This window comes from Herpailurus yagouaroundi, unplaced genomic scaffold (assembly GCF_014898765.1).
Source record: "Herpailurus yagouaroundi ecotype Mexico unplaced genomic scaffold, PumYag 188, whole genome shotgun sequence".
Classification (NCBI taxonomy): Eukaryota; Metazoa; Chordata; class Mammalia; order Carnivora; family Felidae; genus Herpailurus; species Herpailurus yagouaroundi.
Genome location: NW_024412419.1, coordinates 15,749,691 through 15,820,938, shown reverse-complemented (window position 1 = coordinate 15,820,938; position 71,248 = coordinate 15,749,691). Strand labels below are relative to the sequence as shown.

General features: G+C 47.7%; 3 long non-coding RNA genes across 5 annotated transcripts; 2 read left to right on the top strand and 1 right to left on the bottom strand.

Annotated features, from left to right (window-relative positions):
- Nucleotides 1-18,295: 18,295 nt before the first annotated feature.
- On the bottom strand, nt 18,296-25,147 carry LOC121044165 (uncharacterized). The gene is made up of 3 exons (XR_005797178.1): nt 24,810-25,147; nt 20,199-20,327; nt 18,296-19,127 (listed from the first exon to the last, which is right to left on the bottom strand). It is a non-coding gene; the product is annotated as an uncharacterized LOC121044165 (long non-coding RNA).
- Nucleotides 19,703-35,094, top strand: LOC121044164 (uncharacterized). 3 transcript variants are annotated; one of them, XR_005797177.1, is made up of 3 exons: nt 19,703-19,912; nt 31,193-31,354; nt 32,089-35,094. It is a non-coding gene; the product is annotated as an uncharacterized LOC121044164 (long non-coding RNA). The 3 variants fall into 3 exon arrangements; XR_005797175.1 differs by lacking the exon at nt 19,703-19,912 and adding an exon at nt 28,068-28,324; XR_005797176.1 differs by lacking the exon at nt 19,703-19,912 and adding an exon at nt 28,408-29,169.
- A 16,861-nt stretch (nt 35,095-51,955) lies between these two features.
- On the top strand, nt 51,956-53,221 carry LOC121044568 (uncharacterized). Its single transcript, XR_005797361.1, has 2 exons — nt 51,956-52,262; nt 53,071-53,221. It is a non-coding gene; the product is annotated as an uncharacterized LOC121044568 (long non-coding RNA).
- The last annotated feature ends 18,027 nt before the right edge of the window (nt 53,222-71,248 follow it).

Here is a 71,248-nt window from a genome sequence, read left to right as displayed (position 1 = left end):
CTGGCACTCATAAAACATGTTCACATACACCATCTTATTGCTCCTGTGTAACCCATCTTTGAGTTCTTAGGGTGCCTCCAAATTCTCCAAGATTGTGGGATTACCCTTTTCTGTAATATTTAAATACATTGGCTTGAGTCCCTATCAAGGATAAGGTTAAGACCCTAAGATGTCTCTCCTCCAATGTCATGGAGAAGTCTTGGTGACAAGGAGGTTTACTCTGGTCTGTCTCCAGTGTCCTGCTTCTGCTTGAAGTCCCTACCATCCCCGTCTCCTCCTTGTCTGCATTGTGTCATTCCTGGGGAGACTCCCCTCTCCCTCTGGGGTCCTCTGTTCCCCAAAGGGCCACCATAACACAGGCTGAGACCACCAACACAGGCTGCGTAGCAGAACTTAATGAAATTTAGGAAAAAAGGGGAGATGACATCACAAAACAGCATGGTAGATGACCTCTTTTCTTCTTAAAAATTTTTATGGTGAAATATGTCCCACACATAGAAAAACACATAAAGCATAAATACACGTTTTAACAAGTTATTTTATTTTTATGCTTATTATTTATTTATTTTTAAAGTTTATTTATTTTGAGAGGAAAAAAAGCAAGCAGGGGAGGGGCAGAGAGAGAGGGAGAGAGAGAGAAAGAATTCCAAGCAGGCTTCCATGCTGTGTGTGCGGGCCCTGTGGGGGGCTTGACGCGGGGCTCGATCTCACGAACCATGGGATCAGGACATAGGCTAAAACCAAGAGTTGGACACTTAACCGTCTGAGTCACCCAGCTGCCCCTTAACAAGTTATTTTAAAGTGAACACCTATGTGACTATCACCCAAGACAGGAAATAAGACAGTGCCTCCAAAAGACTCCCATGTGCCCTTGCAAATCACCTGTATTGTGAAGTATTTCATACATTCCGAAGAGTGTGTAAAATGGGTAGATACAATCTGAACAACAATCATAAGATGAGCATTCATGTGCGCGTTACCTGTAGCATTACCTGTACCTTTGTGTGCTATTCCCTGGTCATACCGTACTCCCACCCCCAGTCCTCTCGCTAGATTTTCTGTGTCCTTCCAGACAGTGGAGTGTTTGGCGCTTGTCTCCATCAGCACCCTGGCAGGACACAGCACACAACCAGGGGAACTGGGGAAAGATTAATGAAGGGACGGTTTACAAGGTGTGAATGGAGTCAAGGGAAGACGGGCCTGGTGACTGTGGGGAGCCATTACTACTCCTAGACCTGAGGGGTCAAGAGGAGGGAGTGATTCCCAGAACCCAGGGGGAGAGGTATAGCCCTGAGACAGGGCCCCCCTCTGGGGCCTTGAACTCATGGTAAATAGCCTCCTGAAATGGGTCCAGAAGGGACCAGGGCCAGTCTGCTTGGCCTCACTCTCCTTCCTCCACACCTGCTGCTGCTTCCGTTGGCTGGACCTGACTGGACACCAGAGAGCCCGGGGCATAAGGGATCCCATCCAGGTGACTGTAAAGGTCAGCTCCTGGGCTTGGAGTGGGGTGGAGAAGGGTGAAGAACGGATCTGGATCAGGTGTGGGAGAGGGGGCAGATAGAGCCAGACTTGAAAACCAGAGTGGTAAACACAGACCAGACATCTAAGGGAAAGGCTGCCGGTGTTATTGAAGATAGAGAAGATAAGCGGAGTAGAGTCCTTGGGCCACTGTGTGGCTTCTGAATCGCCAACAATTTACAAAATCCCTTTCTGGGGACATTGCTGGACAAGGCCCTGAGCGAGGGCATCTGGTAGGGCTGGGGTGTGGGCCACATGCAGGACATCTGGCAGAAGAGTGAGCTGCTTTACACTTTTCCATTCGTTACAAGTTCCCTACAGCCCACACACTGTTCTCAGGAGCAGGGTAAACCAGAAAGTCCTGTGGGGCGGCCACAGGCCAGGACAGGAGGGCATGCGTTTCCCCAGTACCTGGTCAAGGCAAGCCCAGGGCAGGGCAGATTTGGGCCAGGCTCAGCCAGGCCTCTGTTCTCAGGATGGCGAGACAGCCTGGTGCCAGTGGGCTTGCTGGTGGTGGGACAGCCTTCTGCACACGTATCTTGCCTGAGTCTCCCCTGCTCCTGCGTCATCCACATCCCTGAAGCCCTGTCTTCCTGCACCATCATCTGGGGGGGGGGGGGGTGACTGTCTGTCTCCTCCTCTCTAGGTCAGCTCTGCTGTATCCTTTCTTTTCCCCTCAGCGTACTGTAAGTTTTGGGGCACATGGTCCAGTAGTTTCGCGAAAAATATTGCCTCGGAGGGATTGTGATATCACCCATCTAGAATTGTCTTTATTCTCATGCATTATTGGTCATTTGTCCTGATGGAGGGTTCTAGATTGGAGAGCATTTCCTCTACCATCTCGGCTATTCCTTCATTGTCTCCTTGTGTCCCAGTCTTGCTGATGAGACAACCAAAGCCATCCTGATTCCTTGTCCTTGGCACGTGGCCTGTGGTCTGCCACCCCTTACCGCTTACAGAAGCCTGCCTAGGGCCCTGGTTGTGTGAAATGCTGCAGAGGTGTGCCTGGTGTGGGTCTGTGTTCACCTTCTCCCCGGACTCTTCTTTCTTTCTGTCACATGACATTGGATTCCCTGGACTAATCCTCCATTGCTTGAAATCTTTGCTCTCCTACTTTCCATTTCTGTGTCTTTTTTTTTCCCCATTCTTATTTCTAGGAAAATTCCTCAAGTTTTTCTTCCAACTTTGTCCTCCAAACCTCTTTATGGCTGCTATCATGTCTTAAATTTCTAACAGTGTTTTATTTTTGTTCTCGGAACATTCATTTTTAAAAGTCGTTCTAGGGTGAGGCTTGCCAAACATGGCCTTTGTTGGAGAGAGATCTGGGTGGACCCTTTGTCGGAACATCGCCAAATATCAGTACTAAGGTTTTCCTCTTGAGCAGGCCAGACTTTTCAGAGAAGACTCTCCTAGCCTCCTGCCTAGAGGAAAAGCGGTATCATCCAGCATTTGGGGTGCTTGGAGCAGAGGGAGTGCTGGGGGTACGGTCCCAATATGTGCAGGATCCCCCAATTTTCCCACCTTCTCTTTAGTGCCCCCCAACTGTACCTAATCCCCAGCAGGATGGGGGGGAGAGGAAAGGGGTCTAGGGATCTGATTGTTCCTTAAACAACTTCCAACCAATCCCCCCCGTTGTAACTCCCTCTTTCCCCTCCACCTGCAGAGGTTTCCTACCCAGCTTCTGAGCCCTCTGAGCCCTACTGGCTTAGTGGGCTTGGTGCCACCCTGTCCCCACCACCGGCTGAGCAACAGCCTTTCTCTGTGGGTTGGATCAGTTACAGCTCATTGGCCAGCTTCCCAGGTCTGGCTGTGGCTATTTCCTCTTTAGTTTTCCTCACCCTTCCCCTCTCTTGCTGTTTGAGCGAGATTTGGGGGAAAAGCGAAACTAGCGTACGTTTAAGCTGACACTTTAAACTGAAACCCTCGCATATTTGTCTTACACAAGCCCCCCAGGCATGTCCTGAGCATGGGAGTCTTTCCCCCGGCCCTCTCCTCCCACACATCAACCTGCCCCCACCCCGTGTTGCTTGGAAGCTCCCCCCACCCCTCCCAGGCCCCTCCGAGGCCCTCTCCCGACCCTGGGGTCCAGGCTACACCCCCGATCCTTCTGAGCCTTCTGGCCTTCCCACTTTCCTCCCCTCGTCATCCGGACTAGATCCCTCTCGTCCCCTGAGAGAGGCCATCAGTGGGCTCCATGGTTCCAGACAGCAGAGCGCTCCCACACCCCAGGCAGCAGGGAGCTCCCGGCAGGGCTGTCCTTCCAGAGGAGCAGCGGGTGTGGGCTGACACTTGTGGGTGCCAGGCCACAGCGTCTGGGCCCGCCTGATTCCGGCACAGCTGTGGTGGCCACTGCAGGCACCTTGCTCGGGCCCCGCCCCAGCATTTGCCTCAGCTGCTGTCTGCTTCTTTCCCCGAAGGTTGCCTTTACAGCTACAAAAACCAGGCACCCCCTGGAAGTGGATGGTGGCTGATGCTTCCCAGGGCAGCCCTCAACACTGAGGGACAAGTTGTTTCTGGAGAGATGCCCAGACTCTTCCTCAGCAGGATGAGGCTAAGGCATGTTCCACACATTCCCCAGAGGGTCCCCTGTGAAGCTGGGCCCCAGGTGCCTAAGGCAGTAACCAGCCCTCCCAAACCACCCCACTTCTTGGAATCACAGTCCCAATAAACTAGTTGAACCCAACTATCTTAGGCTCTGCTAATGGGGTATCCCAAACAAAGACAGCTGTGAATGGAGATATGGCAGGTAGCCCCTTATGTTAATGTTCTCACTGGGAACCTTCCCCCAGCTCCCAAACCCACATCCTGGGCCACACACAACCACTCTGCCTCTTCCTTTGCTTTCACCCCATGCTCCTTTAGTGGCCAAGTTCAGCCAGCTCCCTCTTGCCAGCCCCACCTCCTGTATTTAGGCCTGCCTCATCATCTCTTTTGAGAATGGCAGCCATAGTCCCCTGACTGGGCTCTTGCCCTGACTGGTCCCCTTCAACTTTTCTGCCCCAACTGGGTCAAGTGGCTATGTGAAACTCTCCAGATTTGGGGAAATTTGTGGCAGTAGAAAACAACCCTGGATATGTATGTATGTATGTATGTATGTATGTATGTTTATTTTTGAGAGAGACAGCAAGTGGGGGAGGGGCAGAGAGAGAGGAAGACACAGGATCCGAAGCAGGCTCCAGGCTCCGAGCTGTCAGCACAGAGCCTGATGCGGGGCTCGGACCCATGAACTGTGAGATCATGACCTGAGCTGAAGCTGGATGCTTAATGGACTTGAGCCACCCAGGCGCCCCAACCCTGGATTTTTATAATGCAAAGGTCTGTCTGCCCCAGACACTTTCCACAGTCCAGCCAGGGAATGGGTCTGGCTTGGCGTGCTAACAGTATCGGGGTGTGGGGTGCAGGGAGGAAGGCCTGCTTGGCCTTGGGCGTGGCCATGGAGGAAGCGCTCGATTTTACTTCTAACCCTGGCTCTCTGCTTCTACCCTGCACCCTTCTCTGTCAGGGACAGCTGCCCCCCACCCCAGTTTCAGCACAGATCCAACCTTCTGGGGGAGCTCATGAGTTTGGAGATCCTTCCAGTCTGAGTCTACTCAGATTCATCTGGAACTTCCATGATGGACGGAGGGTCAAGAAGAGAGACAGACTGACCAGGGAAAGACAAAAATGGAGAGAAAGGAGGACCTGGAGGTGGGATGAGGGGAGGGGAGAGGAACAGGGGGATTTTGTAGCCCAGAAGAGGGGCTCAAGTGGAGACCTGGGAAGAAGTGTGAGGTGCCCATTCTCTGTGTGGAAGCAGAGGATGGTTCCCAAGTAGGTTAAGTCAGGCAGTGCTGGCTGGAGCTGAGGAGGGTCAGAGGAGGAAGGAACAAAGGTGTTCTCTGGCATAACATGGGGCCGGGAGCTAGGACACAGGGCTCCTGTCTGGCTCTGCTGTAGGCTCACTGGGTGACCTTGGGCAAGATCTTTCCTTCTCTGGACCTCTGTGGAAAGTGGAGGCTGGGAAAGCTGATCTTTTATTTACCCTGCATCCCTGTCCCTCCTCTGGTCCTTCCTCTCCCCTTCCTGGAGATTGCCTCCTCCAGGCAGCCTCCCTGAGCTTTTCCCACCTCTCTGGCTGATGTCCCTTCAGCCACAGCCTGGGCTCCCCTGGCATCAGGACCTCAGCCTGCTCACAGTCTGCTCTGGGGTTCTCTGTTTGGGAGGTGGGCTCTCCTGGGGCTAAGAGCCCTCTGAGGCAAGGACCTCCTCTGCTTTCTGTCCACTTTCCTCATGGGGACTCTGTAGCACTATCAGAGGCCTGTACCAGGGAGGGTGGAAGACACTAGAAGGGGCGTCTGCCCTGCGAATAAGGATGACAGGGTCTGGGGAGCGGTGGGGAGCCAGCAAAGCTTCTGGTCCCTGGCTCAGATCTTGCCCAGGCAGGCTTATAGACAGATACTCTCAATGTCCTGTGGTCAGTGCCAAGATATGGAAAGTACAGGTTAAAGTGGAAGCCCAGAGAAGGTGTGGCTGGCCCAGTGAAGAGTGTGGGGGAACCACAGGGGAAAGTTAGAGAAATGTCCTAGACTGAGCTGAGTCTTGAAGAACGAACAGCTCTTGGTCAGGCGGAGGGAGGGATGGAAGGGGGTGGGTGTTTCAGACAGGGCCTCTGCTGGCCCATATGGTACCTTTGTGTGAATTAGACAAAAGTGCCCCCTCCGGGCAGATGCAGCCCCTGCACGGGCGCGGCCTGGATCTGAGCCTCATAGTGACCTCTCAGTCAGCCATTATTCTGCCTGTCACAGTGCAGGGCGGCTTGTATATGCCACGGCTCAGAGTGATCTCTGACTGGCAGGGTAAAGAGTCCCAAAGATGTCCACGTCCTAATCCCTGAAGCCCGTGAATGTGCCACTTCACAAGGTGAAAGGGACTTTGCAGATGTAATTAAATTAGGGATCTTGAGATGGGAAGATTATCCCGGATTATCCGGGCTGGCCCTAAATGCAATCATAAGGATCCCTTATAAGAGGGAGGCAGGAGAGTCAGCCTTAGAGAGAGAAGATGTGATACAGAAACAGAGGTCAGAAAGGAGATTGGAAGATGTTCCCCTGTTGGCTTTGAAGGTGGAGGAAGGGGCTCTGGGCCAAGGAAGGAGGTGGCATTTTGAAGTATGGAAATAGATTCCTGCTTAGAGCTTCCAGAAGGAACATCTTGATTTTAGCCTCTGAACACCCATTTTTGGACTTCTGATTTCTGAGGGATAATCCATCTGTGCTGTTTTGAGCCACCATGTCTGCGGGAGTTTGTCACAGCAGCTGGAGGGGCTCAGGTGTGAGCCATGGCGTTTTGTGTCCCATGGCTGAGGGACATTGTGTCTGGAGCCCAGAGTAGGTGAGGTAGGGGACGGGGGAGGTATTCCAGGGTCACCAAGGGCCTTCTAAGTCCTAGAAAAGAGAGACACAACAGAGGGCAGAGTCCTCTCCTGCTAGCCTCATCTTTCCCTTCATGCCTCACCCAGGTGTGGGGCCACTTGAGATAAGGCACTGACTTTGGAGGAAGAGCAAATGCTGAAGAACGTTCCTGAGGGCCCAGCTGGGAAAGGGTTATTGGCTTCCTGTGTGTGCCCAGCATGTGAAAACCTTACGCACCCATGTACACAGGAGGGGTTCTAGCACGCCCTGTCTCCTCTTCAGCCTTCTTCCTCACAGAGCCAAGGGTGAGGCAGCTTGTCCTTGGCCATCAGAGGTGCCCTAGGTGTGGCCCTGTGGGGCCTATCTGATGCCAGGTCTCCAAAGGTGACTGCCCTTTGGGGCAACCAGGTCGAGGAGCCGAGGGTGGGTCTCACAGGTCTGAACCCCGGGCGGGATGCACAGCAAGTGCAGGAAACTGATTTTTCATTTACACCTGTGATCGCTGCTTGGGCGAAACCCTGCTCACTTCACCTGAAAGATGAGGATCAATCAAATTAATCACAGAGCACAGCGCCCGTGGTAGGCACACCTTGCTCCATCCACCCAACCTCACATGTGATGCCCCAGTTGCTCTGAGCCATGTCAGTTCTTGAAAAACCTCCTGCTTCTCACCTCTGCAAACATCTGGCTCTTTCTGCACCACTGATCTGCCTGGTCAACCCCTCCTGAGCCTCCTGCTTCTCACCTCTGCGAACATCTGGCTCTTTCCCCATTGTTGATCTGCCTGGTCAACCCCTCCCAAACCCTCAGGTGCCACATCCATGAACCTCCACTCCTGCAGGAAAGCCCCTCCACCTGCGCTCAGTCCCCCTGTCCCCCAACCACCTGCCACATCATGTGGAAGTGGGGCAAAATTTCCTGCCTTCCCTTCTCACGTGGCCCAGGTCTGTGGTCCCAAGGCAGCTGCAAGATGTTCCAGACTGCATATTCTCCTGCTGAATTTGATATTTGAATTTATACATATTTCATATTTGTATTAGTAATGTTATTGTACCATTCAATTCTATTTATATGTTAAATGTGAATTTCATATACAAATATGAAATTTACATATAATATTTGCATATGAAATTTATATTTATAAGATAAAGAAGGAAAGAGGAAAAAAATTTAAAGGAAATGCTGTTTCTTTTCTTCCCCTCTGCTGGCCTGGCAGAAGGGAGTTCTAGCAGAAGATTAGAGGAAAAAACTTTGTAAAGCTTAGTGGTGTGTCTTTAAGAACTAAATGTCAGAAGGAAGGCAGAATTTTATTTATTTATTTATTTATTTATTTATTTATAAGTTTATTTTTATTTTGAGAGAGGGAGAGCGTGCACACGAGTGAAGGAGAGGCAGAGAGAAGGAATCCCAAGCAGGCTCAGCGCTGCCAGTGCAGAGCCTGATGTGGGGCTCAAACCCACAAACCATGAGACCACGACCCAAGCCAAGATCAAGAGTCGGATGCTCCATAAGCCACCCAGGCACCCCTGGAAGGCAGAATTTTATTTTATTTTATTTTTAATTTTTTTTTTAGCATTTATTTATTTTTGAGACCGAGAGAGACAGAGCATGAACGGGGGAGGGTCAGAGAGAGAGGGAGACACAGAATCGGAAACAGGCTCCAGGCTCTGAGCGGTCAGCACAGAGCCCGACGCGCGGCTTGAACTCACTGACTGTGAGATCATGACCTGAACCGAAGTCAGACGCTTAACTGACTGAGCCACCCAAGCGTCCGTGGAAGGCAGAATTTTAAACGCACCTGCCCTTGACCCAACAATTCCACTTCTATGAAAGTATTCTGTAAATATATGACACTTGTTCAAATAACGTGTTCACAGTCATTCATTGTAGCATGATGTGTAATAGTGAACAGTTAGAAAAAAAGCATTATAAGCCATTAACTGGTGTTTGGTTAAACAAATTATAGTATATTCATTTAATGAAATACTATGATATTGTGCTATCATTAGCCAACAATGAGGTATCTCTACAGTGGTATGAAGTAAGCTGTAAGATATGTTGAATAAATTTTTAAAAACCCCTGTGCAGAATATTGTGCAACCATTTACATAAAAACTACATGTGTGCAATGTGTATGTGTGTGTACACATGTGCATCAGATTTGTATTATTCATAAAATGTAGTGTATCTGGAAGGCACAAAATATGAGCAAGGATGTGTTCCTCTGCGAAGGCTCATAGTGTGGCATTAGCACCTTTTGAATCTTGTACACTAAAATATACTAAAATAATATACTATACTAAACTAAAATAATACTAAATAATACCGAAATAATAAATACTAAAATACTATACTATACTATACTATACTATACTATACTATAGTAAAGCATTAAAAAATTAAAAAAATAAAATAATAAACATCAAAAAAATAAAAATAAATAAAATCAAGAAGACAAAAAAATAAAACAAAACAAAATAATGAAAGCTTAAATAAAAGAAGTGCTTAGAACAGAGCCTGGCACGCAGTACTCGTGAGTGAATCTTATCTGTTGGCCTCCTTCCTCCAAGGCTGACCTGGGTACTTCTCAGTGTTGTCACTTCATTATGTCCACACCTTCACTCTGTCATTATATTAGTGTGTAATAACTGCCTAGATACATGCTTGTCTATCCAGCTAGACTAAACATGGCTCCAGGGCAAGGACGATATTTTGCTCCTTATGCACCAGAGACACCAGCAGATAGTAGATTGTTGAGTGAATGAATGTATTAGAGGGAAAAATGAAGGGATGGCACCCGCTCTCTAGAAGCTCGTGGTTTAGTAGTGGGACAAGAGTCACACATGACACATTTCAGTGAATACAGGCCACATATGACAATGACTCTGTGAGCCTCTAGATTTAGAAAGAGAAGGAAAGACTCCCAAAGCAGAGAAGTGATCACAGCTGCAGGGCCGGGGTCCAGGGCTACAAAGATGGAAGTCAGAGGACAGCTGGTCTAGGACTGACGCAGCATGGAGGCTGCAGCAGAAGGACCGGATCTGGTGTGGTGGGACAATTTGGGAGAGACCCAGCCATGGCCAAGACAGCAGAGCTATACTCAGGTAGACTGCTTCTCCGCCAGCCAGGCTGGGAGGTGGCTCGGCCATCCTCCCCCTTCACTACAGCTTCCATCTCAGAGCCACGCAAGGGCATCTGAGTGGACCCTGACCCTTGCCATCTGCCTCTCTGGGCCAGCCCTCAGGCATGGAGCTGGTTAGCCAGCCTGTCCCCCTGTCTTGGTCTCCAGCCCTGTGGGAACTAGGTGTTTTGTCACTTTTGGAAGCTCAGTGCTGGATTCTGACAGCATGTATGCATCCGTTTCTATACTTGTCCTAAAAATTGGCTGGCCTGCTAGGAAAGATTATTAGTATAATTACTTGCCTTGTCATTAACCAAGACCTGACTTAACCTTGTTCGGTCTTGGGGGCAGGGAAGAAGGGGGCACCGGGCTCAGGAATACTGGCCAATCTCCCCAAAGGGAGATTGCAAATCACTCCAACACTCAGTTGCTTTAGCAAAACCACTATTTAATTCTCTCTCGTGATTCTGTGGGTTGACTGGGTTCAGTCAGCTGGTTCTTCTGCTGGTCTTGCTTGGGGGTCTCTGATGCCAGAACCTTCAGATAAAGGCTGGGGCTGGAGTCACCCGCGGGCTGAACAAAGATGCTGAGTCAGCTGGGCCTTCTTCCTCTCTACGTGGCGTCTCCACACAGTCCCTTCAACAGTGTAGCCAGATATCTTACATGGTGACTCAGGGATCTCAAAAGTAAACCTTCTAAGAAAGAGGAAGTAGAAGTGGCTATTTCTCTTGAAGGCTAAGGCTGGAACTGGCTCTGAATCACTTCTGCCACATTCTGTTGAATAGTGTGTCACAGGCCAGCCTGGATTCAGTGTGGAAGAGAGACTACCTCATGGCCTGAGTGTGAGTCATTGAAGACCATCGTTGGAAACCAGCTTACACAGCCCTGCAGAGTGATGGAGGTGATAGCTGAGGCACCAAGAGGGAAGTGAGGGGTGGTCTGTAATGACAGGGATAGATCCTGTCAACTGGGCTTAGGGAGCCTCCCGTGCTGATCTTGGCTCTCTGACATGGAAACGCTGAGACCGGATGGATCTCCTTTACACAACAGCCTCCCCACTCCAGCCACATACCCTGCCTGGGCTCGGGGCCTTGACTCCACTGCCCTCTGAACGTGACCCTTGACAGGTCACTTTAATGCACAGGCTGAAAGAAGTCTTGAGCGGGGCAGTGTGTGTCTGGCCACTGCAGGGGTTCCAGCCTCCTATACCCAACTGCTTCCTAGGTTGTTCCCCTGGGATGTTCCAAAGGCGCCTCAAATTCAGTGTCAAGAAGTAATCCCCCACCTCCCTCTTCTTTTTGTTTTGTTTTTTTTTAAGTTTATTTATTTATTTTTGAGAGAGAGACTGAGAGAGAGACTAGGGGAGGAACAGAGAGAGAAAGAGGGAGAGAGAGAATTCCAAGTAGGCTCTGCACTGTCAAACATGGAGTCTGATGTGGGGCTTGAACTCACAAACTGTGAGATCATGATCTGAGCTGAAACCAAGAGTAGAATGCTTAACCAACTGAGCCACCCAGGCACCGCCACCCCCCTCCCCCACCTCCCTCTTCTGAGGGAAGCTTTAACTGGAGCTCCAAGGTCATTTGTCCTTATACGGGAGATGGCTCAAGGGACTCCATGTTGATTCTCTATTAGCAGAAAAGAAAAGTCAAGTTCAGTCAAGTCCAGAAGTGTTCTTGAAATAGTAAAATGTGGGTGATAACCATGCCTGGCTCAAGATTATCTCCTGATTAGCAAATTGGATAAATTATGTGGAAGCATTAAAAAGTATAAAATGCTGTAATGGAGGGAGGGACTTATATTTAAGGAAGGTGCATTTGACTTCTGTTGATTTATCTGTCTATGGGGTGCCTGGGTGGCGCAGTCGGTTAAGCGTCCGACTTCAGCCAGGTCACGATCTCGTGGTCCGTGAGTTTGAGCCCCGTGTCGGGCTCTGGGCTGATGGCTCAGAGCCTGGAGCCTGTTTCCGATTCTGTGTCTCCCTCTCTCTCTGCCCCTCCCCCGTTCATGCTCTGTCTCTCTCTGTCCCAAAAATAAATAAACGTTGATTTATCTGTCTAGTATCCATTCTCCACTTCTGATAACAGAGCCCCCTTTCCCCTTAAGAAACCTATTCCATGGTTTGGACAGGGCTGGCCTGTTTGAGAAGTAGACACATGCCTCAGGCATAGCCATTATCTCTGACCATTAGGATTGGCTCAGAAATGGGCATGTGAACTCAAACAAGACAATTAAGAGTCCTCCAAGCTTTTTCTGCTCAAGTTCTCGGCAAAGGTAGTCTCTATCAACTGAAATTGCTAAGGTCAGTATGGCCTCCCATGTTGGGGGGAGAATCCATCTGGGAAATACAGAAAGAGCCCTGCTGACATCACCCAAGCCTCTGGATCCAACACTGCCTGAAGAAAGAACAACCCTGACTTTTCAGTTCCATGAGTCAATCAATATATTATCTTTTTTTGTAGCCTGATTCAGTGTCTCTAAAAACAAAAACACACACACACAAAAACCCTCTTTACCATTCATTTTCACCATCCCATGACTTACTTGAAGACTTGGCTCAAATTCTCTTTTTCCAAGAAGCCTGCTTGAGGAACCCCATCCTGTAGTATACATGTCATTCAGATTTCATTACCTTGTACTGGTTCATCTGTAATATTATAAATGTTATGGGGAGGGAGCATTTCTGGAACCCATGTGGTCCTCCTTCCAAGTAGCCTCCTTCCAGGAAGCTTCCAGAGGGCTGGAGTGCTTTGTGTGAGCTGAGTATCTGCATACTGGGTTCACTGCTTGGGGTGGGGTTGGCGCCTATGTGAGGACACAGGCATCTGTGTGAGGGCATGAGGACAGGTGTGGGTGTGTGCATGTGACCAGAGCAAAGGTGTTGTGCATACCTGTGTGTGTGTAAAAAGCCAGTGTGTGAGCACATACACAGAAAGACGGGCAGTGAGACTGGTTCAGGGACAAGTCCCTGCGGGGCTGGCAGGAGTGTCCCTGCTTCAGCCTCGAAGCCCAGGCACATGTGTGGCAGAGGAACCCAGAAGTGCCCTCCGTAGAGTGGCTGTGGTCTCGTGGTGTGGCCTTTGGTGGAGACTTCCTTTACCTTCATAGCTCAGCTTGGATTCTTCAACCACAGAGGCCTCAACCCTTTCATTTCTGACGCCCCAGCACCTAGCGCAAGTCCCAGCATGTTGTCAGAGCCCAGGGGTTAGTGTTGAAGGAATAAATGAAGGAATGAATGCTCTGGATCCGGATGATTGCCTCCCCCTTTTCAAGCAGCCCAGGGAGGAAGTGACACCCCTTCTCCAGTCAGGCAGGCCAGGTGGTCTGCAGGTGCTGTTCTCTGAACCCCTCACTGTGCTCTCACTCTCCTCTGGCCCTTTGCATGGCCAGGTATCCCTGCCTAAGACACACTCCTCTATCTCTCCCTCCCCTGCATGGCCTACCATCCGAGAGGTCTCAACTAGGACACAAGACACAGCTTCCCCAGAAGTCTGCCCCCGCACACGCTCACACACTCTCTTTTCATGGGGCCCCCACAGCACTGGTCCTGGTATTTATGGAAGTGCTTAACACACTGCATTATGAATGCCATGTTTGAGTGCCTGGGGGCTGGGACCATGTCAGATTCTGTTTTTGTTTTATTTCCACTGCCTGGTCTCCATTTGATCATTTACTCAACAGCTGTTTATTGAACACCCATGAATCTGCCAGGCACTGTTCTAGATGCAGGCAACATGGAGGTGAACATGACAGAGAAGTTCTCTGCTCTCATGGAGCTTCCACCTTAGTTGGGGAGGGAGAGACAACCAGCAAGCAAGCAAGCAAATGCTCAAAATGGAAACAGATCATTTCAATGAGGCTAAGTGCTATACGGGAAAGAAATCGTGGTGATGTAGCTGAGAGCTTGGAGAGCCTGGAGGGGTCAGAGAATGCCTCTTGAAGGAGGCAGTATTTAAGCTGAGACAGGCAGAAATCTGGGGGAGAATATTCTAAGTAGAGGGAAGATCTGAAGAGCTTCCCCCAGGGTGGCATGGTGCCCTGCCACAGCAGGATGAAGGCTGATTCAAAGGAGCAGTGGGAAGAGCTGAGGTCGGAGAGGCAGGGAGAAGCCCTAATTTTGCAGAATTTCTGGCCATGGCAAGGAACCCAGGTTTTATTCAAATTACAATAGAAAAGTGACGTGACCTTATTTAAAATCTTCAAAGATCACCCTGGCTGTTGTAGAATGGCTGGTAGGGAACAAGAGGAGGCTTGGATTGGGAGACCAATCACGTGGAGGAGACTGTGGCAGTCATGGATGTGGAGAAGAAAGGACAGACTTGGACATATTGAGTTGAACTTATAGGACTTGGTGAATCTCATGTGGCTTGGAAGAAAAAGGGGGGAACCCGGGAGGCCTTCTAGTCTTGGGAGTCTGAGTGTGTGCTGGTGCCAGTTTTGAAGATGGGACAGATCAGATCAGGGTGGGGACAGAAAGCAAAAGTCTTGTTTTGCCTGTGTCAATTTTGAAACGCCTGGTAGATATCTAGAAGAGATGACAAGTAGATATGAGCCTGTAGCTCAGTGGAGAGGTCAGAGTTGAAGATGCAAGTGTAGGAGGCATCGACATGCAGATGGTTTTTAAAGCCTTGATGAGATCATCCAGGTAAAGCGTATTTAGAGAATAGAGAACAATGACCAGGCCCCGACACATGACGACATTTAGAGGTTGATTGAAACCAACAGAGGGGCCTGAGATGGTCAGAGAGAGAAAGAGAGAAGAAAAGTAGGAAGATGGTTTTCCTTGAAACCAAGAGAAGAGAATGTTTCAATGAGACTGAGCCAACCATTCCAGCACTGCTGGTACAGCCAACACATTGGCAGAGAAGTGACACAGGCTTCAACAACATGAAGGGTGCTGGAGATCTTGACAAGGCAGTTTTAGTGGAGTGTTGATAATGGAAGCCCAACGTGGGTGGGGGGGGGGTGGTTATGGAGAGAATGAGGGTGAAGAAGTAAGAGCACTGGATAGGGAGATCTTCCTAAAGAAATTTTGCTGTGCTGGAGAGCAAGCAATTGGAGCAGTAGCTACTGGAGAGAAGGGGCATCAAGGGGAAAATTTTTTAAATTTATTTTTGTTTTGATTTTTGCTTTTAAAGAGATGGGAGCTCCTAGAGCATTTATGTGTGCTGATGGGAAAGATCCTGTGGAGAGGGAAAATTGTGATGGAGAGGGTACGATCATAAGAAAATTTCATGAGCAAAGATCTTGAGAAAGAAATATGGGATCTATAGCTCAAGACAGAGTTGGCTTTAGACCGGAATTGGGGTGAGTAGATGGGTACAGATGCAAGTAGGCTTATAGTTTTAGTGATGGGAGAATGAAGAGATTCCTTCTAGCATTTTATACTTTCTCAGTGTAATACAGGACAGAGTGATCAGCTGAGGACTAAGTGGCATTTGAAGACAGAGAAGGTAGAGTGAAATGGCAGAGAGGTATAGGGAGGACGCCATGTTGGGCGCCCATTTGAGAATTCTGTTAGTTGAGTGTGATCAGTCACCATGGTGCATGTTTCTCTCAGCCACACTCAGCCACACAGGTGCAGGCATAGAGGAAGCAGAAGTTAAAATGCATGGCTTTTGGACAACCCAGGGTTTGGGCCTGACCAAGCGGATGAAGTCTCTTCAATGTTCCCACTGATCTTGGCCTCACTGACAAAGAAGCCTATGCCGTCACTGCCAGCCCCCACCATGTTCAGCACTCAAAAGAATGTCAGCCCTTCCAATGTCTGGGGGAACTACCTGGGGGCGGGATAGAAGGGTGAGATCACTGTATGGAATGCTCATTCCTGCGCCCCCAACCTCCTCACCTCCCTGCTCCGGCATGACGTAGACGAATCACACCCATGTGGTGGACCCAGGAACACAAAGATAACACAGTGTCGGGCTGGGTCCTGGCCCCTGACAAACAGGCTGCCCTGGGACCCAGCCCAGCCACAAAGAACTTCTCAGAGGAGTTTTATTGGGGTGCATGTGTGTGTCTCTCTTCTTCACTGTCAGGCACCCACTTGCCTCCGGAGAAAGGGCTCCTTCATTCCTGGGGTTAGTCATCCACCCCTGCGCAAACAACGGGCCCTTTCCACAGCTTTCTCACCCACCCTGGGCCAGGGCCTAGCACAGTCGCTGGCACAGAAAGGTGCTTCATAAATTCTTATTGGGTACGTGAATGAATGGACACATCAAAGCAAGCATCCATCCAAGGCAGGAAAACCCTTGCCTTTCGCCTGGTCAGATTGAGCAGCCCCTCTGTCATCTCTTCCCGGCAGTGCCGCCTGGATGAATAAGACCAGCTCTGGCAGAGCAGGAAGGTCTCCAGGTTCAAAGGAAGAGCCCCCTGAGAGGGGAGGGCAGAGAGAGTTCTCAGGGGCTGAGGAAAGAAAGAAAGCCTGTCCCTTCCCTGAGTCTAGTACAAAAGGGCCCGGTGTCACTTCAGTTCTGGACACTGTGGTGGGCATCAGCTTGACTGCCTTCTCCCGTGACCTTCTGGTCATAACCTCTTGGAGGCCAGAGCAGCCTCTGGTACATAGGCCCTGGCTCCACACCAGCCATAGGGAGGCTCTCGACCTCAGGCTGAGGGCCCTTTGAGCAGAATGACCGCCTCAGAGACTACAGGGCCAGGAGGTCAGCCAGTCAGGGATTGTACCAAGAAGGAATCGTCATTTCCAGCAGGGCTCCCAGGCCTCGATCCAGCTGAAAGAATTGCTGAAGATGACCTACCCCTGGGGGTCCGAGCCTGAGGGGAGATGGGCCGTCATGACCGTTCTCCTGCTCCTCTATCTGTTCCCACCTCTCCTTTGTTGCCAGGATTCTCCTGAACACCCTGGTCACCTACGTGAGAAATGGAAACCGCAAGTGGCTTTCTGGAGAAATTCTGAGCAGTCAACCTCAGGGAATACTCACCAAGCCCTCTGGGAGGGGTTCTCGACCTGGCTGGGAGCCAGGAGAAAGAGTGAAACCAAGAGGGCTGAGGGCCCAGAAGTGGTGCAGGTGAGGGGTGTCCGCACCTGGCTCCGGGCTCCTGCTGAGGTGCTGGGCAGGAGCAGGCCTCAGCTGCTAGGGCCAGGCCCAGGGATGCTTGAGAGAGCTGGTGGCCTGGCTGTGGCTGGTGAGAAAGGAGCCACTGCAAATGTGAGGGCTGAGAGTAGAGCACACCCTGCCTAGCAGCACCCCTGCCAGGGAAATATCACTCATGAGAAGGCCTTCGAGGAGCTTCCAGGGTGGAAGCTTGCACCTGCCAAGCAAGGAGGTCCTATGGGTGAGCCTGGCGATCCCTTCAGTAACCGTATTAGTATCCTGGGGGCAGCCGTAACAAGGCACCACAGATTCAGGCTTAAACAACAGAAATTCGTTCTCTCACACCTTTTAGCCCCATAGGAAGATAAAGGTGTTGGCAACGTAGGTTTCTCCTGAGGCCTCTCTCCTTGGTTTGCAGATGGTTGCCTTCTCACTGTGTCCTCACATGGCCTTTCCTGGTATGTCTCTCTCTTCTCACAAGCGCACCAGTCATTGGCTGAGGGCCCACCCTTATGACCTTACTTAACCTTCATCACCTCCTTAAAGGCCCTCTCTCCAAATATAGTCATGTTCTAAGGTACTGGGGGGGTGAGAGCTTCAGCATATGAATTTGGGGGGTACATAGTGGCTATGGGAAGGCTATCGTGACTGTGACTGTGCATGTCATGGAACAATTGACTGCTGGGCCAGTTCCACATATACAGCAGGCCCACTTCCTTTGACTCACCTCATTTTTCCCAGAACCTTGGAGAAGAACAGCCATTATTGGCCCATTTGATGGACAGGCTAAAGCAGAGCAGTAAAGGGGCAGCCCTGGAGCCTCGGTGTCCTGGGTGCTCCTCGTCTACTGTCCTGTGCTTTCCAGCAAGGTCATGTCTGAAGATCTCACACCACCCAGCTGGAAGAGCCTCCAGCAACCTGCGTGCTCTCTACCTGTATGATGTAGGAGGAAACTGAGGTGGCAGCCTGCTCCCTAGAGGTGAAGTGATTCATGAGGCCCATAAGATTACTAGCTGATGCCATGTCTTATCTCCTTGACTCACTTCACTCAGGCTCTGACAAGCTCAGTGATTTGCTAAGGGTCAGACAGGTCCTGGCACCCAGAGGGCAGAGCTTATCCCCAGTCCCCCTAGAGGTTCTTTGCAGGCTTCTGGAAACTCTCCTGAGTAGGTCTCTCTGGGGTGGGCCATCCTACCAAGGCTCCACCCTGACAGCCTCTGCCCCTGCTCTCCGGGGGTCTTTGTACCTCCCATGCCTGAGAACTCTGTATCCCTGGGCCTCACCCTCATCCCTCCATATGGGTGTGAAGGGGCTCAGCTCACCGGGGTGGGGTGGGGGGGCTCCTGTGGAGGGATGAGGGCTGTGGCAGGCAAGGTCAGGTGTGAAAGGCAGCCAGGAGGCCAGAATGCCCAGTCTCCAGGACACTAGCCAGTTTGTCAGGGAAGCCATAAGAAGTGCTTCTTTGAGTTGGCCCTGCCTGGTCCCACCTAGTAAGGAAGCTTGACCAGCTGCCCTTTGTTCATGGGCTAAGGCCTTACTTTGGTTTCCTGTTGGAAAGCTTCATCTAGATACTTCCAAGGAGCTCAAGCTCTCTGGTGTCTTCCTCTGTGGCCATGGCAGATGAAAGGCCAGAGGGCAGATCTTTCCCTAACCTGGCCATGGCAGGTGAGGGGTCCCTGGGAGGAGCACCATGGCCTAGAGATCTGCTGGGTTTTGACTGTCAGCTTCTTCCAGCCAAGCAAGCACTAGAAGGTCCCCATCCGCCACTTTGGGTTTAATGGTGGCTCCAGAGGTCTTCCTGCCTGACCGTAGCAGCCTGTGAGTCCATCCACAACCGCCAGGTGGCTTGGGCTACTTAGGATCTCTTCTAATCAGCACCAGCATTAAGGCCCATCCTCACTGAGGCCAGCACATAGTGACCAAGAACGGTCCCTTAAAGATCCTTTCATTGACTGTGGAAAATGGAGCCAGAGAACCCACTTGCTCATGTCACGGTGCCACTGGGTTTGTCTTAATTGCTGCTGCGTCCCAAGCTGACCATAGAACCTGGAAGGTGGTGGAGTTGAATCAATAAACAGATTCCCCAGACAGTTCAAATCCCCTTCTCCTGGCCCCACCCACCAGGGGTCACCGTCAAGGACTTGAGATTCAGTCCATCCATCGGGGCAGGCACGTGGGGGACACCTCTCCATTATCACCAGGAGCCCACAGTGGGTTGTCTGCATGGGAAGAGACTGTAGGTCTGACCAGGGGCATTGCTGTGAGCGTCGGGCTTTTCAGGAAATAAAGAGGCATTGATTGTGTGAGACCTCTTGGCAGGTAATTGAAACTGCCTGATTCCCCTCAGACCAAACCCCGAGGTGCCCCGGGCTGTGAGCTGGCACGGTGGTTAAAGGCACTGACTGGGGCCTGGCCGGACTCCAGCAGGAGCAGCGTGGGAACGTGGCCTTCAGCCCCTGCTGGGCCCCATGTGGGGGAAGTTGGCCACCAGGTGGGGGAAGTCATCCAGGCCCGAATACCAGGGCCGTCTCTGATGGGCACTTCTGGGCAAACCAGGCTTCAGAGGGCCCCACAGCAGCCGCTGCTCCTGTGCCACTTGTCCCTCCACGTGGCTTCCTAGGACTGCCTTTTGGTGGCCTTGGGGACTCACGGGAATTCCCTCACTCCCACATGGGGATGTGGCCATGGCAGCAGGGCTGAGCAGGGTGTACGCCTCACAGGGACAACACCTGGCCTACCTGGAGGAGGCGGGGTTAGAGCAGAGCGAGTCCTGTGATGGCACCAGCCTGTCCTGTGTTTCTCCACACCGTTGACCCACCAGTGACTATAAGGTGGGTACAGGGGGCCAGGGGGTGCTCACGTCTAGGGGTAATGAGTGGCTGGCCTGGCAGGCAGCGGTGGCCACAGATGGGCTTGTTCTGCCGCATGTTCTTGGTCTAGCCTGGCTGCTCCAGAGCCTGAGGCCGAGGCCGCAGGAAACCTGCCTTTCCTGTCCAGCCCTCCTGGCCCCTGTCAGGCACCCTGGATGAAGGCAAGGCGCTCTCACCAGCTCTCACATGAATCTCTCTTGGGTTGGGTTCCCAACAAACAAGATCTTGCCCAATGGGGCCCACTCACTTTTTTCTTCTTCTCTGCCTGGTTCCAAGGAAAATGGTAGACAGTCTCGGGTTTGCATTCTGGCTCTGGCTCTCCCTAACCGAGGCTTGGGGCAAAGCCATTTATTTTCTCTGAGCCTGATTTTCTCATCTGTAAAACAGAGTGGTGGTTGTGAGAATAATTTGAGAAGCTATAGACAAAAACACCTGGCACATTGGGGGCTGTTTGTGGTTGATAGTTCCCACCCCCCACCTCCCAGTCCCCAGAGTCCTGAGCCCTGAGTTTGCCTGTGCCCCTTGGCCTGATCCTGCTAGATGTCACCTTGCCCAAAGCCGGGCCAGACTTCTGAAGCCCTTGCTCTTGGCCCTTTCCGTCCCCAAGGAGCTGCTCCTGTGCGCTCCTTGGGACTTGCCAGGCTACGTCTCACCTCCCAGCCTCATGCTGGCGTTGAACCTGCTTGAATGGGGCGGCCCTTCCCCTGGGCGCATCTTTCTTGTTCCTGCAGGCCCCTCTCCTCCTGGCTGAACCAAACCTTATCAGGGTACACTTCTGAGATGGCGGCTCCCTGTTACTGACTGGGGAGTGTCTGTCCTGTGCACTAGCCAGTCCCTGGGGCTTATGGGGGCGCCCTATCCACACCTGTGCTGGAAATCTGCTGCTTCTCCACACCTGACCTGGCTTTGATCAACCCGACCGCAATGTCCTGCCCTCTGAGGGCTTCAGGACAATAACGCCAGCATGGTCATGCCTCCTATCAGCTGGGATCTGAAGGGTTTCATGCCCAAGATTGCCAATAAACCCTCCCAACAGCATCCAGATAAGTATTACTATTCTCACTCACAGAGGAGGAAATGGAGGCCCAGAGAGGTTAAGTGACTTTCCTGAGGTCACTCAGCTAGAAAGTGATCAGTCAGGGATTTGACCCTAAAGTCCATGCACTTTCCACTGAAGGGAGTGCTTCCTGGCAGGGGGAAGGAAAAGGTGTGGAGCTATCTCAGGGGCAGTCATGGGCAGGGGCTCTTCCCCTGGGGTCTGGCTATGCTGTCAAAAATAGACAACAGCACCTCTAGCCTTGGAGGTCCATCTTCAGAAGTCCCCTCATCTTTGGGGCTTTAGTGTCTGAGGGAGACTTCCCTCCACAACTTCCCATGGTGAGGAGCCCCTCCTCCCACCCACCAAAGCCTATCAGCCTGCCTGCCTCTCTGCCTGACTCCCCTTGCCCCAGCCCCGTGTTCTGGTTCCACCCCATGCAAAGGGGACTAAAGGTGGGATGGGAGGCTCCCAAGTCAGGTTATTTTATGGGCTCAGGGGCTGCCTGCCAAGACCCAGGATGTGGCAGAAATACTTCATGGCTTCTATCTAGGACTTTGCAAACAGATAGATCTGGATTCATATAGTGGCTCCAACATTTCTTAGCATGACGCAATGAGAAATTTATTTGGCCTCTCTGAGCCTCTGTTTTCTCATCTGCAAAATGGGTGAATGCAAGGATTAATTACTGAAAAGAAAAGAATAGGATTAAATACTGAGGAGAGAAGATGGCATTTGGTATTGTGCTCGGCATATAGTAAACGCTCAATAAATGGTGGTAGTTATTATTAACATTCCTCTGGATTTGGATATTCTGGGTGAAGTCATCTACTTGGCACTTTAAGAAACTTCTGGATTTCCTCTCTGTATGGAGATTTCACAGTTGGGGGGGCTGAGATCAAGGGCCATTCACTAGATAGGGGAACCTGCTGTGGGATCAGAAAAGCCCTCAGTGTTGAGCATCTGTAGGGACAAGAGAGACAGTGAAATCATAGTCAGTGGCAGTAGCCCATCTCCTCCTGGGGCCTGAGCCCTGCCCCCTCCTCCATCCCTCTGCTCACTTGCAGCCTTACCCCCTGGCTCCAGTGAGCAGGATGGTCTCAGCAGCATGAGCCTTGAGGATGTGATGAAGGCAGTCTCTGCTCTGTGGTGGTTGTGGAAGGCCTCCCTGCCTCTCATTGCTCAGACCAGAAGGGGCAGGACCCAAGACACAGCAAGACCGGGAGGGAGGAGGGCCTTGGATGCTAGGGTTGGGAGGAGGCTGGGCTTTATGCAGCAGGGTTTGGGGGCTAAGGCGAGAGATCAGAAGGAAGCCAGCAGCTGGCTGGGTGAGGGAGCCATGGGGTAGGAAGTCTTTCCCCAGGCCTACAGCTTGTGCTCCATATCTTTGGAGCCACCATAACAGGGCTGCTAGACAGGATTGTGGCTGGTTACCAAGCCTGCCTGGAGGGTGGACATAGGTCCCCTGGGAGCCAGGCCCCAGCACAATTGTGCTCTCCAGCAGGAAAGCTCTCAACTGGTTTGACTTGATTTCCAGAGCTCCCCGGCTTGGGGCTGGGACCTCAGAGAGAGGGGCTAGGGAAGACAGAGCTTTTGTCTGCATAAAAAAAAAAAAAAATGGTAAGGGGAGGATTTAAGAGCTGTCTACTGGTGGACAAAGTCAAGGGCCTGCAAGATTTCCAGCAAATGGACCCATCCCAGAGGTGGCCAGGCATTCCCACTCACATGCCCTGGCGGCTGTGCTGGTCACAGCATGGATACAAATTACATGTTATTAGAACAGTCCGGATGATGAAGTCACTGCAGCTCTAATCCTATTTATTTCAATGACAGCTTTGGCAGAGCAGTAAATCTTGCTGCCAACCCTGTCTCTTGTGGCCAGTTCCCCGAAGGAGCTACTGTCAGACGTGACTACAGGGAGGGGTCCTTGTCGGAGCCATAATTCATATTACCTTTTTCCTTCAAATGGAAAATTCTTCCAGGAAAGGCTGCCATGAGGTGTACTGTATTTTTAAAAGATGGCCCCTATGATATATGCCATCTTACATGCTCATTTTGACACCCCTGCTGACAAGTAGAGGTATATGTCCCCTTTCCTTGAATTTGGTTGGGATTCGATGACTGCTTTGATGAGCAGGAGTCACTATGTGACTTCCAAAGCCAGGTCAGAAAAATGCCATACACTTCCACCCTATTTTCTTGGAGCTCTTGCTCTTGGAACCCAGCAGTCATGCTGTAGGCAGCCCAGGTCACTTGGAGAGGCCACATGTGGGTGTTCTGGCCAGCAGCTCCCACTGGGTCCTAGCTGACCACCAGCATCAGCCAGACCAGCCATGTGAGTGAAGAGATGGTCCAGATGACTGGCCCAGCCAGCATCTGACTGCAATTTCATGAAGGACCCTAAGTGAGAACCACCAGGATGAGCCCAGCCAGCCCCCAGAATTGGGACACATGATAATAAAATGATTGTACAGTTCACTTTCGAATAAGGCTGGGATTAGAGGCGCTGACACCCTGTGCAGTTGAAAATTTGTAGAGGCTCCTGGGTGGCTCAGTCGGTTGAGAGTCCAACTTCGGCTCAGGTCATGATCTTGCGGTCTGTGAGTTCGAGCCCCACGTCAGGCTCTGTGCTGACAGCTCAGAGCCTGGAGCCTGCTTCCGATTCTGTGTCTCCCTCTCTCTCTCTGCCCTTCCCCCACTCATGGTCTGTCTCTCTCTGTCAAAAATAAGATAAACATTAAAAAAAATTAAAAAAAAAAAAAGAAAGTATGTAAAGGTTTGACTCCCCCCAAACTTAACTACTAATAGCTTACTGTTGACCAGAAGCCTTACCAATAACATAACGGGTTGATTAACACATATTGTGTATGTTGTATGTATCATACAAGAAAGGAAGCTAGAGAAAAGGAAAGGTTATTGAGAAAATCATAAGGAAGAGAAAATACATGAACAGTATCGTACTGTATTTATTGGAAAAATCGGTGTATAAGTGGACCCGTGCTATTCAAGTCCGTGTTGTTCAAAGGTCAAGTGTTTTAAGCCACTAAGATTTGAGGGGATTGGTTACAGAGCAATAGGTCACCAGAACACTCACGGGTGATGATAAGGGACAACCTTTGCCTCTCAGGCTTCTCTGCTATGGGAAAACGCAAGTACACTCCTCCCTCCCAAACTTTCCTTCTTAGATTCTGGAACTTTGTCATATCTGGGTGATTCAATCTTTCAAAGCAGGACTTGAAAGCGGGAATTCCAGTTTTCAAAAGCAGGAAGACTACTCTCTTACTCACTTTCCCAAGGAAGTTATTCTCTCGGGCATTTCGACCAAGAGAGGCAGTTACGATGTCCTGGAAAGATCATGACTCAAATGTCAGGTAGACCCAGTCTTCGTCTGTTCAGGATGACAGAACAAAATACCAGAGGCTGGGTGCTATAAACAATAAACATGTATTTCTCATAGCTCTGAAGGCTGGAAGTCCCAGATCATGATGCAGGTAGGTCTGGTATCTGATGAGAGCCCACCTTCTGGTTCATAGCCAGTGCCTTCTGGCTGTAACCTCACATGGCAGCAGGGAGACTGGTTCTCTGGGGTCTCTTGCATAAGGGCACCAGTCCCAATCGTGTGGGCTCTGCCCTCACGACCTAAGAATTTCCTCCAAGGTCCCACCTCCTAATATCCTACACTGGGGGGCACACAAACATTCAGACCATAGCACCCAGGTACAAATTCCAATTCTGCCACCTCCTGGCACGCTGTCCTCAAGTCAGTCACTTTACTTTGTGCTTCAGGATCCTCAGCTGCAAAATAGGAAGGCCGATACCTACCTTACTGGATCAGTATGTCAGTTCGAGATTCTTTATAACCAGTCTTGCTCTGAAAAAGGATTTGAGACAGACGATGGAGATGATGTATGTAAACTGTCTTGCATTAGCAATAACTCATATTTGTCAAATGCTAAGTGCCGGGCACAGTTTTAAGCACTTTGCCCATATCGACTTATTTGATAGTTATAACAATGCAGTGAGTGAAATATTACTGTTGTGTGCATTTTACAGATGGGGAGCCCCAGGCACAGAGCGACTAAGTAACTCTCCCAAGGATGCAGTTAGTAGGTAGTGGAGCAGGACTTTGTACCCAGGAAATTTGACCTTAGGGCCCACTATGCCATACTGTCTCTTGGTAAATGGTTAACTCTGGGTCAGAGGCCCTGCTGGCACAAATGTCTGGCACATCCCCTTCCTGAAAGACCCTTCAGAAGAGGTCCAGGGCTTGGACCAAAGTGATACCAGTGGTGGGATTCCTGATCCCGAGATGTACTAGCGTGGGAGACACAGTAAGGGTGAAAATCACGTCGAGGGCCCCCCAACTGCTGTGGGGGAGAGTGACAACCAGAACACAAAGAAACAGCTAAGAGGACATTTTGAAACATCAGGACAGTAACATCCATCTAGAGACCTCAGGGGCTGAGTCATCCGGGAGAGAGGCAGCCACGGGGAAGCCACTGAGACTTGCCCTTTTACTTCAGCCAGGGGACCCTCGAGTGAGTCATCTACCCTCGCCCCTCAAGTGGTGATACATTGTGCACTGTCCTAAATGAGAGTAGGTGCACAAAGTGCTCCATCACCAGAAATGGAAGCTGCCACTTTGCTTTCTAGCTAGCAGGGGATGGAATCCTTTAAGCTTCCTTACAAAAAATATAACTGTTTTGCAGGGAAACAACTAAAAACGAATAAGGTGCTTCCTGAACTTCTTAAACAGTCATTCGAGCACCATTTAACTTTTCTTCGTGATTCAGGGTTAATCATTATGAACATCATTTCTGTACTGAGATGTAACGTGACACTGGGTCAGAGGGCACTGCTTTGCCTAGGTGTGGCTCCGTGCCTTGAGCCGGATGGCCCCAGGCTGCGGGGCTTGAGTATAGTTGATCAGTCTCATCCCTCACTAAGGCTGCCAGCTGTCACTTCTCAGTGCCATCAGGATGTCAGCCCAGAGCAGTTTAACGATACTTTGATTTGTTACTCCTAATCTGTTGTGCATTTACTAACCAGATGCCTGCATTAGTTAGAAATGTTCATAAAAGCAGGGATTCCTGAGTATGAATCATGGATTTCAACAGCTCCAGGTGGGGGAGGTGTTACTGTTGCTGGTGACCTGTCACTGACCCTCTTTTATTTAGTTTTAAAATTCTTGTTTTTTCCATAGAACTGTTTCTCTTCCTTCTAGCAATGGGTGTTTATTGTCACTCACAGTAACTTCAGGGCCACTACTGCTTCTATAATAGCCCGCCCCCATGCAACCTTGACTCGCCTCCTGACAAGCATTTTCTAAGTGCCCCTGGACGGCCAGTGCCTGGGCAGGCATTCCGCAGTGGGCACCGCTAGGGCAGCCCAAGCCATGGCCCTGCCTTCTGGGAGCTCGCAGTCTGACTCAGGAGGCCAGGTCAACACACAGGAGCCGTTAGGGAACACACAGGAAGGCCAGAAGCAGGGTAGAGGCTGGCAGGCTGTGGCCCCATGTGGCCAGTATATTAGTGCAATAGGTAGTCAGGAAGGCTGCCAGGAGTTTCAGGAAAGGCTATGGGGAGACCAGCGGTGACACATGCTGGATGGCTAATGCTAATTCTCAGGTTCCAAAGAATGCTGGCAGGTAGGAGGTGCAGGCCTCCCAAGATCCCCTAAGAGAAATGAGGCATGGCTAGTTTGGGAAGTGTGGTTGGAGCCCTTCAGGATTATTGGCCGATGGAAAAACTGTGGGCCTTCCTTCAAAAGATTTGGGGTTGGGGCTGGGGTGAGGAGAACACCAGGAGACAAAGAGCAAGAAGGGTGGGTGCAGACAGGAGGTCAGAGTCCAGGCTGGGAGAGCCCAGTGTGAGCCCCAGTGGCATAGGGGCTAGGAGGGGGGCAGGCAGTATCTGCCCCTGGGGAAGGGTGCCTGAGCTCTCCAGCATCCCTGGGAGGCCGGCCAGGCGGAGCTCAGACAGAGCTAGTTCAAAGCCCAAGGGAGCCTGCCCACTGGTTCTCCGGGGTTCTGGCTATGGTGCTGTGTCTCTCCAGCCTGTTGTGACAGGCGATCATCAAAGTGAAATGGAGACAGGAAGCCTCACATTTGACCACCTTGAAGTTGGTTTCAGGCGATATTAACTGAGAACGCACAAAATCTCTCCCCCACACACCCCTTGCACACACAAAACAAAAGAAGGTTTTCAGATTTACTACGGGTCCGGAGCTCACTTGCACATGCGCGGGAAGGGCCGGCAGGCCGTTTTTCCCCACTCCCCGCACCAGCAAAGCAGGTTGGTTTGAGGGCAGAGATGTCCCAGGAAATACGGTACGAAACGTCCCAAGAAAGGCCCTTGGAAGGGTTGCAGAGGTGCAGAGGTGCCTTGTGGGCCCCCTGACTTTGTTGGCAGTCAGATAATCATGCCCATCCCGAGGCTGGCCTTGCCCGGACATGCCCGGCTCGCAGCCCCGTAGAGCTCTGAGGGCCTACCAGACACATACCACACTTGCGGGGCAGGGTCCCCGCAGGGGTTCGGCCCTTTGCTCCAGAGACCTTAGGAGTGGAAGCAGGGGCGGCTGTGCCGGCACTGCACCCCTCACGCCCTTCACCTTCTCCTAAATCCTCTGGGTAGACCGTCGCACTTCCACTTTGTTCGGATGAGGCCACCCAGGCCCCGAATGGTGCAGCCATTCCTCCAGGGTCACACGGCTGCTAAGTGGCTAAGCACCGACCCACTGCTGCTTTCAGGCCCCACATGACACGCAGAGGCGGCCCGGGGTGGCATGGGGGGAGGGGCACGAATCTCACCAGTTTGGAAATACACAGAAACTCCTGTGTTCCACGAGGCGACAAGATATAAAGGCCTCTGGTCATCCCACGCGTCCCCAGCTGGGCGCCATACAGGGAAGGCCCCCTCCCCAGGGTCCCTGCCGGCCAAGCCGGCCCCTTCCCAGAGGGAGGCGCCCCGGTGGCGGAAGCGCCGAGAATTCCGCGGGCGCGGGTGCGCGGGCCGGCAGGGGCCCCCACCGCGCGGCCGGAACGGGAACTGCGGCAGCGCGTCGCTCGCCCGCCCGCCCGCCCCCTACCCGGTCCTGCGAGGCCTTTCCACCTCGGCACAGGCCTGGCCTTCGCGGAGCATCACCGGCTGCAGCGAATCAGGCTTCCTTCCCGCGGCAGCCCGCAGTCAAGTGTCAGAATGGGCAGCACAGTGACGGATGCCAAATAGGAGCAGTGACAGGAGAGGAATGTTTGGAGAATGACACCAGAGATCCGGAAAGATCCATCCCTCTGGGACAGGAGTCTTACACAGGGAAAGAAGAGAAGAATTCGGGCAAAGGTTGGAGGAGTGAGGCCCCAGGATCCAAGGCAGGGACACCTGCGGGGGAGTTGGGCGGGGGGATGGAGGGGACTTCAGCACCCCACTGAGGAACTGGGACTTTTCTTGGAGATTGTTGTTTCTCAAGGGAAAGTGGGGTGGCACCCCTGCTTCCAGAGGCATTTGATGATGCGCAAGGAAATCCAGAAGTCATGAAATAAACGTGACTTAGCTTTCTTGAGTTTGCAGGAGAGCACATAAATAATGGATATTTTACGGAACCTGTAATGCAAAATCCCCATGCACTTAAAGCTGAAATAGACTTCCATTCTGTTTGACTGTGGCGGGCTACTTCAGGATGTGTCCTCAGGCCCGGGGACACCATTCTGCCCACTGTGCCCTGACAGCGTGTCTGTGCAAGTGCAGGCAAAGCCCTGGGAAGTCTTGGGGGGAGAGGGGGTTGGGAAGGTTTTCTGGGCAGGAGAGGAGGTCACGTGGCATTTCACAAAGCTCACTCCTGCTGCGCCAGTAGGGGGAACGGATGGCGCAGGGGCCTGGGGCCAGAGAGAAAGAGTCCTCAGGTCTGATTCCCTGGAGAGCATCTCAGTGCTTTGCAAAAATTATCTCTAAGTCCTACCACAACTGGAAAGGGGGATTCTATTCGTTTTACAGTTTTACGGAGGAAGAAACTAAAGCTGAGAAGGACAAAGAGAACTTCCCAAGGTCATGCAGCTAGTAAGTGGCTGTCTCAGAACCATAGCAGCCAGACTCCAGAAATCCCGTTGCCCAGGCCCGAAGTATCACTACTGACCATCTCCTCCTCCCTGGAAATCTCAATCAACACTGTTGTGGGGTCAACCTCAGAGGTGAGGAATGCTGTGAACACACCCCAAAATCTTGTGCCTAATGTGTCCCCTTTGGTAGTTCTTCTAGTTTTCTGAAGTCCCCATCACTAGAGATTTCTCTGAGGAGGAAGGTATGGCAGGCCACTGTCTACTATGTGGAAAGAGTGATCATTAAATCTGGGGAAGCTCAGGGTTTGAGGAGGTGGCCAGGAACTTCAGAGGGAGCAGAGAGCAGAGTGCCCGTGCCAGAGCCCTCTGAGCAATGCTTCTGGGTGGCAAGGGTTGGCTCGGGGACAGTTCTGTTTCTAGGAATAAGCAAGAAATCCTTCTCAACTTTCTTGTTTTAGAGGAAAGAGTGTCCCCTGCTTCTGCTCAGTGTCCAGGAGTATCCCAAACAGAAGGTAGGGCCCTCTGACAATGTCAGCCACCAGACCAGGCTCTAAGAAGTGGCCAAGCTCCAAGAGGATGGGTGAGAAACACTCTGAAAAGTGCTCAACCAACCGCTGATGTCTCCCCGGAAGGCTTGCCTTCCTGCCTGGGTTGGGCCTTTGGGTCAGGATCTCACCAGGCACAGTGACCATTTGGGGACATTTCCTCTTGTCTCCTGTATACAGATCATCATGGGAGCATGCGCCTCCCCCATCTCAGGGCTATGTGTTCTTTGGCTAGCAAAGAAAGGGGAACCCAAACATCAAGGCTGGCCATTAATAAAAATGTTATGTTGTAGACTTGTACCAAGGCCCTGGCTCAAGTGTTCATATTCTTTTTTTCCAATATTTATTTATTTTGAGAGAGAGAGAGCACGCGTGCACATGACCATGCACCCACTCAAGGGAGGGGCAGAAGGAGAGGGAAAGAGAGAATTCCAAGCAGGGTCCCCGCTGCCAGGATGGAGCTTGACATGGGGCTGGATCCCACGAACCGTGAGATCATGACCTCAGCTGAAGTCAGGAATCTGACGCTTAACCGGCTGAGCCACCCAGGCTCCCCTCATGTATCCATATTCTTAATTCAGCAGTTCTCATAGCTCTCTGGGGCCCATTGGGAATCCCTAAGACCCTTTCAGGGGGTCCTGAGGTCAAACATATTTTCACAAAAACACTAAGATGTTATTTGTCTTTTTCAGTCTCATCCTTGCACGAGTGTGCAGGGGAGTTCTCCAGAGCCCGTATGACATGTGACATAGCAAGAAACCAAACACAGAAGCAAATATAAGAACCTAGCTCTCTTCTGCTGAGCCATTGTTTGCAAAAGTGCAAAACACCCTTTCTATGAACTTTTTTGTTTTAAAAAATCTAGTTTTCATTAAAATGTGTTAATATGGGTTTATTGTTGCTATTAAAAGAAATTTTTTTAATGTTTATTTATTTTTGAGAGAGGGAGACAGAGCATGAGTGGGGGAGGGGCAGAGAGAGAGGGAGACAGAATCCAAAGCAGGCTCTAGGCCCTCAGCTGTCAGCACAGAGTCCATCACGGGGCTTGAACTCACAAGCTGTGAGATCATGACCTGAGCTGAAATTGGATGCTCAACTGACTGAGCCACCCAGGCGCCCCTATTGTCACCATTTTAAGTGAAGTAATGCATAGTTTTAAAATTCTCAGCTTTACTTTGTAATACAGTATAGATCAAAAGATACAACCCACGCCAACACCCTGGATCCTTAATCATTTCTAAGAGCGTAAAGTTGTGTAGAGTGTAAAGGGACAAAATGTTCAGTCTGTCTGGAGACACTCTCACACAAGCCTGGCTGCTGCTGCCTCCACCCACAGGGGCCGGCCACAGCCTGGCGTTTCTCCTCAGGGCACACAAGGTGGACCCACTGGCCAGAAACAAGGAGAAAACCCAGGCGGGAGACCATTGCAGGGATGATGTTGCTGCCTCCAAGACCCAGTTGACATTACACTGTAGTAACACAGGGGGGCGCCCTTACCAATCAGCAGAACTGGATGCCAGGATTACCAATAGTTTTACTGACCGATTTAAACAAATTTAGTCTGTCAGCGATGATGTAATGTTTACCTCTCTTGTGTTTCCCTTGCTCAGTGTGTGCTCCAATAAATTTGCACGGCCTTCTTGTTTATCAGCTCTGCACTGGTAAATGGTGCTCTGGCCCCTCACGAGAGCCTCAGGAAGGCATGACGTCATGCGTGGGACGCTGAGCCTCCTGAAGTGGCCACTGAAACTCCAGCCTCCCGTGGAGTCCTGGTGAGGATAGAGGGATACTTTTACTATACAGAGCTCCCATAGAAGCCACAGTGCTATGGCAGCCACCACCAGTCAGGACTGACATTGGACACAGCTGAGGTCATCCCAGTTACCACAGTCTGTGGATCAGTGCATGAGGTTGCCTCCTCACCAGGCCATGGGATCCTGAGATCCTGATCCTTGTCAAGCTCTCCTACGGGACCGGCACCAGTGTGCCTCGCCCCCACTGGACTTGTTGAAACTCAGCTTTTGGCATCAGGGCCAATGTGGAATGGTCCCAAGAGATCCAGAAATCCAAACCCTGGCCTGAGGGTTAGGACTCCGTGAGGGTAACTGAATATGACTTTCTCTTGCCCTCAGGACCAAGATGATCCTCCTTCCCCTGCCGGACAGACCAACAAGCTTCCCCGAAGATGCTTCCCACTGACTGGCCAATCCCAACATCCCCCTCACAACTCTGTCCCTCTGCCTCTAGGTGCTTACCCTCATTACATGGCAAGCTGAGTCAGATTTCTTAGGAAGAGTTGAGGGGAAAATTCACTGAGATATTAATATGCATTCTCCCAGTGTTTTCTTCTCCCCCTTGAAGGTACCCAAGCCCTTGGTAGAGTCTTGCCTGAGGTAACTTTGCAAAGCCGGCCTGATGGGTCTTTAATAAAAGCTCAAACTCACAGATGTCCTGCAGGGGGCATCTTTGAGAGTAGCACTGAAGAGAGATTTTTTTTTTCCCCTAGGTTTGAGGGAGACCACCATGAGACATGTGAACAAAGGACAGGCTCCATGGTGCACCTGGACCTTCGGGACCCTCCACTCTGGGGCTTCCAGCTGTGCCAGATATCCCTGCACCAGGAATGTTGCACAGAAAGCACAGAGCCACCTGACTCTAAGGGTCCACGCCAGGCTGCTTCAGTCAGTAGGTGTCCAAGTGGTAAAGAGGCGGGCCTAGTGACTACGTCAGAAGGAAGCTCCAGAAGTTTCCACACGGTTCTAGTAGGGGTGTGAGAGCACTTGGGGTAGATTAAAGTTGATTTGGAAGAATTAAAGGTCTATGAGTCAGTAGAGCCATTCAAACCAGCGTATGTCTCAGGGCTTACTGGAGTTGAGTATACATGGGTTGGGCTCTGGGTGGAGAGGACCTTTGTTCCTAGAGTGGCCATGTCCAAGAGGATGGCCAGGCCAGACCAGATGCTGGGTGCCCAGAGGTGGAAAGGGAAAGAAATTGCCATGAATGGTTTAAACTAATGAGATTCATCTCTTGAGGATGGGAAGGGGTCCTTGTGTTCATGGCTGCCTGATATCTGACCAAGAAAGGTGGACAGAGAAGGCTGTTGGGTAGGAAGCTACTAGTGTCTGCTCATACCTGCTTCCATGTGTTCTACCTTGAGTATTTCTGAAGCCTGTTGTATATTGCTGTTTAATCTGAAAGGAAGAGAGAAAGCAAAGACCCACCTGATGTTTCTGAGTATCAAAGTTACCTCAGGAGGAGGGAGGCGCATGGCTATCCTTAAGCCAGGGGCTGATGTGTGTTGTGGCCTGCCTGCATCACTGGTGAGAAGGGCCCAGAAATCTTTCTGCCTGGGGGACAGAGAAGCCTTCTGGGAAAGCATTCAAACTTAAGCCAAAGTATGTCCTTGAGAAGAGATCACAGACACAAGTCTGAATCAGTTAGAATGCCCCAGGCCTCAGACGGGAGCAACAATGGAAGGTCAACAGAGTGCCGTCACTCCGTTTTATCCCCTTCCCAGCACCCCCATGTCCTCAACAGTTAAATTAATCCCATCGTTAAAAAAAAGTGAGCTTATAAAACATGGCTTCACCTTAGTTCTGACTGAGACTCCGGCTGGGAAACCATGGGGCAAAATGAGGCACTTTTCCTGGAGTCTTGTGCTTTTGAGGATCCCAGAGAACACAGTGCACCGGGGCCCCTCATGGAGAGCCCTGCTTACCATCGACAGTGTCCTGCAGCGGTGACCATCCATCCAGCAATGTCAGGGGCCCCTGGCAACTGTGGCTGAGCCCACTGGGGTCTGACAACATAGCCCAAGTGGGTAATGGTGGTCACTCCAAGTACCTTTGTCTAGACTTGCTCCCCAGGTAATTTTAGCCTGTTCTTGGCTCGCACGTACAGCACCTTTGTGAGAATTAGAAATAGGAGCCCTGTCTGGATGGAAGAATTATGAAAAGGCAGCTCTCCCCTGGTGTGTAGCAAGACTTGACAAGTGGGTCTAAGGCTGCATTTCAGCCTTTCTCCAAAGCCAGGCATTTCTGGACATTTGAACATTTTTAAAATCCAGAAAAGTATAAAGAGGAAAATAGAAATCACCCATAATCTCAATATTTCAACCCTCGGAAAACTTAATGTGGAGAGAAGTTGGATCCAGAGGGTCCTTTAAGGCCCTTCCTTTGGACGATGACGTTGAGTCTTGCTGGCCAAACCAGGGCCTGTGCTGGATGCCAGGTCTCGCTGCTCCCTCGCCAGCCTGGGGGGCCCTGGCCATGGTGCTATACAGGCTGTGCTGAACAACACTCTTGTTTTCTCCACAGCCTTGACCCGGGAATTCGGTTTCTCTTCATCGGATTCCAGGTGTTGCGTTCCTGGGACTCACGGCCCTCTGGAAAAACATTCATTGACTCGTTCTCATTTGAGAATATTTCTGGAGCATCTTCTCTGCCCCATTCTTACTCTGGAGAAAAAAAAAAGTCACAGTTGAGTCCCTCCCCCTCTGCCCCTGTGGGCCAGCTGCTCTGACTCTTGGCAGCTGTCAGCTGTCCCTGTGCTCAGAGCCTTGTCTCCCTTTGGCCTCTCATCCCAAGATACTCAGCTGCATGCCAAAGATCTGCTCTCTGGTGAGTCCCTCTAGTAGCCATTCTCAGTACAGGGCCCCGAACATTCCTTCACTTGGGTCGACCTTTGGCAACATCCTTTATACTGTCTCAGGACCAGGCCCTGCCATGATCTGAAAGCTCCCAGCAGAGGTGCGTTTGGGTGATTGAGTCAGCTGAGCTTCCAACTCTAGATTTCTGCTCAGGTCATGATTTCACGGTCGTGGGATCGAGCCCCAAGTCATACGCTGACAGTGTGGTGCCTACTTTGGATTCTCTCTCTCTTTGCCCCTCCCCCCACTCATTCTCTCTCTCCCTCCCTCTCTCTCTCTGTCTCAAAATAAAGGCATAAACATTAAAAAAAAAAAAAAGTCCCAGCGGATGGCAGAAAGATCGCAGTGGAAAGAAGGGAGGTGTCAGACAAAACTCCAAGGAGGAGGTAGATTTGAAGGACTGAGGTTCTCAAGAGGTAGAAACTGCAGGCGGATATTTTAGGTACAGGTGGCAGCTGAGCAGAGCAGATGGACCCTCGGGACATGCCAGGGTAGCCTGCCACCGTGTTTCTACACATGTAAACTTCGCGTGCATGCTAATGTCATACACCTGCATGCTCACATCTGTGTACAAGGGTTCTTCCTGAGGCTGGGTCCGAAGAGCTTTAACAGGCAAGTGGTTCTGACACCAGAGGTGAGAGCTTCAATTAGCCTTTAGGGCAGACCCTTTCTTCTCTCCTTCCTTCCTCCCTTCCTTCCTTTTTTCCTTTCTTCCTTCTTCTCTCCCTTCCTTTTTCCCTTCACCATCAAAAAGGACCCTTGAGTCCCACGAATATAAGATGACATTATTCTTGGGGAAAACCATCAAGTTATTAACTCATAAGGGATTGTATATGGATGTGTCTGAACTTTGTCACCAAGGCTGCTGGCAGTGTGTGTGGGTGGGGTGGGGGGGGCACAGAAGGAATGGAGGGGACAACGGAAGTGCATAGGATTTGTGACAGCATTATCCCTCCACTGGTGTTCGTTCCCGAGGAAATGGGTGATTGATGACATAGAAAATAGGAGGACGCTGCACCAGATGTTCTGTGAGTTTTTAAAAAAGATTTTCCTTCAGGAATGTGAAAATTATTTTTTTAATGTTTATTGATTTATTTTGAGAGAGAGAGAGTGCACAAGCAGGGGAGGGGCAGAGAGAGAGAGGGAGAGAGAGAATCACAAGCGAGCTCTGCATTGTCAGTGCAGAGCCCGATGCGGGGGATCGATCCCATGAACCCTGAGATCATGACCTGAGCCAAAATTAAGAGTCGGATGCTTGGGGCACCTGGGTGGCTCAGTTGGTTAAGCATCTGACTTCGGCTCAGGTCACGATCTTGAGGTCCATGAGTTCGAGCCCCACATGGGGTTCTGTGCTGACAGGTTGGAGCCTGGAGCCTGCTTCAGATTGTGCCTCCGTCTCTCTGCCCCTCCTCTGCTCACTCTCTCTCTCTCTCTCTCTCTCTGTCTCTCTCTCTCTGAAAAATAAATAAATGTTAAAAAAAATAAAAAATAAAAAGAGTCGGATGCTTAACTGACTGAGTCACTCAGGCGTCCCAGGAGTATGAAAATTCTGAATGCATTAACACTGCATACATGTTAACAGATCATTACATAGCATTGTGGGTTTTTTGCTTTAAAAAAAATTTTTTTTAGTTTGTTTATTTACTTTAAGAGAAAGTGAGCACAAGCAGGGGAGGAACAGAAAGAAGGAGAGACAATCCCAAGCAGGCTTCACGCCATCAGCGCACAGCCCCATGCGGAGCTCGAACTAGCGAACTGTGAGATCATGACCTAAGCCGAAATCAGGAGTCACTTAATTGACTGAGCCTCCCAGGCGCCCCTATGTAGCGCTGTTGTGAAGCAAAAGGACTGTTTCTTAAAAATAAGAATATTATAATAGTGGCATCATCAGCAAGCATAAATTAATAGTTGATGTGTTTAAATATATATTGTCAGTAAATGATATACACTTCGTGCCTCCCCGGGCTGTTCCTCTGGCATGTGTGTGTGGTCACATCTGATAACCCCAAGTGGAGACGGGCTCTCAGGGTGCACACCATGAGCAGAGGGGGCTGCAGTGAACACCAAAACACAACGTTCCCTGTACTACGTAAAAGACTTCACAGACTCCTTAAAACTCATCCAGGGACACCAAGTTCAGAACAGCAAAAACTAGAGGAAACTCTCTCCCATGGAAGAAACACCACAAATCATTTGAATCAAGTCCTTACAAGACAAACATGAAAAAGATGTTTGGCGATCTTGATTTTAATTTAAAAATTAAACTTTATATTAAAAAGGCAATCTTATTTGACTGCCATTGTGTGTGTCCTAGGGGAAGTGGTACACAGAGCAGGGGTTTAAACAGCCATCAGAAAAGTCCTGACTCTACCAGGATGGGACCCGTGTGACACTTCCAGCTTCCCTGACCCCATGTGACACTTCCAGTTGCAGTAAGAATTTCTGTCACCAGAGTCAATGCGGCAAAGATTTGCTGAAGGAAAAAATGTAAACAAACCCAGATCATCTGATTCCAAAGCCTGTGTTTTGGGTTGTTATTGTTGTGTGTGTGTGTGTGTGTGTGTGTGTGTGTGTGTGTGTGTTTTCATTATACCACAAGTACCAAATGAGGCAGATCTTTAGTTATTTAATAACTATAATTAAATTGTTGAATTATAATAAAAGGATGTAATTTTAAAAGAAAATCATTGTGTTTGCATTCCCAGCACTGTGCTGAAGGGAAAGCTTAGAAAAAGAACCCTGTCCTCTGCTCGGGGAAACGAGAGACAGAGGCAAGACAGCAAGTGGGAACAAGGACAAGGCTGCCGGTCATGAGAAAGAACCCTCTCTGCACGTCCAAGTCCTGGCCAGGAGCCCTTGATGGCTTCTTGGCACAGACCGTGGTTGGGCACCAAGTGTGTCCTTTCCCCTTACCAGGCCTGAGGGTTCTTGTTGTGCCCACCAGGGGATGAGAACAGATTCCCCAAGAGCACTTTCCAGGGCTAAATGTTGCAGGATTTTTTTTTTTTTTTTTTACCTCAACACCCGGATTCGTCCTCTTGCCGCTGGAAGAATGAGGAGAGGGACACACAGTGAGCAGCAGGCAAAGTTTATTAGAGTATAAGAAGGGAAGAATAGTAAGAAAGCTCTCTTTCCGTAGAGGGGACGTTCGAAGGTGAATACTGGGGACTATAGGCAAGGGTCCTTGTTTTATAAGGTTCTGGTGGACCCCCCCTTCCCTTCCCCCTCTTTCCTTTTCAGGTCCTACGCTCATTGGCTGGATAACTCTAGATGCTGGGTTGTCTATTCCTGATTGGCCGGTTTCCATTGTATGAAGGGTGGTCTATGGCCATATCATTCCTTGTGGATTATACATTTTATGGTCTACTGTTTACTTTTAGTCAGGTAGACAAATTCCTGAGGGGAACCTGAGGGGGAGTAGGTGGTGTCTCTTAAGTTCCTAAGAGGGGCCTTCCGCCCAAGGGGGTTTGCTGTCGTTAAAGGCTCCCAGCGTTATTTCAAAATATGTTTTTTTCCCCCACCCAGAGACCTCAGGTCCTAATCTTTCCCTCTCTGCCTGTTTTATCCTAGCTTTCCCTATCATATAGATTGCATGACTGCCCAAGGGAATAGCATAAGCAAGAGCCCTGAGGCTGGATGGAGCCACAGTGAATTTCTTGTTCACCCAGGAGCCCTGCCTGCTGGGAGGATCAGATGGCAAAGACTTCTTGGAAGGAGTTTGAACTTGGCCCTGTAGACAGTCGGAGTCGTTGTAGGTCCAATACGAAGCAGTTAGTAATACATTTAATCCAAACCATTGAAGTCTCAGTGAGGAGAGGGGAGCCTTCCTCCATCTTCCATCTTATCAGCCTCTGCCCCGGCCCAGCACAGGGCAGGGCTCACAAATGTCCACGGAGTGTGAGTTCAGCTGCATGAACATGTGACAAAGTTCACAGACCTGGCAATGCGAGGGCTTCTGTGCACTGAGTTTCTCAGAAGGGAGAGCTTGTGGAGGGGCCGGGTTTGGGCCTCTGATGGCCCCTGGGGCTGAGTGTAAAATACAGCAGAGTTAACGGGATCATTTGGTGGTGTTCCTCCCATCCTCTGGTGAGTGTGTGCTGGGAGATCCAGCTTTGCCGATGCACTCAACACAAGCTTTATCTGTTCCTTATGGGACCCAACACTGGGAGGTGGAGCAGGCCCAGGGGCTTCCTACCAGATGGCAGACAGGCCCACCCACAGCCCTGAGGCACCTTCTACTAGGGAGGGCTAGGATTTGTCCTCGGGGCCACAATCTGGCAGACCAGTCTGATCTTGGCTGGTTTCTCCTGGGCCACAGCCCACTCACCAGCTCCGGGGTTTTGAGGTGGACTGTAGAAGGGGTGGGGGTGAAGAAGCCCTCTTAGGAAGCTCAGAAGTACAGCTCAGGCACCCTTATCCCTAGGTGGGAGTGGGGCTTCTGAGGACCCTGGGTCTGCCGCTGGCATCGGCCGACTTCTGGTTTGACGTCAGACTGGGTGTGGGCTCCAGTCACAGACCACCCAGCACAGGCCTCATCTGGGCTTTGCAAAATAAACAGTTTGCAACACCTGGCCACACAGAGGCCGGACCCCCTCCCGGACTCAGGCCTCCAGGGGTCCCACGACTGAAATCCAGTACTTGGAGCCAGGCCAGGCCAGGCCAGAGGTAAACCAGACAAGGGAGGATCAGAGCCACCGCACAGATCTAACAGCCTTTTGCTCTGCCGTGGGGACACAAGCCACAGACCCACCCCACCCACATCCCAGATGCCATTCTGCAGAGAGGCAGGAGGAGGGGAGAGGAAGCCTGGGTAACATCATCTGGAGGAATAATCGAAGCTACTGTACCGGAAGAAGTCTCTGGAATGGATTAAAGGCATTTTGCTTCTATTTCTGCTCAGTGGACAGTAAAGATTGGATCTACCCTTTACAAAGTTGAAACAGCTGTTTTCTCTGCAAGGCTCTGTTGTGGTGTAGACCAACTCTGGACCCTAGGCCAAATGGAGAAAGTACTGCACTAAAGTGAAGACTTAAAGTGTCAAAGGGCGTGTTGAAGCAGCCAACGGTGCTTCGAGGACAGTCTTGAGGCTGACATCCAGCGCTGCCTGCTTCTCCATCTGTCATGAAGCAGACATGAACCGTGACATGGAGACCTTCGGAGTTTCCTTGTTCCATTGTTTTAGCGATAAGCTATCTCCCTATGGCCACAGGTCAGGGGCTGAGGACCTGGGCTCAGGACGTGCTTGGAGGTGGCGATAGCTCTGGGGACAAGGCAGTTGCGTGTCGCTGTGGAGTTGCTGGAGAGCTGGAGAGGTTCCCACTGACCACGGCCGAAACCCTCCCACTCCCAAACCTCTCCCTGAGTGCATGATCCTGGACCCATTTAGGTGTCGGGCAGAATCTCTGAGAGGCGCATTTCATCTCTTTTTCAAGGATGGAGGGCCCCTCACACAGCCACCTGGGCTTGTTTTAGGGAGGACCTTGGAGATCATGGGGTGTATCCCTCCTCCCATCAGCTGGTGAGCTCCCCCACTCAGCAGTGGCTTCTCCTCCAAACCTCCATTCGCTTGCACTTGCGGTGCTGGTTCTATTCCATTTGCCCCCCCTTCTTAGCCCTGACTGCCCTGAGGGGCTGACATATGGACTGCATCGCTCTTGTGATGCTTTCTGGCTTCCATTTGGGTTTGGCCAATGGGAGGCCCCAGAAAAGATGGGAGGGCAGGAGAGAGAGAGGGCTAGGTTTCCACGCCCATCTCTACACACACTCACACACACACACACACACACACACACCCGCCACCCACACACATCCTCCCCTGGTAACACAGTTCCCTCCCCTTGGTCCCTTCAACCTGGCACCTCACACTTCCTCTGATGCGGTTTCCAGGGTGCTGGGACGTCCCTCTGGCCCCCTTAACTCTGCTCACACCTCTGACCACAGTCCAGTCCTTTAATCTTTTCAGTGAAACCTTGTGAGCTCCTGCCAGGAAGACAGCCCCAGAGAGTTCCTCACTGCTCAGCCAACACACTAGATTCCCCAGGGCCTCTGCTGGTTCTGGGAAAGTCCCGGGCTAAAAACTGGGTCTCAGCTGTTGGGCAATGATGATGCTTTCTGTTGCATTTCTCAGATTCCACTCCTTCCCCCAGCCCCTCACCTCGGGTGGTTTGGAGTAGTCTGATTATCCGAGAAGAATTGGGGGTTGCTGCCTGGGCCTGTCTGGGCCTAGCGGTCACCTTTACTTTAGAACAAGACTCTGCTAGTCACTGGGTGCCTCGGCAATACCATGGCAACCTTTCTAGGAGACAGACCCACTGGACCTATCCTAGGACCCTGGAGAGACATGGCACCACCGTGACCACCATCAGCACCGCTACCTCGGGGACGTGACTAGAATAGCACTGGGGTCAAATCTGGGTCACATGTTGCAGAGGCTGGGGTGAACTGGGCCCCAGAACAACCAAGGGAACCCTACACCCCGGGTCCCTGCAAACTGGAAGCTGAGAGTTTGCTCACTTTCCATCTGACAAGGTCATTCTAGACCCAGCTCAGTTCTCAGACGTCTGTGAGGTCTTAGTCCGTTAGCAGAATGAATCATGGATCATGCTCCCTAGGGGTTAGGGGACATCACATTGTGTGAGCTAGTGAGCTGATTCTCGTCCTCCCACCCACTGCCATCCCCAACAAGAATGGGAGCTCTTCAAGGACAGACCTGGTCTCATTCACTGCTCCATGCCAGTTGAATGAAAGAATGAGGGAATGAATAGTTTCCTCTCACTAGACTAGAAGTTAAACCATGTATTTTACTAGCCTTGTAAGGTGACAGAAGGTAGTCACTCTAGTCGTGAGCACAGCACAACATACAGAGCTGTTGAATCGCTGTGCTCCACCCGAGACTAATGTAACATTGTGTGCCAACTACACTTCATTTGGAAAAAAAAAAACAACTAAATCATGAATAGGTCGGATCAGGCAAGTCAACATTTTATAGGTAGTCACTGAGTATGGATTACAAAACATGTCTCAGTGTCTCCGTTGGTTAAGTGTCTGACCCTTGGTTTTGGCTCTGGTCATGATCTCACAGTCTGTGGGATAGAGCCCCATGTCTTGTTCCGTGCTGACAGTGTGGAGCCTGCTTGGGATTCTCTCTCTCCTTCTCTCCCTCTCTCTCTTTCTGCCCCTACCCTGCTCGCTCTCTCTCTCTCTCTCTCAAAATAAACAAACTTTAAAAAAAAAAAACATGTTTCAAATTTAATTTGCCTGGGGCGAGGGAACCAGAAACATCCTAGGATTTTCAGTGATTGGGAAATATGCTCACTTCACAGCATCTCCTTTGCTGAGTCTAATTAAATAGGCGGAGGAAGCCCTTAGCCTCAAGTCAGGAAGCCTCGGCTGTGAGCCAGGCTTCACGGCTTCAGCACTTGGCTCTCCCCATCTTTGGGAAATAAATGCAATCATGATGTACAGAACCCGTGAAGCTGGAGCGCCTGCCCCCATGAGGAACCTTGGCGAGGACAGCGGTCCAACTCTGTGAGTCCTAATGTCGCAAACCCCACAGGGGCTGCATGCTGGAAAGGAGTGGGGGGGTCCCCCAAGAACGCCTTTGACGAAACAGCAGATGGACTGCTTGGACTTGCTTAGTGGAGTCATGAGCAGCTCTGAATTTGGAGAGGGAGGATTTGGGGAGGGTGCTGGAGCTATCTGGTTTGCGAAACAAAAAGAGGGGGTTCTGGAGGCCAAGAGGGAGAAGGAAAGAGGAGCTGTTCTAGGGACAAGAACTCAGGGCAAGAACAGATTTATCTTTTCTGAGAGAGCGCAGAATATCATCTCCTCTTCCCCGGGAGACCCTCAGCACATCTACCCTGCACACCAGTGTCTTGAAACCAGATATGTGACCCAAGGGGCTCCGGGGATAAGCTGAGACTGGTCACTGGGCAGATGAAGAACATGGCTGTCCCCGAAGGCCTCGTCACACTGGACTGCCCAGGGCCGGGCTGATTTGGCAAGGAGTGGAGCAGGCAGGTACAGACCTCCCTCCACATATTCAAAGCTTGGCCCACTGGCCTCCTCCTCTCTGGAGTGTGGCTACAGGGTAGGGGGTCGGATCTTGAGTTTCCTTGTAGACACCTGGATTGGAGTTCTGTTCCAGGTACAGGAATGAGGTGCAGGATTGAGACCTAACACATATTATTCCTCCCTGGGTGCATATAGGTGGTAGAAGTTGCTATAGAAACAGAAGCCAGTTTCAGAAAAAAAAAAAAAAAATAGAGGTAATCGAAGGTTAAGTTTTGTGGCTTGGATGGATGATGAAGGATGGATGAAGAAATGGGCTTATAATGGTTTAGTAAGCCAGACTATTGCTGATCTGAGCTGTAAGAAAATGGTTAATAGTATAGACTTAACTTCCGTAGGACCTGAGGAAAGACTCCTGACACTTGAATATATATCTACAATATTTGCTCTCCTGGGAATGGTCTTACTTCAAATCAAACAATGAAGTCACACAGCATGGGGCCAACACAGAAGGGGTTATTCTGTATCACTATCACTCTCTGTGCTCCCATTTTCTGCTAGGGATGGACAGAACCACCTCTCCGACTGTTTAACGTGCCTTCGTGATTTCTGTTCATCTGGATTATTCCTTCCCTGTGAGTGCTAAATGCTCAAGGAATTAAGAGGAGCCAGTGTGCCAGGGAAACATGAGAACTGACATTTACTGAATGCCTTCTGTGTGGCAGGAACCTTGCTGGGTAATTTGCACACACTCCATGTATTGCTTGAGAAGATGGTGTCTTGTCTACTGTTGAGTGCAAGGTTCTATGTATCAAGAACTGTAAAGGGTCTGATGTTTTATCCTACTTGCAGCAGAGTGACTTAGCCTGGTACAGTTTCAGAGCTGCTGACAGAAGACACGAGCCTTTGGGATCAGAAGCAATGGACTTTATCACCACGCAGCATGCAGTATGAGCTCCCTGGCTCCTTGCCCCTCATGCCCCACAAGGGTGATATGGAGGGGCCCAGGTGGATGCTGGGCATGCAGTGGGTTTCTTTCACAGCCAAGGATCCCCAGACTTAGGAAGCCCCAGTGTTTTACAATGGGCTGCAAGTACAAGTACCAAACCTGCTCAAATTTTGCTCTGAAGGGAAAAAGGTATCTATACTATACTGGACAACGAACAAATTTCTCTTCTGTTCCAGAGGGAGACACAGTCTGGATATTCCAAGGCTGTTCACTACACAAGCTTCCTCGAACAGATATCCAGAGCAAAGGCTGAACTCACAAGATCTGCAGAAGCAAGAGAGACCAATGGAGAATTGTCTCCTAATACTATGTGTATTAAATCACACTGGTTATTTTTTTCAAACCTTTCTAATTTTGTGTATGTGTGTGCTTGACATATCAACGCTACTTGATGGAGGTATGTCAAATTTGTTAATTTCTCCTTGTAAGCCTTTCATTTTTGCTATATATATTTTGAAAATATATAAATTTTTTCACTATTTAATAAGTGCTCTACAGGTTTAGAATTGTTATAATTTCCTGGGAGAATTGAACCTTTTGCCTTTATTTTGTGATCCTCCTTCCTCCTAGTAACGTTTTTGTCTTAAAAATATAGCTTGTCTGACATCGACTTTCTTTTGGTTACTATTCCCCTGATCTATCCATTTCCTATTCTCTGATTTTCAATGTTTTCATTCCCTTATTTCTAGGTGTAGCTCATGGAAAGAGCACATAGCCGAATTTTTTACCCAAGCTGATAATCACCATCTTTTAAATGACAGATCAGGAGCAATTAAATCTATTGCACATTGGATACATTTGGACCTGTGTTTAACTCTCTTACTTTGTGCTATATGCCCCATTGTTCTGTTTTTCTCCCTGTCTCCTATCTTACCTCTGATGGGATTTTTACATGTGCAGTACAGAGATTAGAAAGAAAATTCCGGGGTGCCTGGGTGGCTCAGTCAGTTATGCGTCTGACTTTAGCTCATGTCATGATCTTATGAGATTCTCGTGGTTTCAAGCCCCGCATCGGGCTCTGTGCTGACAGCTCAGAGCCTGGAGCCTGCTTCAGATTCTGTCTCTGTTTCTCTCACTCTGCCCCTCCCATGCTCTCACACTATCGCTCTCTCTTTCTCTTTCAAATATAAACTAACATTTAAAAAAAAAAGAAAAAAGAAAAGAAAATGCCAAAGGATTGCAGTAGAGGGAACTAGGCTAGAATGTTTGTCAAGAAGAAGAAAACAATACTTATTTTAATAAAACCCAACACTAAGCAGGCTAAATGACTGGTTTCTATTTGATCTATCAAAATGAGTGTTAGTCTCAAAAAATGTAATCTGTGTATTCACTGTTTTTCTTTGTAAACTAAGAAAAAGAAAAGTGAAAATTAAGGTTACAAAAACTTAGCCAGTCAGGCAACAGCTCTTTATTGAGCTTTCTGTAAAGCTCTGAGCCAAAATCTGGGAACTTCCATGTGAAAGGGGAGACAGGTGATAGACAAGGCCACCGACATGGTAATTTCTGCATGTGATAAATACAGCAGCAAATTAAAGAGAATGATATTAGAGAGAGGGACTGGGGTCAGAGTAGAGGAAGCTACTTGAAGGGGATGGTGCCAGATGGTTTTTCCGAGCTGGGATCTGGGGGAGGGTGGAGGCGGCCTTGGGAAGGCTCAGGAGACAGTGGTAAAGTCCAGGCGCAGGAACAAGAGGAAACAGGTTGAGACATAGGAATAAAGCTGGCCTGTTGATGGCAGAATGGTGACTAACGGAAGGGATGAGGCCAAAAGTGGTCCCAGGGCAGAACGGGATGAAGAGGGAGGGAGGTGAGATCCAGGTTATGAGGGGCTTGGAGGCCTTGGTAAGGAATTTGGATTTGAATAAGGGATGTAACATGATTTGACTTTTTTTTTTTATGTTTATTTATTTTGAGAGAGGGGGGTGGGGGAGGGGCAGAGAGGAGAGAGATATTCCCAAGTAGACTCCTTGCTGTCAGCACAGAGCCTGACAAGAGGCTCAGTCTTACAAACTGTAAGATCATGACCTGAGCCAAAATCAAGAGTCAGACACTTACCTGACTAAGCCACCCAGGCACTCCTGATTTTTTTTTTTTTTTAATTTACCATTTTGTAGAAGCAATTTTGAATAGGGTGAACAACTCATCCCAGATTGCCTTTCAGTACCCAAAGTCCCACATTCTGGGAGACCCCTCTGGCCTGAGCAAACTGGGACGACCCTAAGTGTATCATGGGTATGAATCTTGATCCACGTTCAGGTCTTCGGGAAACATTACTGTATTTCGAATAGCTCAGCCTAAATCTGCTGGAAGCCCCTTCCTTCCTGACAGGTCATTATTGAGACCCCTTCCCCTTTCAGGAGCACAAGGGAATCACTAGGCACTCAGAAAACTGGCCAAGGACCTCTAGTTATCTTGGTTACAGCAGATACTCTAACTGTTCAAGACAAGGATGGTCCCCTCGATGACTCTGTGCTCCAGCCATGGATAAAGATCCCCTTCATTGGCACCCCAGGCTGCTAAGCTGTCTGATCTAGTTCCTTCCTTCCTAGAGTCTTGGCTGGGCTCCTCACTTCTCTCAGGAACCATACACCTCTCTCCCTTCCCGCTCTGGAAACGTCTCATGTGTGTGGCTCTGCTCCTGGATCCAGACACACTCTCTCTCCCCACAGCCTCCAGGGCGTCTAGCAAAAAGCCATCTCTGATCCAGGCTCCTGCAAATACAGACACTGGCTGCTTTACAGCCTTTCTGTACTTCCAGAATCATGGAATTATAAAGTCTGCCTGCCTGCTTGAAAAATGAAATGGCGGTTGGGGGCGGCGAGAGAGTGAAACAAAGAAAAGAAATTTATAGAGAGAACTTTTCAATCCATTTTCTGCCACAGGGGAAAGCAGAGAGACTAGTGAGGACGTTATTGCATATTCCAGCTGGCAGAAGGGGCAGCTTGACCGGCGTGATGGCAGTGGAGGCGGAGAGAAGGGGACACTTGGAAAACCTATCTTGGAGGTGGGATCCAGAGCACGTGCTAGTGGAGGTGGGAGATGAGCAGACCAGGCGCGCAGGACCACGCGCTGAGTAGTCACTTGGGCTTGAGCGTTCGGCGTAAATAACTTCTGTTCAATTTGGAGACGGGGGGCATGTGCCCACACACCAGACAAGAATGTCTGGCAGGCACTGTGTTTCTGCCTCCAGTGGGGAAGCTCTGGCAGAAGGTATATTATTGGGCTGTCCATCTGAGGGACAGCTCTGTCACATGAGCCGCCACTGGCAGTTTCATATCTTGGAAACTCTAAGAGGCCCTGGTTATATTTGTCTTTTAGAATGAGGCACCAGGCACATATAATGCAAGACTGTGAAGATACAAGCTGTACGTTTCTCAAAAATGCACAAAAATGTGCTTAAACCTCTTGAAAGAGTTCAAGAAATAGATAAGATATGGGGCACCTGGGTGGCTCAGTCGGTTGAGCGTTTGACTTCGGCTTAGGTCATAATCTTACGGCATGTGAGTTCGAACCCCCATCGGGCTCTGTGCTGACAGCTCAGAGCCTGGAGCCTGCTTCGGATTCTGTGTCTCCCTCTCTCTCTGCCCCTCCCCTGCTCATGCTCTGTCTCTTTCTCTGTCAAAAATATATAAAAATTAAAAAAAAAAAAAAGACCTTGAAGAAAAGCTGGGAAGCATCATTTAAAAAAAAAAAGAAAGAAAAGAAATAGACAAGATTTTGGTTATAATTTATATTAAAAAAATATCCTTACATTTTTAAAAACCAGCTAGAGCAGTGGGACAAGCTCCTTTTTTAACTTTTTTCCATTTTGATTTTATTGGGACTTAGCAGCTGATTTTTCACCGGGGCCTGAGCCAGGAAATTCTGGTTTAAAAGAAACTGCAACAAAGCAAACAAAAAACTCCAAAGATCTGTTTGAAAACGTGCCCATGGGTTGACGAGGTGAGTGGCGTTTGGGGCTGAGACTGTTCACTGCTTGGAAAACCTCCCTCTAGGAGTGGGTGGGGAGGTCAGGGCGAGGTGGAGAAGTGGGGAACCAAGTCAGCCTAGAGTTTGGGGGAAGATGAGAGGGCGTGGAGAAGGGGACTAGGGAGGGAAAAACATGGGGAAGAGGCAGGAGGCTGGAGGAATTTGGAATCACACAGCAAACAACAGCGTGCTATTAACTACTACCATATGTTGATCATGAATTTGCAACACATGCTGGCTTTTTTTTTTCTTTTCCTTTGAAGCAAAGCCCTGTTATTATGGAGTCCAAATCTTTAAGAGCTGGAAAGGCAGAGGGTTTAGCAGTCCAGCCCGTGCAGGGATTTCCTCTGCAGGCCCCTTGTGAGGAGGGGGTATCTTTACACAGATTTGTAAGCCTAAAACGGCAGGGCAGAGTCCATTCTGTAAGCAGAAAGACATTTCCTCTGGGTGGGGTTAAAAGCTCCTGGGACCTATGTCATCTTGCTGGTCCTCAGACCAAGGAGTGAGCAGGTCAGACTTCACTGCAAAGCAAAAAGCACTGCTCGATGCTCCTTGGCCGACCAGCCTCATCCTTGCTCCCACAAGCCTTTCCAAGCTCCAGCTACAACTTCCCAGCCCCTGGCCTGCGCCTCCACCCTGCACACTCACACCCTGTCCACGCCACTCTGGAGCACACTCTGGCCTCCATCCCTGCCCCTCCCCCTTGTCATCACTTCTACCCTAACGTGGCTACCCCTGCATCTACGGCCCTCGGCCCTCGAGGGGAAAGGCTGGGACATATCTCTAATCCATGCAGCTGGGATCTGAAGCTGAAGTCAAGGCTTCTTCTGCATATACAGTAGAATTTCAAAAACCACAAAAGGCCATAGAGTGAAATGAAAACTAAGTCTCTTTCTTTTCCCTGTTCCCTGACCACACGGTGCCCTTCTTTAGAGGCCACTCCCTCCTTCCCAACACCAACGTCTTACTTGTCCTTTAGGATATATACCAATAAATATATTGTGGGACATCCATACAATGGAATGGTACTCAGCAGCAAAAAGGAATGACCCACTGATTCAAGCAGCTACAAGGGTGAGCCATGTAAATATTATGCAGACAAAGCATGTGTAAATATTGTCTGATTCCATGTATATAAAATTCTAGAAAACACAAATTAATCTGTAGTGATGGAAAGCAAATTGGTGGTTGCCTGGGAACTGAGTTGGGGGAGCAAGGAAACATTTGGGGTGATGAATATGTTCACTGTCTTGATTGTGATGACTGTTTCACAGATGTATACATGCATATGTCAAAACTCATCAAGTAGTACACTTTGAATATGTACAGTTACTGTATTTCTCTCTCTCTCTCTCTCTCTGTAGTGTTTCAATATAAAGCTATAAAATCTTATCTTGGATGTCAAAAGGTATATATTAATGCTTTCTTCTTTCTCGCATTTTTTCTAGAAAAATCTTAATCTTCCTCATGTAAATGAATGCTTCGGGGCGATTAGAGCACATCACATATTCAGAAAAGCAACAGGGAAAAGCACATTAGTATTCTTCCAAACCATCACCCCAAATTTATGTGGTGAAATATAACATGTAGTCCCCACACAGCTCTCCTGCTTTGTCTCCCATCTCCCAAAGGCCAGGTGAGCTACATCATACTCAACTGTCAGTTCCCCGGATACGCCAGCTGTGGTCCCTGGGACCTGCAGAGTGGGCAAAGCTGGGCCAGCTGCAGAGTCTCCAGGGCAGGACCTCACCGCCAGCCTTAAGGGCAGAGCCTGAGGATGTCCAAGGGTGATGCCCTTCCTTGTTCTGGGCTGAGCTCTCCTTGCCCGGTTCCACGCTATGGGGGGAGAAAGGTGAGTCAACGCCACAGAACAGCCTGCAAGAGACCAGGGCACTCCTCCCTGCTTGGCAGCCTGTGTCGATGCCCTTCTGCCAGGCCCAGAGAGGCCCTCGGCAGCTGCCCCAGGATAGGACTGGACACTGGGCGAGCAATCAGAAGCTCCTTTTAGGAAGCAGCCGGTCCCTCTTATATGTCACCACAGGCCAGAAGCAAGAAGAATATAGCTGCCTGCTGAAGGTGAGATTTGAAGGATTCATCACAAGCTAGCTGGTCTGGCTTCCCTTCGAGGCTGCACAGCAGAGGGCCAGGAGCCTTTTCAAAGTCTCATATTCACTGTGCTTCAGTGAGCCCTGAATACCCAAGGCCCGGGATGGTCTCAAGCAGAAGACTCCAGCAAACTTTGCTTGTCTTCTATGTAATTTTCACTGGCGTCCATTGTTGCTGCAAGGGACCCCACCCCCACCCCGAACCCTGCCATTCCCCAGCCTGGCCCAGTCTTGTTTTCCCAACCCAATAGAAGGATCTTCTGGCCTCATTATGTTTCTCTTGGACTTCAGAGGGCAATATTCTCAATTTTATGAACCGTACGAAAAAGATCAACACATCCTGCCCGTCCCCTGCTCATCCAGGGACGATGTTAATGGAATCTGCATTGTTTATTACTTTTAAAAATTATAGTCCAGGTGTTTGGCAAGTTCATATTCGCAGGATAAAGAGAGAGATGCCTAAAAGCTCAGATACTGAAAACAAAAAGGCAAAGGACTCTGGGTTCTTTGCTTTCACTTGCCTAAGACTCACAATTCTGTAGACTCTCCTAATTTACAGGATTACTGTAGCTCACAGGCACAGGATCCTTGTATTCCCTGGAGACTCGCATGCTTGGTTATGCTCAGCTATTTGTCTTTATTTTGGATGTTTCAGAATAGCTGTAAAATTGAATGGTGAAGTTGGTGGAGTATTCTATTCTCAGGAAGACGTATTTAGAAGATTCTGTCATTAATAACAACATTAGGTAAACAACATGTACAAAGAATCCCAAGATCAAGTACATATGAGGCATCAAAGGCATCATTTTATCTTGGCCAGAACGTACCTGCGAGTAGGGGCAAATGTATTCTGCACAGGTAGGAGCTGTTTGATATGCATTGTCAAAGTTATGAGGGCCTGTACGAGAGAAACAGAGGGACCGGATTCATATTTTTCAGAAATAATCTGGAGACTACAGACCAGACCAGAGGTGACATAGGACAGTATATTAAGTCAGGGCCCAGCCAGAAAAACAGAGTAAGAAGGAAGTATATATTAAGTGATTTATTTTAAGGCATTGGCTTATGTGATTGTAGGGCCTGGCTGGGCAAATCTGAAATCTGTAGGAAAGGCCACCAGGAAGAGCAGACTAGAACTCTGGGGATGAACGGGTGATGCCATCCATAGGTAGAATTTCTTCCTTAGGGAAGCTGTGGCTTGGCTTTTAATGCTCTTCAACTGATTAAATCAGGCCCACCAGATTATCTAGGATAATCTATTTTATGTAAGGTCAACTGATTATGGACTTTAATCACAGCTATTAAATACCTTCACTGCAACACCTAGAGTGGTGTTTGAATATGTAGAAACTGTTACTCAATCAAGCTGAAACAGAAAACAGCCACCACAACAGCTTCTGCCTGTTGGCCTCAGACTAAGCCATGTCCATGGAATCCTGAGAAGTCTGGAGAACCAGTAGGCCAGTGGCGGCTGGAGCATTTGAGGGACAGTCCCCCTGTGGTGGGTGAATGGAGGTGCCCCAGCCTGCATGGGACTTAATACCATGGGGTCCCAGGAAGACCAGAGCCTCAGGGCCGAGCGAGCTCTTAAACACCCTCATTCGAACACACTCCCTTTGTCCATTGAGAAAACCGTGACTCAGTTCAGCAAAATAGCCCAAACCAGCTAGGAAAAGAATAGAGGTCTCCCATGTGCAAGGACAGGGAAAGAATGAGAAAACAGAGAAGAGGCAGGAAGGAAGATGGCCTGACAGAGAAGGAAAGGCAAACAAGTCCTCACAGCTCAGAGCTGAGAGGGACCCTGGGGTTCCCTCATTGCACCTGTGGGGAAACTGAGGCCCAGCAGAAGGCCTAAGGTCACTCTGTGAGTTGAGGGTGGAACTGGAACTGAAGCCAGGCCTCCCGGACCGGTGCTGGTCCCCTGCCCCCCACCCGCCTACTGTCCTCCCAGGAAGCTGGGGGCGCTAACAGCAGCCCTAGTCACCTTCAGGCATTTGGGGTTTGCCGTTCCAGGAAGAGAAGAATCAATTCATTAATCTGGACAATTAGTTTCAGAATCAGAGGGTGTCATGGGAACAACCCCAAACTCAGCCTCCACCCTGAAAAAACATAACCACCTCTGTTCTGTGTCCACAGGTGACTCCCAGCCTCAACCATCCAGGCTGAGGGCATCAGGGAAGGGCTGGTGGCTCCGTGCAGGCCTTCCCCATCCTGGATCCCCAGTTCTCACCCCCAAAGGGACACATGGCTCAGGACAAGTGTCCCCTGGATGGCGGGGCAGGGCACCATCTTCTTGTTTCTCTCCTGCATCTCGGAGCACAGAGAGATAACTGGCTCAAAGCCAGCCAACAAACTACTGACTGAAATCTCCAGTCCTTGGGATCTCCATTCGGCATCTTGCTTGTGGGTTTCTCCCACTCTTTCTCATTCATTTCCGGCAGGCAGCCCAGCACATAGACAATGCCACAGAAGTGCCTGGAAGTGTTCTCACTGGGTGTTAGCGGGCAGATGAAAGTAGGTAGGCTTGAGAGGGCTCAATAAGGTATAATTTAGTTTCTCAAACTCTTACATTAGGGGAGAGGTATTCAAGTATGGTTTGGAGGCCTCATGCCTCAAAAAAGTCACCCAGAGAAATGCTGTGGGCCTCTGGGAGAAATGTGAGCCTTGGCTGTGCTGTGACTGCATAAACAGTGGTTATGACCATGACTAATCCAAACCCCACTCTGGGATCTGCAGAGCGTGTCAGCTCTCCCTGTGGCTCGTGAAGTCCCTGCTCAAAATGGAACCCTTTTAGAAAGGAGGAAGCTGACGCTTGCAGCAGGGGCAGAAAGCCACTGTGGGTCACATCACACTGCTGCTCGGAGACGCCCTGTGTCACAAAAGGTCACATTTCTAAATGACTAATGTTAGCACCAGATGCCAAAGCCGGGCAGAATCAGGTTTGTGGAGTTCTAAAATAGAGGCTCTTGCCAGATTAAACAGTCCTTTTATCTGTGATTCAGGGTCGATGACCCCATTTCTGGATTGTCCATCCATCAGCAAATATTTACCAAGCTGGGTTTAGCGCTAGGTGGTGTGGTATATAAAAAGATTTATAAACGTGTCCCGGCCCACGAGGAGTAGTCTAGCCGAGCTAGTAAGACAAATCACATACAGATACTGAACAGAGCCAGCCTGGGTGTGCACACAGAATGGTGCACATGAATGGTGCCCCCTGGAATTGTGTGTTGTGATGGCCCTAGCCACTGTGGTCCAGGCCGGAGATCTCAAAGGAGGGGCAGATCCCATTGGGCTGGGCTGGTCAGGGAAGATGGCTGTTCAATGACAATATCCCTCCTCTTCCTTTCTTCTGCTGGCAGTCTCTGGCTGGGGCTTTTGCCAATGAGGGCGGGAGCCCGGTGACAGTCTGGCGAAGCGATGGATAAAGGAGGGCATCGGCATGACAGGCAGAGGCCCCCTGGCAAGCCATGTTCTGCATTCATGCAGATCGCCTTGGGCTCTTCCACAGCATCGAGGCCAGCCAGCTTTCAGTCTCCTCCCCTGCGGCCCCCGGCAATGCCCACCCACAGGTTTACCAGAGCCAGCTGTCCACCATGCTTATGGAGGCCACTCGCTATTTCCCTTCTCTAATCAAGCATGTGATATAAGGGGCAAAAGTTAGGCACGAGCGTTCCTGAGCACCCCACCCCGTGCATTTTCAGACGGAAAGTTTCACCTAAAATTTTTACTGCAATTTTCCTAATACAGCTTGATTCTGATGGAGTTAAGTGGGACCCTTCCCCATCCCCATCCTCCTTTTTTGAAACACCAACAGGGAAGTGGAAAGGATTAAGCTGCTCTGGATCTCACTGGAAGGGGCCCTACTGAGAGACGATGACCCATTGCCTCCAAAAGAGAGGAAAAAAGCAGGACGTGGCGAGACATGAAATCCCGTCCTTTGAGGACAGGCTAAAGGAAATGTGTTTTATTTTCAAACCATGTGAATATATTTCCTGGTAAAATAATTACATTTGAAATTGTTCTAAGAAAAAGGGTGGTGTTATCATCACAATGATGTTGTGATGACCGGAACCGTAAGACCGAATCAGGCACCTCACAGGGCTGGTGGACAGGGGGCCATGGAGGTGCACAGCAGGACCAGCATGTGACCACATCCTCTCATCAGGCTCCCAGGGACATTTACACGGGGAAGTAAGGACGATGAAGGGAAAGGCACCACTCTTTCAGAAAGCCACTCTGAACATTCATTTCCCCTTTTTTGGCCCTGCTTGGGTCTGATTGCACTCTGGTTCCCTCAGCATTCTGTGCATCTCAGTCCATTCTGCCCCCGGGTGGACGCCACCCCTTCCTCATGGTGGCAGATGATGTGTATGTGGGTAGACTCAGCTCCACTTCTCTAGCTGATTGGTCTCCCCAAGGTCACCACTGACCTCATACGATGGCACTATCACAGCTCAGAGGAATCTGATTCCACTCCCATGATGCAAGTTTCGCAACACTGAACTTTTATGATATTACATCCACTTCTTGGATGAACCTAGAAGCAGCCAGATCACGCCCAGTTGTGTGCTCTTATTCTACAGAAAGTCTAAGATCAAATGCTAACAAATACATTGATGAAATAAGCTTCCAGGCCTTTTGTTTTCACATTTTTGATTAGGTAATACATTCACATGATTCAACAATCAAAATAATGCTCAGTGCTCAGTTAAAAGTCTTTCTCCCACCCTTGACCCTATGCTCCACCCCCTCCCAGGTTCCTACTTATTAGTTTTATATGTTTTTCCAGAATATATTTATGCAGATATACATAAACATGAATATATATTTTTATCCCCCCTTAGTTAAAAAAAATGTTTTTAATGTTTATTTATTTTTTTGAGAGAGAGAAACAGACAGAGTGTGAGTGGGGAAGGGGCAGAGAGACAGGGAGACACAGAATCTGAAGCAGGCTCCGGGCTCTGAGCTGTCAGCACAGAGTCCGACGCAGGGCTCAAACCCGCGGATGGTGAGATCATGACCTGAGCTGCAGTCAGATGCTTAACAGACTCCCCCACTTAGTTTTTTGTTTACAAAAATGGTATATATACATTGTTCCGTATCTTTTTTCTAATATCTTAGAGATCTTACTGTTTCTGTTTATGTAGAGAGCTTCTTCATCCTTTCCATTAAAAGGGCACAGAGGGGCACCTGGGTGGCTTGGTCGGTTGAGTGTCCGACTTGGGCTCAGGTCATGATCTCACAGTCTGTGAGTTTGAGCCCCGCGTCGGGCTCTGTGCTGACAGCTCAGAGCCTGGAGCCTGTTTCAGATTCTGTGTCTCCCTCTCTCTCTGCCCCTCCCCTGCTCATGCTCTGTCTCTCTCTGTCTCAAAAATAAATAAACGTTAAAAAATTTAAAAAATAAATAAATAAATAAATAAAAGGGCGCAGATTGTTTCTTAAACCAGTTTATATTGCTGACAATCTAAACTAGTTTGGATGGCCTCTAAACTTTTCCTATCACAAATACCACCACCACAATCAATAACATTGTTCATGCATCATTTCACACAGGTGCAAATGCATTTGTACTATAAATTCCTGGAAGTTGGGTTGCTGGGCCAAAAGGTGTGAAGACATTTGAAATTTGATGTCAGGGGCGCCTGGGTGGCTCAGTTGGTTGAGCATCTGACTTCAGCTCAGGTCATGATCTCGCAGTTTGTGAGTTCAAGCCCCGCGTCAGGCTCTGTGCTGACAGCTCAGAGCCTGGAGCCTGCTCCCGAGTCTGTGTCTCCATCTCTCTCTGCCTCTCCCCTGCTCATTCTCTGCCTCTCTCTCTGTCAAAAATAAATAAACTTAAAAAAATTAAAAAAAAAAAAAGAAATTTGATGTCAAATTGCCTTCCACAAGGGTTGTATTGGTTTATATTCCCACTAGCAACATATGAGAGGGACTAGCTTCCCATAACCTTGTCAAAAGTGTGTATTACCAGGGGCACCTGGGTGGCTCAGTAGGGTAAGTGTCCAACTTTGGCTCAGGTCATGATCTCATGGCTCGTGGGTTTGAACCCCACATTGGGCTCTGTGCTGACAGCACAGAGCCTGCTTTGGATTCTCTGTCTCTCTCTTTGCCCCTCCCCCCCAAAATAAACTAAACAAAATAGTGTGTATTACCAAACTTTCAGATTTTTGTCAAACTATTAACTCAAAAATGGATTTTAGTTCAGTTTTTTGGGTTATTTTTAAAAATATTTTATTTTTAAAAAATCTCTATACCCAATGTGGGGCTCAAACTCACAACCCTGGGATCAAGAGTCATGTGTTCTACTGACTGAACCAGTCAATAGCTCAGTTGGCTAAGTGTCGGGCTCTTGATCTTGGCTTAGGTCATGACCTCATAGTTCGTGGGGTCAAGCCCCTAGTCTGGCTCTGCGCTGACAGCATAGAGCCTGTTTGGAATTCTCTCTCTTGTCTCTCTCTGCCTCTCCCCCCCTCTCTTGCTCCCTCCCCCCAAATAAATAAACTTTTTTTAAAAAAGGAAAAAAAAATGTAAGAATATACAAAGACTTCCTATATATTCTTGGTTTGGCTTTTTGGCTTTAATTTGCATTTCTTCTCCTCCTCCTTCTCTTCCTCCTCCTCCTCCTCCTCCTCCTCCTCCTCCTCCTTCTTAGAGAGAGAGAGCAGGGGAGGAGCAGAGAGAGGGAGAGAGAGAATCCCAAGCAGGCTTTGCATGGAGCTCAATCTCAGTAACTGTGAGATCATGACCTGAGCAGAAATCAAGAGTCACACATTTAACCGACTGAGCCACCAAGGTGCCCCAGTTTGCATTTCTTCTAATTAAGAGTTAAGTTGTAAGTAAAGCCACCAATGGCATCACCAACAAAACTAGGTGCAAGGTGTTCCTATGGATGTCAAAATACCAGCAGGTGGAACAAATCTGCAAGACCAGCTGTAAGACCTGCTGGTACCCATTTCCATGCAGGGGTGGGGGGGAGCAGGGTGAAGATGAGATTCTGCTGGGGCTTCTGCAAGCTGGAGGAGCCGCACTCACCAACAGATGCTCACCGAAGCTCAGCAGGCCACTCGGAGGGTAGCGCCCATACTGGGAGGGTGCTCTGCCGGCTCCAGTTTGTGGGGAAGGTTACCTACGTGTGGCCGGTAAGGTTGGATGGTGTGGCCCTATCAACCCTCAAAATTAACCAACCCAAGATCTCTCCCAAGACAAAGCCCCATGTTAAAGAGAACTGTGGGGGACCCCTGGGGGGCTCAGTTGGTTAAGTGTCTGACTTAGGCTTAGGTCATGATCTCATGGTTTGTGAGTTCGAGCCCCACATCAGGCTGTGTGCTGACAGCTCAGAGCCTGGAGCCTGCTTCCGATTCTGTGTCTCCCTCTCACTCTGCCCCTCCTCCACTCGCACTCTGTCTCTCTGTCTCTCTTTCTGTCTCTCTCAAAAATAAATAAATGTCAAAAAAAATTTTTTTAAAGAGAACTGCTGGGATACTATGCAACTTGAACAGAATGGGGACAATGGGACAGAGGAAGCAGGAGGTCTGTGGAGGGGGAAACAGAGCCAGCAGGAAAGTACAAGGCCATATTTTTCAACACTTGTGATAAAAGCAAGCCCAAAGACACTGGCAAAGCACAAAAAGGAGAATGCAACAATATTTACTGTAGCACTATTGGCAACAGCAAAAAACTGGAACTAAATCCAAGAGGATCAACCATGGCACATGCACACAATGGACTGCAGGGCAGTTATAAAATGGAATGGGCAATATGTGTTTGCCCCCAGGGTGTGGTGTCCAGAAGACATGATTAACTGAAAATTTGGAGGTTGGAGGAGAGTTGCCACTATTTCGCGAATAAGTGGGGGTGATGGGAACATATGCACACGTGTGTGCTCAGATTAAGTTCTTTTTTAATTAAAATATCTATGGCAGACGGTAGAGAGTAGATGGGGACAGACATAAAAACTGGCTACCTATGAATATATTTTGTTTTGTAGATTTGACCTTGGAAACATGTCAGTTTTACTTAACTAAGAAAAAGTAAACCCAAATGAAAACACAGTCCTTAAAAGTTGAGAAAAAAAAGTCGTATGTAGTTGTGCATCCGTTGATGAGATAGTCACACAGAGACGAATTACTTCAAGTTACTATATTATTTTTTCGAGTTTATTTATTTTTGGAGAGAGAGGGAAGGGCAATTCCCAGCAGGCTCCATGCTGTCAGAGCAGAGCCCAATGCGGGTCTTGAACACACGAACTGTGAGATCACGACCTGAGCCAAGATCAAGAGTTGGATACTTAACCTACTGAGCCACCCAGGTGCCCCAGGTGCCCCACTTTAGGTTACTTTAATGCATAGTCATTCGACTTGTGGGGAGAGGGTAACATCCTTCAGGTTTGAGTACCTGAAGGCTCTCTCTTGTGTAGCAGGAACAGAGTGCTTCTTGGATACATGATGTTGTGGGGTGAAATGTGAACCATCCAAACTTATTTACTGAAGTCCTAGCTCCCACTCTCTTAGAATGACCTGGTTTGAAAATACAGTCATTGCAGATGTAACCAGCTAAGCTAAGATTCGCTCATTAGGATGGGTCCTAATCCAAAGGACCCAGCGTCCTTACAAAAGGAAGTTTGGACACAGAGACACTCATGTAGTGAGAACACCCTGTGAAGGTGAAGGCAGGGATCAGGGTGATGCTTCTCCAGGCTAAGAAATATCAAAGCTTGCCAGCAGATCACCAGAAGCTAGGGGAGAGGATGGAGCATCTTCTCCTTCGCAGCCCCAGAAGGAAGCAGCCCCCTGACATCTCCATCTCGGACTTCCAGCTTCCAGAACTGTGACGATAAACTCTGTTGGTTTAGCCGCCCTGTCTGTGTGCCTCGTTACAGCAGCCCTAGCAGAGTAACGCCTGTGGCTCCTCTGCTTACTTGTGTAGGCCACTTACTCGGCTAGTTTAAAATCCGATCCCAAGAGAACGAGTAGCAGCAGCCCTGCTCCCCGAAATCCATCCACAAGGAGATGCGCACCTCCCCTCCCAGGTGAGTCCCTCACCGTAGGAAGGTCTATTTGCTCGCGCTTTCTGGACTCTGCTGCCCTTGTGCCCCACGTCTTTTCATTTCCGCCTCTGTGGCTTCTGTCTACGCTCAGCAGCTCACAGCAGCCCTGATTCATATTTTGAAGGCTATGGATGTCGGCTCTTAATTTTGCTGAACACCGAGTTCGTTGATTGGGTCATCTTTCCTGATTTTTTTTGTGATTTAATAGAGAAGAAACAGAAAGGCACTAAACCTATATTAGCATGTTGGTACCAGAAGTCCTTAGGTTAAAATTTAACTCCACAAGCCCAAGTAGTGATTTTAGCCAAGTACATGGAAAGTAATTTTCCCATGGTGATAATTACATAGTGCTTTTCATCTTCAGGGTACATGGGCAACGCTTACCAATTACTCCTTCCTATACTCTGGAGCAATTAAAAATAGAAACCGCATATTGAATTTGGCTAACGGAGATAATTGCCAATATTAGCATACAAGAAAGACCTTGAGGGCCTGGAGATGAATAATTAAATTACGGTAGAAATGTTTCAAGGAATGACTGCCTTCCGCTTTCATCAGAGTGAAGCAATTACGGCTTCCTTAGGAAGCAAATCTTATTTCCATTTTATAAATGAAGAAACATATTCAGACAAGAAGCTTCTTGCTCAGGCAAACACCAATTAGCCAATAATCTAAACTGATGTTAATGTGAGAACTGTGTAAGTCCACAGTATTACAAATTTTGAAAATCCTGAATCCATTTTCTCCTGTTTAAAGAAAAAAAAAAAAATGCTGATGGCAGTCCTTAGTATCCCAAAGTCTCTATTCTGAATATCAGTAGCCATTGTCCACTGTGGTGGTTAGAAGCCTTAGGTTAGTGGCTCTCAACCTTTTTGATCTCAAAACACTTTGTATTTTTTTTTTAAGTTTATCCATTTATTTTGAGAGCTAGCGACAGTGCAAGCACGGGAGGGGCAAACAAAGAGGTAGACAGAGGATCCAAAGCAGGCTCCACACCATCAGTGCAAAGCCAGATGTGGGGCTCGAACCCATGAACCGTGAGATCATGACCTGGGCTGAAATCAAGAGTCAGATGCTCAACCGACTGAGCCACCCAGGAACCCCAAAACCCTTTATATTCTTAAAAATTATTCAGGACACAAAGAGCTTTTGTTTATATGGATTATAGCTATTGACAGCTACTATATTAGAAATTAAAGTTCAGAAAATTTCAAAATATTTATATATTCATTTTAAAATAACAGTAAGTCGATTAATATGATAACACAGACAACATTATTTTATGATAAGTATATTTTCCAAAATTTTAAAAAAGTCATGAGGAGAGTGGCATTGTTTTATATCGTGAAAGTCTCTTTAATATTTGGCTGGAATCTCACATCTGTTTCTGATTCAGTCTTTTGTGATATGTCCTTTTGGTTGAAATATATGAAGAAAATCTAGCTGCACACGGATACGTAGTTGGAAAAAGGGCTGTATTTTAATAGCCTTTTAAATAATCGTGGCTATTCTTTTATTCTACCCCCCAAATTAGAAAGTGGTTAATTCCTTAAAGGTCAGTTGCAATGTAGGGTAGGAAACCACATCAGTAAATTTTCAAACTGCTACATTAAAAATGATTAGTCTTCCTTGTATTTTGATTGGTTCTTTTATTGTGCATGACTTTGTAACATTGTGCATTGGTTATCTGGGAAATGTTGGGTCACTGAGTCATGCAGCTATTCAAATATTGACAACATAAAGCAACATAAAAAAAAATCACATTTGTGTATTTCACCTCAAATCTCATCAGAAAACTCTTTAATTACTGTTAAGCTCACGGTGGTGGATACCAGTCTTCCAAAATTCTGATTTTAAGCCTGAAACCTCTAATTTTATCCTTGGCGACAAATACTCTAGTTAGGACAGGCTCACTTCATTCATTTCAGGAAAATGACTCTGAAATACCTACATCTGAATCTTAATATCTTCCTGTCAGTCATTCTTTCAGGTAAAAATGGTGCTCTGTGGAAAAATGAGTTCTGTTCTGAAATCCAACAGCTGCAGAAGCGCTTATGTGTTCTGCCCATTTTGTTGCACAGAATTTAAAAACAATTTTTTTTTACATTTATTCATTTTTTGAGAGACAGAGACAGAGCACAAGTGGGGGAAGGGCAGAGAGAGAGAGGGACCCACAGAATCTGAAGCAGGCTCCAGGCTCTGGGCTGTCAGCACAGAACCCCACGTGGGGCTCGAACTCACAAACTGTGAGATCATGACCTGAGCTGAAGTCGGATGCTTAACTGACCGAGCCACCCAGGGGCCCCATTGTTACACAGAATATTTTTAAAATGTGGCATGGAGGGTCAACGTGACCCAGTAACTTTTTGTTCATTGTGAACATTCTGAACCCAAGCCAGCAGTTTTAAACTGCCACAGCACAGTAGTGAGGAGCACTTTGATGACCCAGCTCAGGTCAGTACTGGTGCTGCTGTCTTGATTTGTGCTAAAGCTCCAGCGGGTTCCTCTACCATCGCTTGTGCACCATCAGTACAGATGTTGGCACAGCGAAAAAGGCAAATGATATTACTATGAAATTAGTTTTGAACTCAGGTCCTCTGAAAGGTTCTTGCAGGCCCCTAGGGGTCAGCGAACCACACTTCAAGAACCACTGGCTTGGAGAATTTCCCTGCGTGAACACTGAGCCCAGTCAGTATTTAAGAAATGGACATTTTGAAACAATTCCTGACATAATAATTAGGAGGACAAAGTGAGGGAGACAGAAGCAAAGGCAGATGACAGATGGACGGGTGGATGGTTGGACAGATTTCAGTCTGGTTTGGTGGTTTGACATGTTTGACATAAAACCAGTACTTCCCTATACTCAGTACCCTATCTTTCTCCCTCACTTTATGATCTTGCTTCTTGTAAATTACAGTTTATCTTTAGTGCTTCTCCTTCTCATTTTTCACTTCCGTCTATGTCCCATCACCACTGCTACATTGAACCTACTCTCATAGGTCTCAGTAAATCCCCCCAAGGTCGGGGGTTTCTAAATCCAACCTTTTTCTTACTTGATACTCTGAGGGATCTGACACTATTGACTACTCCCTCCCTTTTATTTAAATTAACTCTATCTTGGGGCGCCTGGGTGGCTCAGTCAGTTAAGCGTCCGACTTCGGCTCAGGTCACGATCTCGCGGTCCGTGAGTTCGAGCCCCGCGTCGGGCTGTGGGCTGATGGCTCAGAGCCTGGAGCCTGCTTTCGATTCTGTGTCTCCCTCTCTCTCTGTCCCTCCCCCATTCAAAAATAAATAAACGTTAAAAAAATTTTTTTAATTAAAAAATAAACTCTATCAACTTAATAATACATATAGTTATAAAAATGAAATAGTAGACTTGTTACATCCACACACACGAATGTAGTGCTGGCAAGAACATGGTGTGACTGGTTATTAGAATATACTTCTAATGGTAAAGTGATACAAATTTTCTGAAAAACAACACACACATATATATATATACTAAATGTAAATAGATATTTTTCAAAAAGCATTAAAATGTTTATACTTTCTTACCTAAGAAACCCACTCCTGGGGCACCTGGGTGGCTCATCTGTTGCATTGGACTTCGGCTCAGGTCATGATCTCGCGGTTTGTGAGTTGGAGGCTTGCATCAGGCTCTGTGTTGACAGCTCGGAGCCTGGAGCCTGCTTCAGATTCTGTGTCTCCCTCTCTCTCTGCCCCCTCCCCCCCTCTCAAAAATAAACATTAAAAATTTTAAAAAAGAAGAGAAACCCATTCCTAAGACTCTATCCTAAGAATATAATAATTTTTTAAATGGCTTTAATGTAAAAAAAAAGGTGCTTGTTGAAAAGCTATTTGTAGTAGTAAAATACTAGAATGGTTAGTAAATTATGGCTTGTCTACCTGATAAAATATTATATAGCTATCATAATAGATTCCCATAAAGCCTATGTAAGCACAAAGAAAACCATTTTTGTGTTTAGTATAGTTAACACACAATGTTACTGTAGTTTCAGGTGTACAACATGGTGATTTGATAAGTTTACACATTATGCTGTATTCACCCCCTGTCACCATACAACCTTATTACGATATCACTGACTATCTTCCCTGTGCTGTACCTCTTATTCCTGTGACTCGCTCATTCTGTAACTGGAAGCCTGTATCTCTCATTCTCCGTCACTCATTTTGCACATCCCCTCCCTCTGGCAATCATCAATTTGTTCTCTATTTATAGGTCTGATTCTGCTTTTAGTTTATTTATGAATTTATGTTTTTAGATTCCACATGAGGGAAATCATATGGTATTCGTCTTCCTCGGTCTGACTTATTTCACTTGGCATAATGCCATATATGTTGTCACAAATGGCACAATTTCATTTTGTGTGGCTGCATAATATTCCATTGTGTGTGTGTGTGTGTGTGTGTGTGTGTGAGAGAGAGAGAGAGAGAGTGTGTGTGTGTGCACGCTCACGCACGTGTATAACATCTTCCTTATCCATTCATTTATCAATGGATACTTGGGTTGTTTCCATATCTTGCCTATTGTAAATAATACTGAAGTAAGCATAGGGGTGCATATGCCTTTTTGAACTAGTGTTTTTGAAAGAAAACAAGTTATAAACTTGTATATATGCTGTTACAAATGTTATTTAAAAGGTCTTTAGAGGCAATTGCAAAAATATATATACAAAACTAAAACTGACTTTGCCAAACAATACAATAAAATAGTCCTAAAGCGTTCATTATAAAGTACCTCCCAGGTCCCCTCAATCCCCTTACCCATGTCCGCTGTGCCATCCTCCCTTCCTCAGATCCTCTCTGTAGAGACAACTACTTTTGAAGCTTACGCCGTATAGCCTTTCCATCCCTGTATTTACATCCTTCTGCAATGTGACCTTGCAGCTCTTAACCATCATGACATAGTTTTCCATCCCTTGAATCTGGGCTTAGCTATGTGATTTGTTTGGGCCAGTGGAACTTTAGGGCATGTAAAAGAAGCCATACAAAACTGCATGTGCCTTGGGTTTGCCCTTTCACAGTGCTCTTACAAACCCTGTAAGGACTATATGAAAGAGCCTGGGCCAGCTGCCTGGATGATGAGACACAGATGGCTAAATCATCACCATAACCCCAGCTGACCCGGAACCAACCACCAGATGGGTGAGAACATTCTGGGCCATCCAGACTCAGCTAAGTTCAACAGCTGACCACAGGGTTCAGCTGAGCTGGCCCAAACCAGAAGAAATGCCCAAGCTTATCTACAGAGTTATGACAAATAAAAAGATGTTTGAAGCCACTAAGTTTTGTGGTGGTTTATTACATAGCAGAAGTTTACATGTACATGCTTTCGGCTTTTCTTTTTTCCTGGCACACACCTACTTCCATATTTGTAAACAATAGGTACCTATGCTGTATTTTCACAAATCAGCTTTTGATACTATCTATTGGCTTCTATTTTGATAAAGATTTATTACTCTTGCCCTGTCATCTACCCTTCTCCCAAGTATACATATTTCAATGCTTTGTGAAATCAATAGTCAATGTTTACTTGGTTATGCCATGTAATCCTTATCCACATCTAAACATTGTGGTATACTCTGGCTAAATTTCTTTTTCAACTTTGTTTTTCCTGGACTTACAATAATTGCCTTGTTTATTCATGTGCTTGGTTTTCTTTGTGCTTATTGTCTGCTAGGTCTTGCCACACTTTCCCAGGGCCTTTCATAACAACTTAGGCGGTGCGTCAGTTCTGACTCTTTTCTTCCTGATTTACCTTCTGGAGACCTTTCTCTTCCATCTGCGCTGGCTGCTTCCCAGGCCTCCTAAGCAACTGTCATCCTGAGACTTCTCTTTGCTCTCAGCCTTTGAAATTCCTTTTGCTTTTCTCCTAGATTTGATTCCCTATTTCCTGGTTCTCATGTCTTCCTCTTTTTTGGTTTTCTCCTCTGTTTTGGTGGAGAACATCTTCAGGTAGCTTCCTCGGGATGAAAACTCAGCAGAACTGCAGAATGCAGACATGATGATAGCCCCCCATGTATTCTCTGGACTCGCAGTGCTCCGGTCGGGATGGGTTGACCTCTGCACTTGACACAGTTTTCACACTGAGCCCTTTATCACCTTCAGGAGTCTTCATCCACATCTCACCTGTGTCAGATCTCTTGTTTTCTGTATCTCACACCTTACTCTTTCATGGCTTCATTTCATTTTCATGTGCCACATCCTCTGGTGGCTTTCTGAAGTGGGAAGTAAAAATTTTGAGACTTGTCTAAAAATACAGTTATTCTCCCCCCATACTTGACTGGTAGTTTGATCGTGTGTACAAATAAATTGGAAATCATTTTTTGCTCAGACTTCTGAAGGAAAACCAATATTGTGTTCTAGGTTCTAGCATTTTGTTGAGAATTTCAAGGCTATTTCATTCAGATTCTTTCCATATGGTTTGTTTTTCTTCCCTCTCTCTGGAAGCTTCTAGAAACTTTTCTTTGTTTCCAGTGTGTTGACATTTCACTCTGATGTGCCTTTCCATGGATCTGTTTTACTCTAAAAGGATGGTCATTCAGTGAACCCTTTCAGTCTTTGGAAACCCATTCCTGTAGTTTTGTTTTTTTTTTTTTTTAATTTTTTTTAATGTTTATTTATTTATTTATTTTTATTTTTAAAATTTTTTTTAACGTTTATTTATTTTTGAGACAGACAGAGCATGAACAGGGGAGGGGCAGAGAGAGAGGGAGACACAGAATCTGAAACAGGCTCCAGGCTCTGAACAGTCAGCACAGAGCCCGATGCGGGGCTCAAACCCACGAACCGTGAGATCATGACCTGAGCCGAAGTCGGACGTTTAACCGACTGAGCCACCCAGGCGCCCCCATTCCTGTAGTTTTGAGAAATGTTTTTATAGTAATGATTTCCTCACTTCTATTTCCTCTTTCTTCTGGGAATTTCTATGATTTCCATTTGGATATCTTTGACTAATCCTCTCATTGTCTTTTCTTTTTTTTCTTATTGTATTTTGTATTGTGTTTGTCTTTTGCCCTGCTTTCTGAGAGATTTTCTCAACCTTCTTTTCCTACCTATTGAGTTTGTCATTTCTGTTCTCATGTTTTTAGTTTCTAAGAACTTTTTTGTGCAGTGAATGTTCATGTTATGGCATCTTATTCTTGTTGTATGGATACTGTAGCTTCTCTTTTTTCTCTCAGGACATTTTCTCTCCTGTCATGGTTGCCATTTCCTCCTCCTCCCTATTTCTGATGGTTTGACCTCTGTCTTGCCTGCTAGAGGATTTTCTTAGAGCCTGGTATGCTTCTGTTCTGTGTTCTACAAAAAGAGTGGGAAATTAAAAGGTTGATTTTAAAATCTGAACACATTGGTGGGATTTGTTAGCTTTGAGCTTCAGTATTTGTTGATGTAGGTGGTCCATTAACTGGGAACCTACCCTTCCTCTTGGGCTAGTCATGGGGTGGATTTGGGTTTCTTGGGGTTATAAACTTCTGCAGTTGAGAGAACTTTTTAAGCAAAACAATTCAAAATCACAACGTCAAAATTAAGTTATGAAAGTTAATACTTATTTAGAATTAGATAAAATCACAATGATGTACAAATGTTTAAAAGCAGATAACTACATTGAGAAAAATTAAAAAACCCATAACTTTTAGATGAGTTACTTGACACACAGCTATATACTTTTTTCTTCTAAACTCTTCTATTGCCTCTGCATTTGACAATGATTTTGTAATATCCAAAAATAAAGGAGAAATAATTTGGCCTTTCATATAGCATCATTGATCAAAATTGTTTTTTGTTTTTTACGTTTATTTATTTTTGGGACAGAGAGAGACAGAGCACGAACGGGGGAGGGGCAGAGAGAGAGGGAGACACAGAATCAGAAACAGGCTCCAGGCTCTGAGCCATCAGCCCAGAGCCTGACGCGGGGCTCGAACTCACGGACCGCGAGATCGTGACCTGGCTGAAGTCGGACGCTTAACCGACTGCGCCACCCAGGCGCCCCTGGAAAGGTTTTGTTTTTTTTTTTTTTAAATCAACTGCATAACTCTATTGGTAACTGTCATGTAAGTTTGTAGGATTGTTGTCAAATTTGGGAAAACTGTCAAGTGAGTATATTAGTGGTTGCCTAGGGATGGGGGGATGGGGATTAGAGAACGATAGATAAAGGGAAAGGGTTTTTTTTGGGGGGGGAGATAAATGTTCTAAAACAGATTTGGTGATGTTTGTACAACTTTGTGCATATACTAAGAAACCACTGGACTCTATACTTTAAATGGGTGAATTGTTTGGTATGTGATTATATCTCAGTTAAACTCAATTAAAAAAAACAAAAAAACAAACAAAAAAACAAACAAACAAAAAAAACCTCTGTCCATACAGTTTCTATCAAAGCTGGAAGATTTGGAAATATTCTGCACAGACCAGTTTCTGGCTCTGAGCATTTCAAACCTTGCTTCTCCTCCATGACCCAGGTACTTCCAGAGCCAGTTGTTAAAGGACATGCTTATACGTAGTGAGCTCCCTGCTTTGCCTTCCATGGCACAGCACCATGTAAGTCAGCACAGTGGGAATGAAAGCAGTCCTGGAAGCCATTCCTGTGCAGGGAAATGCAACTAAGGCACATGAATTTCCACTACACCCAAAATAATGAAACTTCAGTTCAACTTCTCCTTACTTGAATGCCCTATATCCCCACAGCCACTAAAACACCACCTGATACAAGAGGAAATGTTGTAAAGGAAAAGGGAAGGTGGAAAAGCCAATTGTCTTAACCAGTGGGGGGAGTCAAAATCTTTTTTTTTTTTTTTTCAAATTAAATAAAAACATATGATCTTTTTTTTAACACACAGAAAGAGGCTTTTCCAGGCCCAAACAAGAGAAGGGTCCTGAAGCTGAAGCTTGTGAGATCAAAGTCTTAAATAATTTGAGAATTAGTAGGCTTAAAGCATTTTGAAAGTCTTAATTTAGAATCAGAATTATAGATCTGGAACTAGACATCATTTACTTTAACTGCCAGTTTTGCACATGAAGAAAATAAACCCAGCTGAACTACTGAGGTTTTGCCCAGGAAAGGGGCAAAATGTAAAACCTTCGAAAGTAATAATAAGGAAATTTAAGCAATTAAGAGAGTTCTTCAGAATACTCAGATAGGGGCTGAGCCAGGACCACAACGTTCCCTACTTATCAAGCTCAGAGTCTGGACAAGGAAAACCTTACTCCCATTATAAAAACGATCATAGGCAACTAACATGCTGACCACAATCAAGCTTATCTATTTATCAATTATGTACCAGAAAGGAATAAAGTTAGATTTCTTTTAAAATATTCTAGAACTTGTTCTTTTCACTAATTTAGACCTTGGCTAATAATTTAGTGTGTTTTAAGGTTGCCTGATAATTTATTATAAAATGAACTTTTGGGGGGCACCTGGGTGGCTCAGTTGGTTAAGTGTCCGACCCTTGATCTTGGCTCAGGTCATGATCTCATGGTTTGTGAGTGTGAGTCCTGCATGGGGCTCTGTGCTGACAGCACGGAGCCTGCTTGGAATTCTCTCTCCCTCTCTCTCTCTGCCTCTCCCCCGTACATTCTCTCTCTCCCTCTCTCTCTCTCAAAATAAATAAACTTTAAAAAATATTTAAAAAATAATAATGAAATGAACTTTTTTAACAACCAAACACACACATACTCATTCACTGGAAATAGATAAAAGGAGTATCATAAACCCATAACTTCTACCAGCTTAACAACCACTGGTTTTCATTTTGATATATTTACTTCTGGTTTTGTGGGGAACAAGCTTAGGAATTCCCTGAGCCTGCATTGATAGTTTAACAAGGCTTAAAGAATTAGAAAGCCATAGGATGTACACACCCAAGTTTGGGTAAGCAAGATTAGGTAAATAAGAATAGGTAAAGTGGGGCAAAGGTCCCAGTATAGGACAAAGGTATAGGAATAGGGAATCTCAGGATGAAAACATCCAAGTTGAGGTAAACAAGATTAAGTATTCAGGGCAGAAGCCCCCCGCCCCCCAACTTCCTATTATAGCAGAAAGCTGCTTTCATAGGAAGGAAGGGCCAAACTAGGTAAACAGGTAAACAGGGCTATAGACCACTACAGGGTGAAGTTGCCCAGAGTGCAGCTAATTAGCAAAAGAAAGGTACCTTGTTGATCCTGAGGTAGCATGCTCTGTCTTTCTTGTTCCCTAGGCTAGTTTAGGTAAACAGAGGTGGGGCTTCAGGTCTGCTGTAAACAGCCTTCCAAGGCCAGGATTTTGTTTTGTATTAACCCAAACCCCTAACACCACATATCTTCAAAACCCCCTTTCCCTTATGCCCATGAGTTAATAATGTTCATGATTTCACTGTCTCTTTGTGCACACCCATCACCACATTTGTAAGCCTTCTGATCCTAATACAAACGGAGCAAGGACCCTTACTCAGGCTCTTGTCTTCTCCAGGACATTAGCCTCTCTTGCATTTAATCCTGCATCCTGCTTTCTTGCTGGACAAGAAAGAACTCCAGACCCAGAGTCCAAGACACGGCTTATGTTTAGTATTACTGTAAACATAGTATAAAGAATTTTGTATTCTCTTTTCACTTAACGTTATTTCATAAATATTTTATCTTGTTTTACAATTTTAATGACATTAGAGTATCTCATCATAAAGTATACCATAATTTACTAAATTATTACTGGTCATTTAGGTTGTTTCTAATTTTTTTCTATTATAAATAATGCTGAGATAAAGGATATCTTTGTGCAGATCACTTTCTCAGTTTCTAGACTTTAAGAACAGATTTTTAGAAATGGCATTACTAAATATGTGGCTTTAATACATACTATCAAAGAGTTGTCCAAAATGGTTGTGCCAATTTACAATCCCACCAGTTATATACAAAAGTATTAATTTCATGATATCCTTTTCAAGTTATATTCATTTAATAAAGGGAGGGGAATAATCATTTATATTTAATTTCGATTCTTCAATTTATCATTTTCATGTGTGCTTCTTATTCTTAGGAAGCTTTGTCACTGGTTGTGAATTGTTTGTTCATATCTTTCATCCATTTATCTGTTTCTGATGTGATGCTTTACTTATAAATTTCTATGGTATGTTTAGATAGCAAAGATATTCAATTTGCTATAGATTACTTTCACTGTTGCCCTTTGCATAGTCATTTCCTTTGGTACTATTCTTTATTCTGAAGCTCGGTTTTGGGGTAGGAAAGAAATCAGTTGATTTATAATACAGTTTAAATATTCTATTGACTTCTACTAATACACTACTACTCTATGAAGCAGAATACAAAATTCCAGATTTCTTTTCCCTGTTAGGCTTTTTTTCAGGAATATAAGAAATTCATTGAGGCATGCCTGGCTTGCTCAGTCAGTAGAGCATGCAACTCTTGATTTCATGGTTGTAAATTCAAGCCCCACATTGGGTGTAGAGATTGCTTAAAAATAAAATCTTAAAAAAAAAATCATTTAGTACTATATTAACTTACAGGAAAATAACAACTCTATGAAACAGACCTTGGGCAGGCTGCTAAATTGTTTCTATAAAGGTACTTGTGTTGTTTTGGAGTTACCATCCTGTGTGATTAAAAGGCAAACGTTTCTTTTTTTTTTTTTATTTTTTTTATTTTTTTTCAACGTTTATTTATTTTTGGGACAGAGAGAGACAAAGCATGAACGGGGGAGGGGCAGAGAGAGAGGGAGACACAGAATTGGAAACAGGCTCCAGACTCTGAGCCATCAGCCCAGAGCCCGACGCGGGGCTCGAACTCACGGACCGCGAGATCGTGACCTGGCTGAAGTCGGACGCTTAACCGACTGCGCCACCCAGGCGCCCCAAAAGGCAAACGTTTCAACACAACCATGAAATGTGCCAAGTCAGACTTTTTAAAAATTGACAGGACACCAAGAATTCAAAGGAAGGAACCACTTGAGAAGATGGTTAAGGGTGTCTCTTGAACAAGTGAAATGAAGTTCTTTTTGAAATATTTCAATAGAACATTAAAGGAAAGCAACTGGGTTCTATTTTATCAAGGAGCATTTTTCAATCAAAACAATTTTTGCTTCATGAAGAGGTATGGGGGAAAGATTAACTTGAGTATTCCATCCATATTTTCTAGGTGCCTCACAACTGATGAAACAATCTAATGAAGAGTAATGGGGATTTAAATTGATTTTTAACTAATCCTCTTATTTCTTGGAAGTAATGAATAGATTTTTTATAGATGAATTCATCTATAAATGCTTTATTATTATTATTATTTTTAATTTTTTAATGTTTTATTTATTTTTGAGAAACAGAGAGAGACAGACTGTGAGCAGGAGAGGGGCAGAGAGAGAGACACACACAGAATCCAAAGCAGGCTTCAGGCTCTGAGCTGTCAGCACAGAGCGTGATGCAGGGCTTGAACCCACGAACTGTGAGATCATGACCTGAGCCGAAGTCAGAGGCTCAACCGACTGAGCCACCCAGGCACCCCTGCTATAAATGCTTTTATTGGCAGTTAGCTTTTCCTTGGTAGAAGCCTTTAAAAATTGTCTTCCCCAAGAGTGCTATGATGAAAGTTGATAGGGAAGGATAATATAGAAGAGGACTTTTTAACCATAAATTATGGCATGAAAGGTCAAATTAAAATAACATGTTATCAGTTGGGGTGGGAATTTCACAGCTGAGGAATTGGAATCTGCTCTTATACTTTGATTGATCTTCCATGTCATCACTGCTCATACTTTACCTCTTTGTCTCTGTGCCAAGTTCTGGATCGGTTCATCAGTGCAATCTTCTTTTTTTTTTAAACTTTTTTGTTTTTTTTTTTTTAAAGACCGCTCTTTAACGTTTATTTATTTTTGGGACA